At 39.6% G+C, this 72089-nt stretch overlaps 1 protein-coding gene across 2 annotated transcripts; it reads left to right on the forward strand.

The window, feature by feature from the left end:
- Positions 1-32922: 32922 nt before the first annotated feature.
- Positions 32923-54086, forward strand: LOC140829574 (histone-binding protein MSI1-like). 2 transcript variants are annotated; one of them, XM_073192889.1, is made up of 6 exons: positions 32923-33345; positions 34086-34412; positions 34534-34686; positions 35221-35345; positions 53492-53590; positions 53717-54086. In XM_073192889.1, exons 1-6 carry the CDS (start codon positions 33001-33003, stop codon positions 53946-53948), a joined length of 1281 nt encoding a protein of 426 aa, XP_073048990.1. In that variant the 5' UTR covers positions 32923-33000; the 3' UTR covers positions 53949-54086. The 2 variants fall into 2 exon arrangements, with proteins under 2 accessions (XP_073048990.1, XP_073048995.1); XM_073192894.1 differs by having other exon boundaries at positions 32924-33345; positions 53495-53590.
- Positions 54087-72089: the final 18003 nt, after the last annotated feature.

A 72089-nucleotide genomic window follows, 5' to 3' on the forward strand; every position in this document is an offset into this window, starting at 1 on the left:
AGAAGAGATCAGTTGTGTTAGATTTATTCAGTTCTATTGAGTTCTATAAACTAGTTTGTAACTAAGAGTTTCATTCTGGAATTGTTAAGTCCAAAACTGAAGTGGGTCTGTACAAGTGTTTGTATCGATCAAAGTCTTTTAGTGTATATCTTATCCTTGAGATATAAGGGATGACGTATGAGTGTTTGAAATCTCCGAACATCCATAAAATCCTGTGTCTTATTATTTCAGATTCTATTCTATCTATCAATCAGTTTATTTCCGCACAACTACTTGTTAACTGATTGATATTGACTTACAAGATTCCAGAGTACCAGTTTATCACTAAACTGACTCATCAGTCGAAAAGTTTTGAAAATTGTGAGTATTTATTCACCCCCCTCCTTCTAAACTGTAGAGCCCAAAATCATTACACGTAAAACCAATGCATTTATTTAATTGATAAATAATTTATTTTAATTTAAAATGAGTTTTAGCCATGCATGATTTATTTAAATGCATTATTTTAAATTATTTATGTTTTTTTGATGCACGTTAAAATATTTCTCGAGTTTCATGTTTCAGGCGATTATTCGAGGTGGGATCGAGGAAAAGAGACCGGTGACGATTTTTGGTAATTTTAAACGTGGTATTTTATTTTAAGTTAAGAATTTGGCATTTTAAATAATTTATTTAGTTTTTAGCATTTTAAAACCTAAATTATCTATTTAGCTATTTTATGATTTATAAACTTTTAAAAGTTATGACACTTGTGCAAGTTATTTTAAATTTAGAGATTTTATTAATTAGGGGAGAGTTAGTATTTTAAATTAGCTTGTTAATTATTAATTAAGCAAACTTTTCTCCTAATTAACACTAGTCACACGCACACACACTTTTACACACACTAAATAACGGCTAAAACACACACACTTCATTATTCAGATTTTATTATTTTTGAGAGGAGAAAACTAGGGTTCTTAGTAGAGAAAGCAGCCGTCCCCTCCCTCGGATTTTGCAGCAAGATTTCGTCGAATTTTCTTCAAAGAAAATAGCGCCACGTTCGTCTCGGATCGTCTCTTGCATCCTTCCCGCTTCGGCATCGTCGTTTCGTTAACGTTAAAGATTTAAAGGCACATATTGTAACACCCCGAAAATTTTAAAGTCCACGCAAACCACGTGCATGCAATTATTAAATTCTTTTATATTTTAATTAAATGTTTTAATTGCATGAATTAATTATGTTGTGCATAATTGTATGTTAAAATATATTTTTCTACATTATTGCATTAAAATGTATTTTTAAAAGGAATATTCAAGTGACGATCGAGGAACGGGGACCGAGGACTGAAAAATGTAAAATATTTTTAAATGATTATTTTTAATTATTTAAAATATTGTCGTGCTTTTAGTATTTTTGAAATTAAGGGTTTTGAGGTGATTTTATACGCCGAGGCGTAAATTTTATCGGTGTTGGTTTTTCAACTAAAATACGAGCGTTTTAGCAACCCGGCTAATAAATTCACATTTTTAATTAAAGAAAAACTTTTCTATTATTTTATTTAAATCCTAATTTAACTAATGGGCTTAAATTTATGGTTTAATAGGCTTAAAGCCTACTTAGTGAATAGATTAGTATTTAAAGGGTAAAAAAATTACAAAACCCTAGTCTAGCACCAAACCAAGTCTCGGCCACTTTGTTTTATATTCTGAAAATTCTTTCAAGCACACCACACACACTCAAACTCACGGCTCCACACACACAAACAAATTGGAGAGGATTCTTGAGGGTTTTCGAAGGTAGCAAGTCTAGAACAAGCCACCGTTTGCGTCCCGTTCTTCGTCGTCAACGTATATTCGAGCGTATACTACGCAAAGGCACACCTTGATCTCCCTTTTCTCATCCATCATGTCATATTATTGTTTGAATTGTGTATGCATGAAAACATGAATTATTTTTCAAAAAGTTTCGGTTGTGGCATGTATTGATGATGAAACTTGATTTTTGTAATTCCAAAACTTGTATATTGTTTGGTAAAGGGGCTGCCATGACATAGGGTAAGTTCAAGAGTGGTTTTCACCTGTTTCAGAGTCACACAAACCCACCCTAAACACCACAAAGTTTCGGCAGAAGTAAACTAAGCAGCGTGAGTTGCTGTCATGGATTGAGGGTACGGGTTTTCATTGCAGGGGGTTGGGGTTGGGTTGGCTGGTTCCAGGGGCTAGCCAAAGTCATGAGGGAGTCATGTAGGGAGTCCTAGCCAAGCTATGACTCACGCCAAGGGGCTGGGAAAGAGTCCTAGCTGAGCTAGGACTCTACCCGAGAATAGAGCAGCCGCACTGTGCTGTCATCGCACAGGTCCGGGGGATGAGGGGCTCAACTCAGGGTCACGGGCTGGGCTAGCGTGGTTCACTAGGGTCCTAAGGTTGTGCACAACACGATGGTTCAAGGATTGGTTCGTTGGTTAAGTGGCTAGGGAAGAAAACTTAGAGTCCTAGGATTTCACACTTCTCGGCCAGATTATGTGGGTTCTAAGGACAATCGTTTTCATGGTTTGGTTTGTTGTTTTGGCAAAGTTAGAGTCCAGTAGGCTAAATTAAGATGTTGGGCTCGTTCTGGCTTGACTTGGTTCGGGGGTAACTCGATAAAATTAAAAGATGGCTCGGGGTTGAAATTTATGTGTCAAATAGGGTTTTAAAAAGAAGAAAAACTGGAAAACAGCTCACGGGGGTCGAGTCGTGATCCATAAGGGCTAAAATAATATAAAAAGACGAAATTTAGAATTTAGGAATTTTATATTAAAGTTTGGTATTTTTCGGGATTAAAACACCGTTAAAACAATTAAGAAAAGATAATTGAAAAAGTCTAACAATTAAGCCTCATAAAATTATGAAAAAATTCATGTAAGCTTAAATAATTATTTGGGACATGTTAGAGTCATGAAATCAAGAAAAAAGTCGAAAACGCAAATTGTCGAGTCCAGGGGTAAAACGGTCTTTTTACACCGAGAAATTAGCAAAGGTCATGACAGTGCCCGAAATGCTGTTTTTATGATATTACGATTATTTTTAAATGTTTATGAAATGTTCATGATTAAAACATGATTTTTAAATGTCTATTTGATATTTATGATTGAGGGAAGACATTTAAAATACATGTTGCATGCTTGGTTTCAAAATGAAAATGTAAATATTATTCACGATTTTTATTAAGTGATGTGAATGAAAAACGTTAAAGGAAGTGAAGTGATTGTGACTAATTCATTAATGATGGCGACGTCGTGAGGGTTATGGTCCTAGTGGGAGCCCGACGATCGTGTTCCCATTATTGCGAATATGAGGTTTGAGGTAAGAATGAGAATGTCGTGAGGGGAGAAGGCCCCAGAAGGAGCCCATTTATGGGAAAAGGTCCCAGAGGGAGCCCCGACGATCTTATTTCTATTCGATCATGTTAGGCCAAGGCTCAGTTGACCGGTGAGAGTGTCGCTGATGTCCCCGCCGCCCAGTACTGTGGTTTTATGTAGATGGATCCATCGTCATGTTATGTCATGTCAGGAAAGTCACAATTAACGATCTGAATTCAACAAAGGAAAAAGGAAAAGTTTATGATCATGTTAAAATGTTTTATGTCATGTCATGTTGAGGAAAAAAGAAAAAGGTTAAGGTTTATGAAATGCATCATGAAAATATTTATGAAAATGTTTATGTTTAAAGTTTTATGCATCATGAAAATGTTTACGAAAATGTTTATGTTTATGCATCTTCATGAAAACAATATTTTAAGTACAATTATTTTTCACCGTTATATGTTGACTGTATTACGTATTACTCGTTATAAAGATTATGGTGTGTTAAGTCTTTAGACTCACTAGGTGTGATGGATGCAGGTTATCATGATAATGCTAATGGAGGTCTTGATGGTTGATCCGACTGGACTGAAGGTGCACATGACCCAAGGACCGATGCTAGTTTCCGCATATATGTTATGATTTATGTTAAAAGATTTTATGACTTTTATCATGATTATGAGTGGTTTTGTGAGGTTATAGTATGAGCTATACTTTTCAAATGTTATTTTTAGATTTAGAAAAAATGTTAGTTGGTTGTTTATTTTAAAATGATGTCAAAAATATTTTATGAAATTTTATGGTTCGGCCGAATGCTATGTGAGGTTTAAAAAAAAAATTCTAGTACTTTTAAAGCAATAAAAAGGGCAGACGTTTCACATATACACTTTCATTTCAGCATTGATCTTGTCATAGTAATGATTTTTATGTTTATTGTGTGAAAAACATGTGGATGTTATGAAAAAGTTTGAGCAAACATGGTTGGATCGGTTTTGAAACAATTTTTAGATCTAAAACTCAAATTTTGCTGTCAAATTAAATACTGCGACTTTTCGATCGATTTTCTGGAAAAACTTTCAACATACAAAACTTAGAACTTTTTGATACCTTCCATTTGACAGTAAATTTGAAATATTTGGATAAGAAATGAGTGAGCTATGATCGTTTTTGTGGGACTGCTCAAACTGCGACTTTTATGAAAATGTGTTCTTGACATGTTCTTGAAGCTATTTGTTGCAGGCTTCGTTGGGCATCGCCGAGCTTGTGCTGCTGCATTTAGATATGTTATGAGATATATTTAGGTGTTATTTGGTGGTTCGTTTGGGTCGGGATTGGCTTGGGATGTAATAGAAGTTGTAGGAAGTGAAACGATGTCGAATTACGGGTTATTGTTGTATGAAGTTGCTTGTCGATGCTTGGGACGTTCGGGGCGTTTGTACGGGTTTGAATCAATGTAATAGCATCCTAAGATGAGTCTTGAGGTGTTTGTTCATGGTCCTTAGGCTTGGATGTGAAGGATGAATCAATGAGTTGGTGAATTTTCGTGAATTTCCAAATACATAGGCTACCCGGACCCCTTCTCGGACCCTGACAAGGAGTCTGTGTCCTTTTTTATTTGAAAATTCGAAATTCCAGTGCCTACACGGACTCGCACACGGACCCCGACACGGGGTCCGTGTGCCCCCCTCTTTATTTTTTTTTTTTTAGGATTTTCTTCGGGGTTCTATATCATAGTTTAGTACGATGGTTAAAATTTATTTCTGTAAAATATAGGATTTGTTTTGGGGTTCTATATCATGGCTTAGTACGATTATTAAATGAGGTCAAGTCCCGAAAGGTTTAGAACGTTTTGTCACATTTGGGTGTAAGCACGACTATACGTATAAGCTATTCAAGATAAGTGTTTGAACTTATAGTAGTATGTACAGAAGCAGCCCCAAATGAAATCCAAAGAATCCCTCAACGCCAAGTAAGTATGTTCGACGTGAAAAGAAAATACTTTTAAGTTTTTGAGGTATGCTAAATGTCTTGTGACCAAATTTATGTTTAGGATTGGAAAGCGTTAAGTTATGAACGGGGACCAATCCGCCCGTTAAATTATGAACGGGTTTAGATCAGGATTGGAAAGCGTTAAATTATAAACGAGGACCAATCCGCTCGTTAAATTATGAACGAGGATCTCATGTATTTGGCAGTGGATTTTTTCTTGTCAGCCCAGTACTGTGGTTTAGTCTGATAAGGAGATTTATGTTATGGGTCACTTGCTTTGAAACATGCCTCTACGCAAAATTATGAAGTTCATGTATGTTCAAGTATGTACAAGTATGCAAGCATGTTTATGAAAATTTTCACGTTATGGCACGTCTATGTTACGTATGTATGATCAAGTTTATGGCAAGTTCAAGTTTCAAGTATGTATACGCTATTTTGAAGTTGCATGTGTCTTTATTACGTATTATTCGTTACTTCAAGTTTATACGTGTTGAGTCTTTAGACTCACTAGGCTTGATCGATGTAGGTGAGGATACATTTGAGTAGACGAGAGGTGGGGACCAAGGAGCTGCTTGGACTGAGCAGGAGGCTAGACCCGAGGACCGCCATGTTTTAAGTTTTATGAATGTTTAAAAAAACTCTGATTTCATGTTATCGATTATGAGTTTTAACAAGTGCTTTTAGTAACTTCATTTAAGACCTTTTGTTGCAACAATATTTGGAGAAGAAGAGTCTATTTTATCCAATTCTAAAGGTTCGCCTTTTATTAAAGAAATTTTTAAATTTTTCCACAAATGTCAAGTAGTAAAAAGTATTGTATGTTACAGTTGGTATCAGAGCGATGTTATTGTAAAGGGTTATGCCTACTGCCAGTTGCAAGAAGCTCACGAAGCCACACATCAAGTCTGTAAGTTTTAAAGTTTTAAATTCTTTCATGTAATATGTACTAAGTCATGATTTCAGGATGTGCATGTTTGAGTCAAATTACGTGCATCTTATGATATTAGTTTTATGTTCATGCATGTTGGGTTTACGTGTTGGGTAAATGTTGGGACAGTATGCCTCCTGGACGTAGTATGGTGCGAGGAGCAGGCGATGAGGATAGGGAAGCCCAGGATGGGGAGAGGGTCACTCCTCCTCGTCCACCCCAGATATGCAGGCTCAGATGCTTGCAGGGATGACGCCAGGCTATGGTGGGAGAGAGCGCATGTGCTGGTTAATTTGCAGACCCTTTCTTGGGATGACTTCACGGAAGTCTTCTACTCTAAGTACTTCACTGAGGAAGTACGCCCCCGTTTGATGAGGGAGTTCATGACGCTGCGACAGGGAGACAACAGCGTGGCAAATTTCGTCAAGAAGTTCGAGAGGGGGTGCCACTTTGTATCCCTGATGGAAAATGATGCCCTCGAGAAGATGAGGCATTTTATGAATGGATTGCGGCCAATCTTGCGCCATGAAGTTCGAGTTGATGGTCCTAAGACTTATACAGTTGCCGTGTCGAGAGCTTTGGCGGCAGGGCAGAACCAATGGGACATTGAGGTCGATAGGCTTGGCAATAGGCCCTATCAGGCACCTCGTCTTGAGGAATCAAAAGAGGGAAATTGTTGGAAACTGAATTTCGGAAGTTTGACAAACTGATCGCTTAATAGATTGAACTAACTGATCTAAAATACACAAACTATCGGTCGCCCATAACTGAAGATTAGTGCGCAGATTCTCAAAGGCAACTGGACTAGCAAACTGAACTACGCAGACAACTGACTGATCAGTTGTAACTGATCAGTTATTACAAACAGTTGTGAGCTTATTAGCTACATTCTATCAGCTGATCTTTCAGCAGTACACTTCATCAGTTAAGGAAAAGGACGTTCAACCGACAACTGTACAAAAGCTGACTGCAACAAGTAGTGTGATCGTCGCATTTCAGAAAAGCTGCAGTGTACGACTGTCAGAAGAATGTTGACGTGGCAAACAACATATAGAAAGTCTCAAATCACATTCAATATTACCATTGGAGGAAAAGCCAATAAATTGCAGAGAAGAGTATATGAGAAACTATCTCAAGGATTCTGAATCAACCCGATTATTATACTACTTTTTCAACTGAACTAATACTCTACTGAAATCTTTGCTCACGCTTATTATATAAATTCATAGAATTCAAGGCTATACTTCGAGCTCACAAGCACAAACTGTTATTGCTTTAATACTTGATCTTGAAGAGACAGTTGTGCTAAATTATTTCAGTCCATTCGAGTAATGTACACTTGTTTGTAACTAAGAGTTTCAGTTTGGCATTGTTAAGTCTATAACTGAAGTGGGTCTGTACAACTCTTTGTATCGATCAAAATCTTTTAGTGAATATCCTATCTTTGGGATAGAAGGAGTGACGTAGGAGTGTTTGAAATCTCCGAAAATCCGTAAAATCTCGTATTCTTATCTCAGTTTTTATTCTATCTATTAGTCATTTTTATTACGCACTTTTATTGTTAACTTATTGATATCGACTTACAAGATTCCCGAGTATCAGTTTATCACTAAACTGACTCACAAAAAGAGAAAATGTTGTGAAAATTGTTAGTGTTTATTCAACCCCCCTTCTAAACACTCTTTTACCTTTACCCGATCCTATCAATATCTGTCATTTCTTGTATGAAAGCCCGAAAATCCTTACTTGAAAATTTGCGGGAAATTTAAAAATTTTCTTTTTAAAGAACTTAAATTGCCTCATTCATAAAATCAACTGATAAATCAAGTTCAATATTTAAAAATATAGCAGCGGAAGAAAATAAAGTTTGCCAAAAATAATAATTTAAGAATATTCAACAACGGATAAAAATGTTTGCATAAAATGGTAAGTGCTGAAATGAGGTCCTCGGGTGCCACTACTACCGACCCAAGCTGGCTCACTGGTCCCCGCCCTCGGCCCCCTGCTCATCAGTACCTACAACAATCAAGTCTAGTGAGCCTAAAGACTCAGCATGCAAATATCGTAGGTAACGAGTAAATACTAAAGTAAAATTTGCGTGGGATAAAATATCATGTCATGAGGCATACTGAAAATGACTTGCACTGAGCAATTATAATACGTGCATGACTGAATTAAATATCATAGTAAAAATGTTTGCTCCTTGGAGCCCTGTACTGAAATGACTGATAATAGTTTTCTGTTGAGATTATGGTCTACGCCTGTGGCCCCTGCACTGAACTGAACTGATCGGTAACTGGCTACCGGTGAGTATCAAACTGAACTGAACTGACCGGTCACTGGCGACCGGGTGGTACCAAACTGAACTGATCGGTCACTGACGACCGTGTAAAATAATGCTCCCATGATAGTGAATTGACCACAAGCAATATCGCATAAATCTCAAAAATAAGTATTTTCTATTTTCATGCACGTAATAAAATTAAATGGCAAAAATAAATATCCTGTATCATTTTACCAACTGAATTGGATTGCTCCCAGGCTCTCTGCAACCTAAATATGCCATGAAAAATATGCAATAGCTTATACTTGCCCAAACTATGCAATTAAGCTTGAAAATGCGACAATTACGTCTAACGACTTCGTATTTAATCAGGACTCCGAACCAACCCGAACCAACTTTGAACCGACGTATAGTCATGATTAAAATACGCTTAAAATTATGAACTAATGCTCCTAAAATGATGAGGGTCGAAATCTAGGTGAAATGGAGGCCAAAACAAGAAACGCTCTTTCGAGAGTCAATTTGGCACATCGCACCGTAAATTCTCGTACGACCTCAAAAATGATCCGAATCACAAACGGTCAAAAACACGACCTTCCTAACTTGATGAGGCACTGTCCAGTCCAAGGCCATAGGCTAAAAGCCAACCAAGAACTCAAACGAGCCTCCGAACCGCCACAGCAAGTTGCTGTCAAATTCCAGCAGCTGTGCATTCGCGTGTATTGTGTTGTTTTCGAGACTACCGGCCATTGGGGCGTGAACCACCGACCAGAGACTCTTACCAACATCTCAAGGAATGATTTGAACCATGGCTAAGGGCCCTAGGTGTAATGCCCTAGATTGGATATGAATAGAAAGAAATTGAGAAATGTAATGCCTGAGATTCTTGTAGATAGTTGAATACGAAACGCAAGAACAGACGGGGCGAAACGATGCGATAATATATGAAATTTTGAATGTGCAACACCGCACCCGCGGTAGAATTAGACCGCCCCCGCGGTGCATGGACAGTAGGGTGCCCAAATTTGAGTTTGCAAGATCGCACCCGCGGTCCTAACCATACCGCACCCGCGGTGCTGAGACCGCACCCGTGGTGTTTACATGACCGCACCCGCGGTCGACTATTTTGGAAAATGCTAGGGCTGCCGAAGGCACAGCGCACCCGCGCTCTTGCTGATACCGCACCCGCGGTGATGCGTGTTATGCAAAGACATTGACATGTGTTCGAACCATGCAAGATATATATAGATTGCTTCGATTCTTTCTTCAGTTCAGCAGAGAGAGGGTCGAAATTCAGAAAGAAAGCTACCATTTCTTTTGATCTTTGGCTTGCGATTTTGTATGAGTTAGTTATCCAAAGTTGAATCTGACTTCGGTTTTGAGCTCCTCTCGTTATTGGCTACGAAGTGATGTAAGTTTTGTTCCGTTCTATCATGTTTCAAGAAGTTCATGTAAGGGAAATGCTATTAGGATTGTATTAGTTGTTCTAGTGAAGATTATGAGTTTATAATCGTAAACGGAACGAAGAAATGATATCATATGCAATTCCTATGACTTTCAGTATGTTTGATGAATAGTTGGGGCAGAATTACTGTGTTTTAGATGGATATTGTAATGGTTATGAGTTGAGGATGGTATATGTGGTTATCTGTTGAGATTTGGATTGACCGGTATTAAGAATATACGTCGTTATGCCGTCAAATTGTATTGAGATTACGTAGTGACTTGGTTATGTGTGTGGATTAGATGAGTGATTGATAGATTGTATATCAACATTCCATTTCAGATTCGTCTTGGCGATCGTGACAGCGATTGGACAACGAAAGGTATAGTACATGTTTTGTTTGGGGAATCACGACTCAAATGAGCTCACATTTGAGTTTCCCAACCAAAATCACATACTTGTTTTATTGTTTATATCTAGATATGATTATGATTGGTTATAGATTTGTTTATAGAACTTGTATACAAATCTTGCTATGCTTTGTTTACAGATCATGTGGCATTGCATTAGAATGATTATGCTTGTTTACAGATTGTGTATTCATGCATTAAGATAGGACAGTCTGAAGATCAGGCAGACTACTAGACGTTCGGCGATATCACAGCTTACGGGAAGATCACCGCCCCTATTGTAGACGCGGATACAGATCAGGCCGAAGTCTAGGAATAAGACGGACAACACCTCGATTGGGAGGGTAGGTGACAGACAGTGCCGTCTTATTCACAACGGGATCCCTAGAGTTCTAGTCGAGTCGCGTCTAGACATGATTAGACTCGCATTGCATGATTATATATGAATGACATTCATATTAGCATGTTTCATGTTTTAGATTGTTTTAATGCATGTATACATGTTTATACTGGGATTTGTTCTCACCGGTTTTCCGGCTGTTGTTATGTCTGTATGTGTGCATAACAACAGGTGGGGCAGGACTAGGTCGAGACAGAGATGATCGTGTTAGCGTGGAGATCACGGGCGTAGCAGATGAACCAGTAGTTGTCTTTTATTATGTACTGTCTTTTAATACTGGTTAGTTGAGGACATACAGAGCAAGACATGTATTTTGTGATTGTATGTTGTAAATTAAAGTAAGAACTTATGTTTGTTTGTTTACATTGGAGTTAATGTAAAAGCGAAAAAAATTTGACCCAGTTTTTAAATAATATTGATCCATTTAATCCCAAGAAAAAGAATTAGAGCCCGGGTCCCCACAACAGGTGGTATCAGAGCCAAAGGTTCTGTAGATGGAGATAGAGTAGCTTGAGCGGGGTAGATTGAGTCTTCTTCCTTGCTTTTGTTGTGCTAGCATGGTTTATTGCTTTCCCTATTACATGTTGTTTGTTATCTGATTTGATTTTCAGCATGTACTTGTAAAGACTGAATCAGAACCGATTCTGGATCAGAGGTAAATGATCAGAGGAGGACTGAGACAGTAGTATAGATTGTATACTAAACTGTTTGTATAGCAGATACATGCCTCCTCGAAGAGCAGCAGTGCCTCTACGACCCACAGCACCAGAACAGGGTAGCACATCCAGAGATCCAATGGACGTTACTGCTACACCCATGGAGACTCTATTAAAGCGATTTCAATCCTTTCGACCGCCAACCTTGAAAGGTACAGAACTGGCAGTGGATTGTGAAAGTTGGCTTGAGGACATTGAGATGTTATTCGAGTCTTTGGAGTATGGTGACGAGAAAAGAATAAAGCTTATTGGCCATCAACTCCAGGATGTAGCCAAGAATTGGTGGTTGAACATGAAGAGAGCACTAGAGCAACGTGGTACTGAGATTACCTGGAAGGTATTCAAGACAGAATTCTATCAGCGTTTCTTTCCTGTATCCTACCGTAAAGATAAAGGCGCTGAATTTGCAAACTTGAGGCAAGGGCAACTGAACATTGAAGAGTATGTTGCTAAATTCTCTTCCTTGCTTCCTTTCGCACCCCATGTTTCAGGGAATGACGAGGCCATGGCGGATCAATTTATCAATGGCTTAAATCCAGATATCTTTACGTTGGTAAACACGGGGAGACCGAATAATTTTGCAGATGCGTTAAATCGGGCCAAAGGAGCGGAAGCAGGGTTGATAAGACAGCGGAGTGCTCCATATGTTGCTCCTGCGCCAAGACCACCACAACTTTCAGTACAATCTCCTCCTCCTAGATTTGAAAGCGGCGGTAGTAGCAGTGGCAGAAAGGAACAGCTGAAGGCGAAGGGGAAACAGTTTAAAAGACCTGGGAGCAGCTCTTCAAGCTCCAGTGGATCAAGACAGACTGGTTTTGATCAGAGTACCAGGTATTCAGGTGTTTATTGTAGTTCCTGTGGAGGAAAACATGCGACTGAACAGTGCCAGGGAGTTACAGGCCGATGCAATATTTGTAGGCAACCGGGGCATTTTGCCAAAGTCTGCACACAGAGGAGTGTACAGCCAGCCCAGAGTGGACGAGCATCCGGGCCAGTACCTCAGTTTGAGCGGCAGGCATCATCGGTTCACTCTTTCCAGCCTCCACCAGCACCGACTCAACCCAGAGCTCGTGGTAGTCAGACAGTGAGTCAACCTCCGAGGCAACAGGCTCAAGTGTTTGCATTGACAGAAGAGCAAGCACAAGATGCACCAGATGATGTTATAGCAGGTAACTGCTCTCTTTATGGTTATCCTGCTTATATCTTGATAGATACAGGTGCATCGCATACATTCATTTCGGAGCGATTTGCATTGTTGCATTCATTGCCTGTTGAGTCTTTGTTAGAGGTTGTATCTATTAATTCTCCGTTGGGAAGTGGATTGATATCTGTAACTACGGTTAAACATTGCATTCTACAGTTTGAGGGGCATGAGATTGACCTAGATTGTATAGTGTTGGGTCTAGCTGATTTTGATTGTATAGTCGGTATTGACATGCTAACGAAGTACAGAGCTACCGTGGATTGTTTCCACAAGATTGTCAGATTCAGACCCGAGATGACAGACGAGTGAAAATTCTACGGGAAGGGTTCCAGATCTCGGATTCCCTTGATTTCAGCTCTTACTATGAACAGATTGTTACAAAAAGGAGCAGATGGTTTCTTTATTTATGCTGTAGATGTGGGGACCCGGACGCTAATCATTTTCTTAATCATCTTTGGGATTCAATTATCAATTCTGATAAACAGGGTCAAAAAAATTTTTCTTTTTGAAATATAATTGCGGAAGGTAATGGAATCTAACAATATACATCTCTGTATAAAAACAACTACATTTCAGTATAAAAGTACAATACTGTACAATTTAAGTCTAAGGTTCAGTTACTAAGTTCAAGTAATAAACCAAGTCTGCTACAAGTTCGGAATCACCACGCTAACTCGTCTTCTCTCATCATCCTCATGACCTTGAACCAGCCCCACCTGTTGTCATGCACACATACAAAACAAGACAACAGCCGGATAACTCCGATGAGAATAAATCCCAGTATAAAACATGGTAAGCATGTATAAAAACAATCTAAATCTTAAAACATGCTATCATAATCATATTCAAAAGTAATAGATTTCATAATCTATGAAATCAACTCAAAATAAGCATGCAACTCAATTCAGATAAACATGCAATTTAAATCAAATCATATAAACGTGCTGTCATAACTGAAAGCAATAAACATGGGTTTCATAGTCTATGAAACCACAACCATAAACGCATGTAGTTCTAGTCAAATCATGTCTAGACTCGACTCAACTATAACTCTAGGGATCCCGGGGTGAATAAGACGTCACTGTCTGTCACCTACCCTCCCAATCGGGGCGACGTACGTCTTATTCCTAGACTTCGGTCATATCTGTATCGAATAATCTACAATAGGAGGATATCTGCTCCTATGTAACGATACACCGAACGTCTAGAAGTCTGACTGTCTGTCAAACTTTCTTATCTCAAATGCAATGTATAACAATCTGTAAACAAAGCATGTTCATTTCAAAAGATTTGAATATAAAGTCTATAAACAAATCATAATCATTTCAGAAGATAAACAAAAATCAAGTATGTGATTTTATTGGGAAACTCAAATGAGATCTGATTTGAGTTATATTTTCCCAGATATCACATGAATTATACCTTTGTCGTCCCGGTCTGACGAAGACGAAGTCTCGAAATCAAATCTGTCCATATCCAATCTGAAAGACAATATCGAATACATAGTATCAATGACTAACTCAATTCACAATCTGTTCTGATCAATACTCAATTCAGTACATAATCTGATCAATATCTGAACACTATACAATCTGACTCATATCAATGATATCACAATATAATCGAATTCATATCTGAATCTGAACAATCTAATTTAACTGATGTTTCGACGGCATAACAATACTATCTCGATAACCCCGTCAGTCTAAACATCACAGATATAATATCAGACTTCGTAATCAATAACAATATCAGTCATAATCTCAATAACAATACAAATCTGACATGAAATCTCAGTCAAATCAACTCTGAAATTCATAACAAATACAGAAACAATCTGTTCTTCAATCTGACTTCGATTATACAATATTTACGGTAGCAGAAACGTCATATCTAATTCATATTCAATTCTGACAACATCATAATTACAAAACATCTCAAAACGTAATAAAACTTACGTCCTTGTGTAGCTCGAGTCGAGAGGAGTTCGATACTGCGTTCGGATTCGAATTCTGATGCACGGATTCTTCGAAATCACAAATCTACAAGGCGTAAGGATTTTTCCTCTCCAACCTTCGACCCTTTTCTGAAATTCTGAGAGAAACCACGTGTAACTATCATATATATACTGCATGCAACCGAATAAAACGTGGCATAGTTTTTCTTGTTGCACGTAAGACCGCGGGTGCGGTGAGTGTAAGGAGCGCGGGTGCGCTCAAGCGGTGATCCTAGCCATTCTCTCGGCAGCTCAGACCGCGGGTGCGCTTCTTGCAAGACCGCGGGTGCGGTGTGTCTACGTGATTTGTACTTCATTTTCTGCACATGCACCGCGGGTGCGGTCGTGCTAGCACCACGGGTGCGGTTGTGCAACTTCTAAATTCTAGTTTTCTGACCATGCAACACCTGGTTTCTCAAATCTTTCTTCCCTCATTGCATGACATGCATTCTCATATCTTCCGAGTCTCTCGTTAATGAAGATTGATAATCTTGATTTATCAATTCAATAATTCTCGGGCATTACAGTAGATATGCAGAAGTCGAGCCCGGCATTGACGGATCTGCCAGTAGTACGGGAATTTGCAGATATTTTTCCAGATGAAATCCCAGGATTACCTCCAGTGCGAGAGGTAGATTTTAGTATTGATCTTGTACCAGGTACCGTCCCTATTTCGAGAGCTCCGTATAGGATGGCACCCATCGAACTAAAAGAATTGAAAGCACAATTAGAAGATCTTCTGGCCAAGGCATATATCAGACATAGTGTATCTCCTTGGGGCGCTCCGGTGCTGTTTGTGCGAAAGAAAGACGGTTCGATGCGATTGTGTATAGATTACCGGCAACTGAATAAGGCAACGATCAAGAATAAATATCCATTGCCTAGAATTGACGATCTATTTGATCAGTTGCAGGGATCCCCTGTCTATTCTAAGATTGATTTGCGTTCTGGGTATCATCAACTCAGAGTTCGAGATGTAGATATACCGAAGACAGCATTTCGAACCAGGTATGGACATTACGAATTTATTGTCATGCCTTTTGGTTTAACAAATGCTCCTGCGGTATTTATGGGCTTGATGAACCAAGTGTTTCAAAGGTATTTGGATGAATTTGTGATTGTCTTCATTAATGATATTTTGGTATATTCCAAGAACAGAAATGAGCATGCAGAGCATCTCAGAATTGTCTTGCAGACGTTGAGAAACGAGCAACTGTATGCAAAATTGTCAAAGTGTGAGTTTTGGCTGAATCGCGTTGTATTCTTGGGGCATATCATTTCTGGAGATGGTATTTCTGTGGATCCGAGTAAAGTGGAAGCTGTAATCAATTGGCCAAGACCAACTTCGGTACCAGAAATACGCAGTTTCATGGGTCTGGCAGGATACTACAGAAGATTTATTTCAAGATTTCTCCAGTATTTGCAAATTGCACTTGCAGCTTGTGTTTTGGGTCATTCAATATTATACTCCAAGAATGGAACCAACACCAAACCATTTTTAGAGAGATGTTCTCTCCCCTCTTTCTAGGGAAAATGGCGTGATCTTTGCTTTGGTTTTCTGCTCTTGGATTCATGACTTCACTTGGTGTTCTATCTTACTGATTTCGTTCGAGCCTTCGGTTCAAGTGCGACTGTGATTTCTCGATATGCTCTCTATTTGGGTTTTGGTTTGATCTATCTGTGAGTGGAAGTCTTCTTTTGTTATCTTTTCGGTGGTTTCTCCCTGCTAGCTGTGGTCAGCTCCTTTTACATTGTTCTTGGTGAGATTCTACCTGTTCCTGCATATCAGGTGCTTGTGTTATTTCCTTTATGAATACTACAGCTAATACTACCGTAGTTGGTGCTACTCAACAACCCCCAACCGCATGTCCTTCTGATGTGCCTTTGATTCAGAATGTGGTTGATCAAAATTTGCCTGGACAGAGTATTATTGTTGATGACAGTAATTCGGTACTTCCTGAGAATGCAGTACCCCCCATATCCGTTGGTAAGACTACTGCTGCTAGCAATGTAAAGACGGCTCCTGGGATGCAAACAACTGGTAATCGAGTTTCTTATGCTAGTTTATTTAAGAGAAATCGAATGTCCAATGCTGACTATAAACTTGAATTCATGGAATCGGGTAATGATATTCTTGAGTTTGGGCTAGAAGACATTGATTCAATTGAGAAGACATATGGTATTTGCTTACTAGGATATATTATTAGTGGTAAGCCTCCAACTGCTGCTCTTTTCGATCTAGTCAAGAGATGGGGATCAGGAGTGCGATTTCAAACTCATGAAAGTGGTTGGATTATTTTCACCTTTCCTACCACTGAAATGAGGGATAAAATATTGAATGGCGGACCTTACTTGGTATTTGGATTCCATCTGTTTCTTAAGAAAATGCCCAGATGTTTCAGATTTAGGGAGGAAGATATGAACTCAATTCCTTCTTGGGTTCAAATTCATGGGCTCCCACCGGACTGTTGGAACTTTAATATATTGAGCAAGTTAGCATCTAGAGTGGGAAATCCAATTCACATGGATATGCTTACTCATGAGCGCAAACGTGTTAAATATGCGAGGGTGCTAGTTGAAGTGGAAACCTCGAAACCGAGAGTTAATGATGTTAATGTTGTTCTTCCGATTGGTGCGGTTGAAGTTAAGTTTCTCTATGAACAAGACATCAAATTTTGTGCTAAATGTAAGCAGACAGGGCATGTGATGAACGAGTGTGAATCTTCGACTGTGATCTTGGAAAATTCTGGGGAACCAAGCAAGGTAGTTAACAATAGCCGCTATAGATCTCGTAGTGTCATGTGGACCAAAAGAAATTCCAGAGGGAGGTCAAGAATGGGGAAAAGATATTCTCATGCTCCTGTACGCAACGAATCTGTTAAAGATGCAGTGCCTACTGAAATGCCTGTTCTAGAAATTCAAACCCTTAAAGATACCACCCATGACATTGCCAAAGCTGCTACAGTTAACGTAGACGTCAATGCTACGGAAATTATCGACAAAGGCAAGGATATCGTGGTAATGGAAGATGTTATAGCAGCTGAGACAAGCAAAAGTAGAAGGGGAGTTTCAGTGGGTTTTGAAACAGTGGTTAATAAGAAAAAGAATAAGAAAAAGAAAAATGAGAAAAATGTGGGTGTCAAACAGCAAGGAAAGAACAAAGAAATGTCTGAATTTTTCGAAGATTTGGAAGAAGGTAGCTCAAGTGATACTGCAATTTTGAAGGTGAATAATTTGAAGAATAACACAAAATACTTAGGGAATACGGGGAAGGGTCGGCAACCCGAAGATACCTCTGTTTCCCAATGATAGTTGCTTGTTGGAATATTAGGGGCTTTCATAAACCCCTAAAACAAAAGAGTGTACAATCCTTGATACACTCTCGTAAGATTGATATTGCTTGTATTCTGGAATCCAAACTTGATGAGAAGTCTCTGCTTAAAATGATGCGCATTCGCTTCTCTGGTATGAAGTTCTTTCACAACTTCTCCCTTAGTAATAAGGGCAGAATTTTGGTACTGTGGAATCCTCTTACGGTCCATCTGAATTTGGTTAGTATGTCTGTTCAATCTATTCATGTTACTGTGGATAATGTGCCTACTGTTGGTAGGATTTGTTTGTCTTTTTTTTATGGGTTGAATACGATCGTGCTTAGGAGAAATCTGTGGGAAGATTTAAAGTGGTTTGGGGGTACTTGCTCTTTGCCTTGGTTAACTCTTGGAGACTTCAATACGGTCTTGACTCAATCCGAGAAGAAGGGAGGGCTACCGATTACAGATTATAACACTAAAGACTTTGTTGATTGTACTACATCCCTTGACTTGGTAGATCTACGATACATTGGCTGTAAATTTACTTGGTTTAGCACCAAAGTTTGTAGCAAACTTGACCGTGTTCTTGTCAACCAGAAATGGATTTCTTCGAATTTAAATGGGTTGGCTGAGTTTGTTTCTCCGGGGTGCATCTCCGATCATGCATTCAGTATTGTTTCATTTGTGCATCATAATATTCAGAGACAAAAACCATTCAAGTTCTTTAATATGTGGGCTCTTAGTGATCGATTTTTGGGGATTGTTCGAAACAACTGGAATTTCTCGGGTTTTGGTACTCATCAGTACATACTCAAAGAGAAGTTAAAGAATTTGAAAAAGCCACTCCAACTTCTGAATAAGAAACAATTCGGGCATATTTCTTCTAGGGCTACTTGTGCGAAAAATAAACTACAATCCTTGCAAGATGATATGCTCAACTCGGGTGTTATCCCATCGGACTATGGAGCTGGCAAAAGAAACACTGAATTGCTTCTGGAAGCTGAGCGATTGTTCATTGCTCAGAAAACCAAGATATCTTACATTCATCAAGGTGACATGTGCACTAAATTCTTCTATGACTTTATTAAATGCAACAATAAGAAAAATTCGATTCTTGCCGTAAAGAACTTAGCAAGGGATATCACTACTGATCAAACTGAGGTAGCAAATCTCTTTTTCGATCATTACACCAACTTACTTGGGAGGAAGGTAGATAGGGATCCAGTGAATATGGAGGATATTCGCGCAGGGCCATGTGTTTCATCTGATAACTGGGCTTACCTGACAGCGTTGGTTACCCGAGAGGAGATTCGTTGCGCTTTATTTGATATAGACAATGATAAATCCCCTGGAGCTGATGGTTTTGGCTCATTCTTTTACAAGAAATCTTGGGATGTTGTTCAAGAAGATGTTATAGCAGCTGTGCTCGAATTCTTCTCCTCTGGGAGATTACTTAAACAGTGGAACCATGCGGTTATTGCTTTGATACCTAAATCGGATGATGCGTCTCTTGTTTCAGACTACCGTCCAATTTCTTGCTGCACAGTTTTTTATAAGATAATCTCCAAGATTCTTGCAAACCGATTGGCTACTGTGGTAGGAGACGTGATAGATGACGCCCAAGCAGCATTTATTCGTGGTCGTTCTATTGTTGACAATATCCATTTGGCTCAAGAATTACTTAGGAAATATGCTCGTAAACGTATTTCCCCTAGATGCATTATGAAAGTGGACATCCAGAAAGCTTATGACACTGTTGATTGGTCATTCTTGGAAGAAGTTCTGGTTGGTTTGAATTTTCCCCCGAAGTTTGTTCAATGGCTCATGGAGTGTGTCTCTACAACTTCTTTTTCGATTGCACTCAACGGCCATTACCATGGTCACTTCAAGGGGATGCGAGGTCTGAGACAAGGGGATCCTCTATCCCCCTTCCTATTTACACTATGCATTGACGTATTGTCTAGATCACTCAAAAAAATGTCGAGATCGCCGAGGTATGGGTATCATTCGAAATGCATTAACCTTCATATTACACATCTGGCTTATGCTGATGATTTGCTACTGTTTTCCCGAGGAGATATTGATAGTGTAGCACTGGTTATGAATTGCTTGAATAAATTTGGGGATACGGCTGGTCTGCGAGTTAACTTGATGAAATCAAATATTTATATTGCGGGGGTGGATGATTACAACAAACATAATATCCTCCAAATCACTGGTTTTGCGCCTGGTACACTTCCATTTCGTTATTTGGGTGTTCCGCTTGCTTCTAAACGACTGAGATCTTCAGATTATTGTGAACTTGTTGATGCTATTGCGGGAAAGATAAACTCTTGGCCAAGACATTCTCTCTCTTATGCCGACAAAATAGAGTTGATTCGTTCTGTGGTTCAAGGTATGCAATGTTTCTGGCTTACCATCCTGCCTATTCCTAACTGTGTTATTGACTCAATTTACTCCCTTTGCCGGAAATTTGTTTGGCCATCGAAACGCCCTCCAATCGCTTGGAATATGTTGTGCAAACCGATGGTGGATGGGGGCTTGGGTCTGAAGAACTTGAGGGCTTGGAATTTCGCTCTGATAGCGAAAACTCTCTGGAAGATTAACATGCGTAAGGAGAGCTTGTGGATCAAGTGGGTTAACCACATCTATAGCAGATTTGGGGATGTTTGGAACTGGATATGCCTAAAGGATGATTCTCCTTTGGTTAGACAGATCATTTTAATTAGAGATGACTTAAGGACTCGTATGGGATCGAAGGAAGCAGCATCTAATAAATTGAATTCGTGGTTTGGGAATAAGAATGGTTTATCTCTTGCGTATGCATGGTTTGCAAATTCAGTCGGTAAATGGCCTTGGAAACCACTAATCAGTCGATCGTTTATTCTACCAAAACACAGATTCATATTATGGCTCTTGGCCCATGAAAAACTTTTGACAAGAGATCGGTTACCGTTCGTCACAGACAAGTCTTGTATGCTGTGCAATGTGGATAATGAATCATCTAAGCATTTGTTCTTCACCTGCAATTTCTCGGGGAATGTTTGGAGGCAGATTCGCATTTGGCTTGGTATGTCGAAGCAGATGGGTTCCACTACAGCTATTCTAAGAGCTTTCAGAAGTTGTTATCGGGGTAAATCTATGCTATCAAGAATGCGACTGACATCCCTTGCTGCGACGGTGTACTGCATATGGAATGCGCGCAATCGGAGCATCTTCGAAGATGATAAGCCGAGCATTGATGACTTGGTCCGGAGAATTAAGATTTTTGTTTTACAATGTGTAACTAATTCAGAGAACGTGTTTCAACTTAGTGTGTAATTGTTTATCTTTTCTGCAATCAACGTTTAGTTGATTGCATTCTTGTACTTGTTTTTACCCGTTTTTTAATGAAGTAATTCATTAAAAAAAAAAAAAAAGATTTCTCCAGTATTGCAAAGCCAATCACACAATTGACACAGAAGAATATGCCATTTATTTGGTCAGAGGAGTGCGAGTCTAGCTTCGTGGAATTGAAGAAGAAGATGACCAGTGCTCCAGTACTGACGATACCTTCAGGTACGGGTGATTTCGTTGTATATTGCGATGCTTCTCACAGAGGTTTGGGATGTGTGCTTATGCAACGAGGTCATGTGATCGTACGCCTCAAGACAACTGAAGCCACATGAAGTTCGATACCCCATTCATGATCTGGAATTGGCGGCTATCGTATTTGCATTAAAGATTTGGCGTCATTATCTCTACGGCGAGAAATTTGAGATTTTTTCCGATCACAAGAGCCTAAAGTACCTATTTTCTCAGTCAGAATTGAACATTAGGCAGCGTAGATGGCTTGATCTATTAAAAGATTTTGATTGTGAAATCAAATATTATCCAGGAAAGTCAAATGCAGCAGCGGACGCCTTGAGTCGAAAGGTTTGTTCTCTATCCTTATCGACGATAGGTGTTACAAAACTCGTTGAAAATTGCTGTTTCTCTGGACTAGAATTTGATACAGATAGGAGGCCACTACGACTTGCTGCTATTCAAGTTGAGCCAGATTTGATCATGTGGATCAAAGAAGCACAGAGAAGAGATCAGAACGTGCAAAGATCGATTCAAATGGTCAGATCAGGGCATATGTCAGAATATCAGGTACATGATCATGTGCTGTACGTGAATAACCGTCTTGTTGTACCAGATGTTGCCGAGTTGAAACAGCAGATTCTGTCAGAGGCACATTGTAGTCGGTTCAGTATTCATCCTGGTGGCAGGAAGATGTACAATGACTTGAAGACACAGTTCTGGTGGAAACAGATGAAGTCAGACATTGCCGAATTTGTGTATAAGTGCTTGAATTGCCAACAGGTGAAGGCTGAGAGAAAGAAGCCTGGAGGTTTACTTCAGAGTTTAGCCATTCCAGAATGGAAATGGGATCACATTTCCATGGATTTTGTGACGAAGTTACCTCGATCATCCAGAGGTTGCGATGCGATTTGGGTTATTATTGACAGATTGACCAAATCTGCTTGTTTCATTCCGTACAGAATGACGTATAGACAAGATCAAATGGCGGAGATATATATTCGAGAAGTAGTCAGGTTGCATGGAGTGCCGAAGTCTATCGTATCAGATCGTGATCCACGATTCACTTCTCACTTTTGGCACAGTTTACAGCAGGCCTTAGGTACGACATTACACCTGAGTACTGCTTACCATCCTCAGACAGACGGACAATCAGAGCGGACTATCCAGACATTAGAGGATATGTTGAGAGCCGTTGTGCTAGATTTTGGCATTAGTTGGCAAGATTCCCTACATCTTTGCGAATTTTCTTACAATAATAGCTATCAGACGAGTATCGAGATGGCACCGTTTGAAGCTTTGTATGGCAAGAAGTGCAGATCTCCGCTATATTGGGATGATATCTCAGATGTACCAGAACTTGGGCTAGACATGATTCGTGACATGACAGAGAAGGTGAAACTTATTCAGAAAAGAATGAAGACAGCACAGGATAGACAAGCGAAATACGCCAATATCCGACGTAGACCGTTGGTATTCGAGCAAGGAGACAGAGTATTTTTGAAGATTTCTCCTTTCCGAGGCGTTGTTAGATTTGGCAAACGAGGGAAGCTGTCTCCTAGATACGTCGGTCCTTACGAAATTCTTGAAAAGATTGGCGATCGAGCTTATAGACTTGCTCTTCCTCCTTCTCTATCTGGTATACATGACGTGTTTCATGTATCAATGTTGCGAAGATATATGCCAGATATTTCTCATGTCATTCAACCCGACGAAGCTGAACTTGATCAGACTTTAAGCTATGTGGAACAACCGATACAGATTCTTGATCGGAAAGAAAAGAAGCTCAGAACGAAGATTATTCCACTTGTAAAAGTTCAGTGGAGTCGTCATGGTATTGAAGAAGCGACTTGGGAGACAGAGGCATGCATGAAACAGAAACACCCTGAGTTATTTTTGTGACGTAAGTATTTATTCAGCTTTTGATTTTAATGCTGCTTTAAATACCTTGATTGATTTAATTCAAGTTCGAGGACGAACTTATGTCTTAGAGGGGGAGAAATGTAATGCCCTAGATTGGATATGAATAGAAAGAAATTGAGAAATGTAATGCCCTAGATTGGATATGAATAGAAAGAAATTGAGAAATGTAATGCCTGAGATTCTTGTAGATAGTTGAATACGAAACGCAAGAACAGACGGGGCGAAACGATGCGATAATATATGAAATTTTGAATGTGCAACACCGCACCCGCGGTAGAATTAGACCGCCCCCGCGGTGCATGGACAGTAGGGTGCCCAAATTTGAGTTTGCAAGATCGCACCCGCGGTCCTAACCATACCGCACCCGCGGTGCTGAGACCGCACCCGCGGTGTTTACATGACCGCACCCGCGGTCGACTATTTTGGAAAATGCTAGGGCTGCCGAAGGCACAGCGCACCCGCGCTCTTGCTGATACCGCACCCGCGGTGATGCGTGTTATGCAAAGACATTGACATGTGTTCGAACCATGCAAGATATATATAGATTGCTTCGATTCTTTCTTCAGTTCAGCAGAGAGAGGGTCGAAATTCAGAAAGAAAGCTACCATTTCTTTTGATCTTTGGCTTGCGATTTTGTATGAGTTAGTTATCCAAAGTTGAATCTGACTTCGGTTTTGAGCTCCTCTCGTTATTGGCTACGAAGTGATGTAAGTTTTGTTCCGTTCTATCATGTTTCAAGAAGTTCATGTAAGGGAAATGCTATTAGGATTGTATTAGTTGTTCTAGTGAAGATTATGAGTTTATAATCGTAAACGGAACGAAGAAATGATATCATATGCAATTCCTATGACTTTCAGTATGTTTGATGAATAGTTGGGGCAGAATTATTGTGTTTTAGATTGATATTGTAATGGTTATGAGTTGAAGATGGTATATGTGGTTATCTGTTGAGATTTGGATTGACCGGTATTAAGAATATACGTCGTTATGCCGTCAAATTGTATTGAGATTACGTAGTGACTTGGTTATGTGTGTGGATTAGATGAGTGATTGATAGATTGTATATCAACATTCCATTTCAGATTCGTCTTGGCGATCGTGACAGCGATTGGACAACGAAAGGTATAGTACATGTTTTGTTTGGGGAATCACGACTCAAATGAGCTCACATTTGAGTTTCCCAACCAAAATCACATACTTGTTTTATTGTTTATATCTAGATATGATTATGATTGGTTATAGATTTGTTTATAGAACTTGTATACAAATCTTGCTATGCTTTGTTTACAGATCATGTGGCATTGCATTAGAATGATTATGCTTGTTTACAGATTGTGTATTCATGCATTAAGATAGGACAGTCTGGAGATCAGGCAGACTACTAGACGTTCGGCGATATCACAGCTTAGGGGAAGATCACCGCCCCTATTGTAGACGCGGATACAGATCAGGCCGAAGTCTAGGAATAAGACGGACAGCACCTCGATTGGGAGGGTAGGTGACAGACAGTGCCGTCTTATTCACAACGGGATCCCTAGAGTTCTAGTCGAGTCGCGTCTAGACATGATTAGACTCGCATTGCATGATTATATATGAATGACATTCATATTAGCATGTTTCATGTTTTAGATTGTTTTAATGCATGTATACATGTTTATACTGGGATTTGTTCTCACCGGTGTTCCGGCTGTTGTTATGTCTGTATGTGTGCATAACAACAGGTGGGGCAGGATCTGGGTCGAGACAGAGATGATCGTGTTAGCGTGGAGATCACGGGCGTAGCAGATGAACCAGTAGTTGTCTTTTATTATGTACTGTCTTTTAATACTGGTTAGTTGAGGACATACAGAGCAAGACATGTATTTTGTGATTGTATGTTGTAAATTAAAGTAAGAACTTATGTTTGTTTGTTTACATTGGAGTTAATGTAAAAGCGAAAAAAATTTGACCCAGTTTTTAAATAATATTGATCCATTTAATCCCAAGAAAAAGAATTAGAGCCCGGGTCCCCACACTAGGCCAGCCACAATCCTCACCATTCCAGCAACCAACCGAAAACTCTTACCGAGGGCCCTCATGCGTGCGTGTGTGGTGTTGTGCTTCGCTTACTGTCTCGACTTGTTCCAGTGGCCATTTGGTTGACCATGGCACGATCTAGAAATCTAGGGGCATGGTATGAACCGTGGCTAAGGGCCATAGGCCAACCAAGATCCATACCATTCCACCAAACTCGAATCAATACATGCTGTCAAAACCGAAGGGTCGAGAAGGGGAGGGGCTGTTCTTGAGTTTTAATTTGAAAACCGATGAGCCATGGACCAAGCCACCAAAAGGGCGACCTAGTCTCATCTTATACATGCTAGGGGAGTGATACAACCATGGCTATATTCCCCTAGGGCAGCCATGATCAGATCCTTACCCTTGGACAGAAAATCTGAATTTTCGAAACTCATAAGAGACACAAATGGAGTTGCTGCCGTTTTCTTGGTCTCGGCTGTCATGGGGTTCAACCACTGGACAAATGTGTTCCTAACATGCCCTAGTACATGCCTAGGATCAGCCTTGGGAGCCTGGAACCGATTCAATACCTGAAACTCACAAACCAAAAGAAACCGTGAAGCTTGCCAAGGAAATTCGAAAATTCTGCATGAGTTGATTCAAAATGTTTTGCTATGCATTTCGGCTTTAGCTTGATAAAACATGATCATGTACTGAAAATAATTGATAATATGACTTGATTGAGGTTTGAAAGAAATCTAGACATGCCTGGTTTCGTTTTGAAAGAAAACGAACGAAACAACGACGACACGGCGCGGAGGAGTGGAACGCTTCTTTCCTTGCTATCTAAGCTCTCGATTTTATTTCCCCTTAAAAGCTATGAACCTCACGAATTGCACACTCTGAATGCTCTCAGTTTTCGGTGTAGGGGAGGGGAGAAATAGAGGTTAGGGGAGTGGGGGAGATGGGTGCACAATATAGGGAAGAATCAAGACCAAGTCCACTCTCATTTTGAAATTTGAATTGTGGTTTGCTATCAAATCTTTTGGGGGAATGAGGTGGCCGAAATTCTCCTTGCTAATCTAGACTAGGATAATGCTAATTAATAATTAATTAAAGTTGATCAACAATTAAAAAGTTTGCATGCTAAACTCTAACAAAGGATGGGTCAAAGGGTGAGTTGGCAAATGAATTGTCTAGTCCTTAAGGGTGAACGAATATTTCTGGATAAGTTGAGGGGAAATAATGTTTTATTAGTAAATTTTAATACCTTAAGAGTCTCACTAATCCTTTAATTAATTTAGTGAATTAAACCCTTAATTAAGGAACTTAAATGAATTTATTTTTTACTCACCTCAAGTTGCATAAATAATTCCCTAAATCTCCTTTTTAACTTAACTTAACTTACTTGCTAGCTAAATTAAATTCTGAAAATATTTTCTGAATCTTAAATTTTATCTCTAAACTCCAACTCCAGTCCGGTCTCACTGAATTCACTGAAAAGAATAAAAATTAAACGGCTGGCTAAAATAATTAACTTCAAAGAAATGTATTTAAATAATCATGCAATGAAGTCAATTTTATTTAAAATACTAGAATTATGCATGGCTTATACGTAGACTGAGTGACGGGTTCTACATCTTTTCGTACAAATAATGTGTCCATATCTTCAACTCAAAGACAACGGCAGCTAACTCGAGATCCTGAGTTGGGTAGTTCTTCTCATGCACTTTCAACTGTCTGGAGGCATATGCTATAACCCGATCGTGCTGCATCAATACTGCGCCTAACCCGAGCTTAGAAGCATCGGTGTATAGCACAAAATTTCCTTGACATGCTGGCATGGCTAACACTGGCACTGTGATAAGAGATTGCTTCAAAGTATCAAAGCTCTTATGACATCCTTCACTCCATGCAAATTTATCATTCTTCTTAGTTAATGAAGTGAGTGGCACTGCAATCGAGGAAAACCCCTGAATAAATTTCCTGTAGTAGCTTTCCAAGCCTAGGAAACTGCGGATCTCTGACGTATTCTTCGGCTCAACCCAATCCTTAACTACTGTCACCTCATCTAGATCCACCTTAATGACACTAATAGATATTATATGACCCAAAAATGCTAATTTCTCCAACTATAATTCACACTTACAGAATTTTTCAAACAACTTGCGACTCTGCAAGACCTGCAAAACTGTACCCAAATGCTGATTCTGCTCCTCACGTCTCTTCGAGTAGATAAGAATGTCGTCAATGAACACTATGACGAACTGATCTAGGTAGGGCTTAAATACTCGATTCATTAGGTCCATAAAAATCGTTGAAGAATTCTTCAGTCCAAACGGCATTACTAAGAACTCGTAGTGCCCATATCCGGTTCTGAAGGATGTCTTATGAACATTTGCATCTTTTACCTTCAATTGATGATACCCAGATCGTAGATCTATCTTAGAGAATACTGTATCTCCCTGCAACTGAATGAACAAGTCCTCAATCCTTGGTAGTGGGTATTTATTCTTGATCGTTACCTTGTTCAGTTCTCGGTAATCGATACACAACATCATGATCCCATCTTTCTTCTTTACGAAGAGAGCTGGTGTGCCACATTGTGAGAAACTAGGGCGGATGAATTCTTTATCTAAGAGCTCCTAAATTTGCTGTTTGAGCTCTGACATCTCAGCTGGAGATAAATGGTACGGTGCCTTAGAAATTGGCACAGTGCCTAGCACAAGGTCAATGGCGAACTCCACCTCTTTCTCTGATGGAAGACCTGTGACGTCATCAGGAAAAACGTCAGGAAAATCTTTGACTAGTGGTACATCAAATATTGACGGAGTGGGTACGTTAGATGCGGAAATAATAATGGCCAAGAAAGCCTGACACCCCTTGTGAATAATCTTCGCGACTGCATGCAAGAGATCATGCAAGGGAAATTTCTCCATTTGTCTGGCTCAAAAAAGAACTGCTCCATGCTCAATGGTTTTACCAACACTGACCTTTTCTGAAAGTCAATAAGAACTATGTTCTTCGTCAGCCAGTTCATTCCCAAGATAATATCAAACTTTGTCATCGTCAACACAATCAGATCGACGTAAACTAGGTTGCCCTGTAATTCAAGATCGATATCTCTGACCACGCTAGTAGCTGATAACTCCTCCCCTTATGGGAATTTCACGTAGTATCTCACGTCGAGTCCAATGGACTTGATGCCCAAATAATTAGCGAATGTCTCTGAGATAACAGAGTGAGTGGCCTCGGAATCTAACAAAGCTTTCGTGGCCACTTTCTTTATGAAATTTTTTCCAGTCAGAAGATTCGTGTCTGGTTCGCCTCCTCATCTTGCATAGCAACACTCTCCCCTGGTTCGGCTGCCTCCACTGCGGGCAGTCCCTTAGCATATGATCAATGACTCCACACTTGAAGAATTTTCCCGAGCCCCATGAGCATTGTCCCACGTGATGACGGTTTCATTTTGGGCACACTGCGTACTCACCAGGCTTCTCAGGAGCCTTCTTTTGTGGCATAGAACCCTCGCCTTTTGGCGGTCCCTGAAATGGCCTCTTCCCCTGCTATCCCTAGAAAAGCCTCTTGAATTGAGGCTGCTGCTGCTGCTGAGGTGCCTGATAGGGCCTCTTGCTCTGATTGCCATTCTCAATATCTCTCTGATCCAGGTCTGTCGCCAGAGGCTCTCGACACACCCACGTCATAGTAGTTGGACCAGCAACTCTCACATCACAGCGCAAGATCGGTCATAACCCATCAATAAAATACATCAACTTCTCTCGTGCATCATTCGTAATGAGGGGCACAAAGTGACACCCCCTCTCAAAATTCCTGAAAAAATCTGCCACGCTGCTGTCCTCCTGTCGCAACGTCATAAAATTCTTAGTCAGGTGGGAGCGTACTTCCTCAGTGAAGTACTTGGAGTAGAAGACTTCCTTAAAACCATCCCAAGTCAGTGTTTGCAAATTCACCGACACAAATGCCCTCTCCCACCACAGTTTGGCGTCTTCTGTCAGCAGGAAAGTGGCACACCTGACCCTGTCTGCATCCTACAGCTCCATCAAAGCAAAAATTACCTCGATGGACTTAATCCATCCCTCAGATATCATCGGGTCAGTAGTCCCCGAGAACTCCTTCGAGTCCATCCTCATGAACGTCTCATATACCGCCTCTGGTCTGGGCCTCGCTCCTGTATCTACGACAACATCGTTCCCCGCAAAATGTGCGAAGAACTGAGTCATCCCTGCAAGCATCTGAGCCTGCATATCTGAGGGTGGACGAGGAGGAGTGGCTCTCTCCCCATCCTGATCCTCTCTATCCTCATTGCCTGCTCCACGTACAATCCTACGTCTAAGAGGAATACTGTTCCAAAATTTAGTCACACGTAAACCAAAATGCGATAACATAATATCAATATCATAAGATGCAAATAAATTTGAATTTAAAACATGTACATGATGAAATCATGACTTGATGCTTACTACATGAAAGAATTTAAAACTTTAAAACCTACAGACTTGAGGTGTGACTTTGTGAGCTTCTCGCAACCTTCAGTAGGCATAATCCTTTACAAGAACCTGGCTCTGATACCAACTGTAACGTATTGTATTTTAAACTACTTAAAATTTTCTGAAAAATATAAAATTTTCTTAAATAAATAATAAATTTTCAAATTGCGATAAAAATAATCTGCTCGTCTAAAATATTTTTAATGAAAAAACAACAACCAAAGTTTGCAAAAGCACTTGTTTAAACATCGTAAATTAATCCCGTGAAAATCAGAATATTTGATATGTGCATAAAAATTTCTTAAAACATAAGAGGTCCTCGGGTTTAGCCTCTGCGTAGTCCGAGCCAACTCGCTGATCCCCATCTCTTGTCTCCTCGTACTCATCCTCACCTGCATCGATCAAGTCTAGTGAGTCTAAAGACTCAACATGTATAAACTGATAATAACAAGTAATACATAATAAAACCATATGCATTTTAAAGTAGACCATACATACCTACACTTGAACGTACATACATAAACATAGATGTGCCATCGTTTCATAAAACTTTTTATAAACATACTTGCATCATACATACTTGATCATACATAAACATCATCATTTTGTGTAGAGATATGTTTCAAAGCAAGTGACCCATAACATAGTGCGCCTGATCAGACTAAACCACAGTACTGGACTAGCAAGGATGTCCACTACCACATACATGAGATCTCTGGTCATGCTTTACTTGGTGGATTGGTCCCTGGTCATGCTTTACGGCTTTCCAATCCTGATCTAAACCCAATCATGCTTTACCGGGGTGGAGAGGTCCCCGAACACATTCTCCGGCTTCCAAACATGTTCATATTTGGTCACAAGACAATTAGCTTACATAAAAAACATAAAATATTTTATTTGCACGTCGAACATAATAATACATTATGCTTGCCTACCCAAAACAAAAAAGTTTTAAAAAAAAAAAATACAGAAAGCTTGGCGCTCGGGCGGTAAAATCTTATCGCTCGAGCGGTCCACAAGGTCTGGCGCTCGAGCGGTAAAATCTAGCGCCCGAGCACCGCCCTGTGCGAAATTTTTTGAAAACCAACACAGTTGAGCAGTCACACGAGAATGATCATAACTCGCTCATCTCTTGTCCAACAATTACGAATTTACTTTCAAATCGAAGATATAAAAAATTACTACATTTTATATGTTGAAAGATTTTCCAGAAAACCGGCCAAAAATTCGCAGGATTCGAAATGATAGCAGATTCGGTTTTTGAGATCTAAAAATCGTTTAAACATCACAGTTTGAGCAGTCACACGAAAATGATCATAACTCACTCATTTCTTGTCCAAAAATCATGAATTTACTATCACATCGAAGATATCGAAAAGTACTACGTTTTATATGTTGAAAGTTTTTTTCTAGAAAGTCGACCGAAAATTCACAGTACCCGAAATGACAACAGACTCTCTTTTGAGATACAAAATCGTTTCTAAATATTTTTGCTCAAATGTTTGCACAACATACACGGATTTTGCATACAATATACATCAAAATACTTATTATTGACAATATACCCGAACGAGTTGGACTTGATAATTGACCCTGGAAAAAATGATTTGGTTGGGTTTGGTTCGGGTCAACCCGATTGACCCGAAAAATTTAATTTTTTTTAATTATAATTAATAAATATTGCCTACATTTTTATATATTGGATGTCTAAAATAATATTTAATGTATATTTATATAATAAATTTTAATAATTTAATATTATTTTGAATATATTTTTATTTTTTAAAAAATTGTTTATTTGATTTAGTAAATATATTTAATTTTTTTACGATCAAACTTTCAAATTTAAATCATATATATGAGGAAGATTTTGTTAGTATGTGTTTGCATTAAAATATTATTACTAGTTTTTTGAATTTTATTTAATTTTCTTTAAAAATTTAGAAAAAAATTGAAAATCGGGTTAATCAGTTGGATCGAGTTGATTCGGATGCGTGTTGAGCAATTTTGAATAATACTATTACTCAACCCAATCTACCACACTCAACCTATCCGAATTGACACTCAAAGTCATCTAATTGTAAAGAAGTTGGAATTATTTTTAACATAAATATTTATTATAATTGCATTCAATTTTTTTTGTTAAAATTATTAAATATATATGTGCGCAGAGAAGTTTGGAAAACCCGTCTAATCGTCCACATATCCCGCTGCAAATCTCAGTCCCCACTCTTCCTCCGCACCAAAAATGCTATTTTAATAATGAGTATGTCTCATGTGAGACCGTCTCACGGATCCCAATCTGGGAGACGGGTACCTTACCCATATTCAAAATAAAAAATAATACTCTTAGCATAAAAAGTAATATTTTTTCATGGATTATCCAAATAAAGATCCGTCTCACAAAATACGATCCGTGAGACCGTCTTTTGCCTTTAATAATACATTCCTAGGGATGTAAACGAACCAAACCGTTTGTGAGCTATTCGAAGCTCGATTCGATATAAGTTCGTTTGAGCTCGTTTAATGAGGCTCGTTAAGATAAACAAACCAAGCTCAAGCTTTACAGTATTCTACTCGTTAGCTCGTAAACATGTTCGTTGGTAAGTTCATGAGTAACTTTTAAATAAAAAATAATAATTTTGATATTTGATTTATTGATTTTGTATATTATTTATGAAGTATATAGAAAAATCTATTAAATTTATTTATTATAATAAATTTACAAATTTTATCAAGAATAATATATTTTTTTAAATATATAATTATTTTTTATTTAATTTAATGAAAATTTAAATATATAATTCAAATTTATTAAATTTGTTTAAGCTCAATAAATACTTAAATAAATTTATGAACCATACATACATTCATTAAATAAAACTCAATTCAATTATAAACTAAGCAAACTCAATCATTCAATACACTCCCTTGCATCCCTGAATATTCCCCATTTCCTGCACAATTTCGAATCTACCTGGAGAATTGGGTGAATAATGGGGAAGGACGAGGATGAGATGCGGGGAGAAGTGGAGGAGCGTTTGATAAACGAGGAGTACAAGATTTGGAAGAAGAACACTCCATTTTTGTACGATTTGGTCATCACCCATGCGCTGGAATGGCCGTCGCTCACCGTCGAGTGGTTACCCGACAGGGAGGAGCCCCCGGGCAAGGATTATTCGGTGCAGAAAATGATTTTGGGAACCCACACGTCCGAAAACGAGCCAAATTATCTGATGCTTGCGCAGGTTCAGCTTCCGCTCGAGGATGCGGAGAATGATGCCCGAATTTACGACGATGACCGCTCCGAATATGGTGGATTTGGATGCGCTAACGGAAAGGTTTTCCTCTTTCTTTTTTTGTCCAATTTTTCTCCCGACATTTTTCTCCACTAGCTCTACTTATTGCTCTTTAGATTTTGTTGGAAGTACTTGTAAATAATCCCGGTAATGGTTGAAATTGAGTATTTAAATAAATTAAGGTAAAGTAATTTGTTGGGAGAAAATTTACGGGAGAGCATAAGCAGCTGGAAGTAACATATCAACTGAATAGACAACTCCACACAAGTGGTGGAGTGTGAATTCTACTGGAATGTCCGGCATTTCAGCACTGAAAGAGCATAGGTGGAACTCGGTCAAGACCAATAGCCAATTTGAGTGATAGGGACCTCCACTCAGATTAAGCAAAGACTGTGAAACTTAAATCGAACTTGGTTGAACGGGGATAAAAGCCAGTTCACCAGAGGTAAAATATTTTTATTCTGTAAAACAAGTTTATAGCACCGTGTCCTACGAAATTCTTGATTTTTCTAGAACATATTCGCCCTCTCAGGCGGTTGATTTGAGACTAAATGGCTAATTAATGGTTAAAAATCAATATTTATTAACAGCAAATTACTACATGGGCGAACAGTTATTTGTACTTGAATATTGTCACTCCTCTAGAACTAGAAAAGAACACAACAGAAGCAGCAAATTGCATTATTTAATATACATTAGTCTTCTTTTTTTGACAGAATCATTACTTGCATTAACGTAGATTCCATCTGTCTTTTGACAATGTAACTACTTGTTTATTTCAGGTGCAAATTATTCAGCAAATAAATCATGATGGGGAGGTTAATCGAGCTCGTTATATGCCTCAGAACTCATTTATTATTGCTACTAAGACAGTTAGTGCAGAAGTATATGTTTTTGACTACAGCAAACATCCATCAAAGCCTCCTTTGGATGGTACATGCAACCCTGATTTGAGGCTGAGGGGCCACAATACCGAAGGGTATGGTTTATCATGGAGTCAGTTCAAGCAGGGCCATTTATTGAGTGGTTCTGATGATGCGCAAATATGCTTGTGGGACATAAATGCAGCTCCAAAAAATAAGGTTCTGGATGCATTGCAAATATTCAAGGTATGCTAGATAAAATTTTTTTCTAGAAGTACCCTGCTCACGGTGAACATCACTATCAGTTTTTTTTTTACCTCAAGATGCATGCTTTCTTTGAAAATAAGCGTACATGTCCCGGGTGTAGATACATGAAGGTGTTGTCGAAGATGTAGCATGGCATCTCAGGCATGAATACTTGTTTGGTTCAGTGGGAGATGATCAATATCTGCATATATGGGATCTTCGTACTCCATCAGTGAGCAAGCCTATACAATCTGTTGTTGCTCATCAAAGTGAGGTCAGTTTCTGACATCTATTTTGCTTGTTTGAAACTAGAAATGAATACTTATATTTATTCTTGTGATTTGCTCATATAAAACAAAAAATATAAATTAGATTAATCTTTTACTGTTCTTTATGATTGAATTCATTCATTTATTGGCATTGATTGCTCACTCATGCAAGTTCATGAACTATAAAAGTATTAGGAAATAAATTGGAAGCCCTTTCTGTTTTTGAAAAGAATATGCCCTGTATTTTTAAGTTGAGATGTTGACTTGAGGTGAAATGGGTTTTCTGTTACAACTTTTTGATTGACAATTTTACTTCATAACAAGAGTCGAAGACGAAATAAGGGTATTTAATATTTTTGATATTTTTCCTCCCATGTTCTCTCCTCGTATGTACTTGTACTCTAAACTAACTGATGCTTGGTCAATTGCTTGGTTTGCTTGCTCTAAGGATCATCCATATAATCAGATTGCCAATATGCCACTGCCTTTTAAATTTCAATCAACTTCCATTCAAGTTCTTTTATTTGCATTTTTGGTAGGTCAACTGTTTAGCTTTTAATCCATTCAATGAATGGGTTGTTGCGACGGGGTCTACTGACAAAACTGTTAAATTATTCGTTATGCGAAAGATTTCAACAGCCCTCAACATATTCGATTGTCACAAGTAAGGAATCTTTCTTGTCATTTTTGAAGTTTTATATTCTATATTTTCATTTACCTTGTCAAACTTGCTACATGATCGAGCAAAACTTGCACAGTGAATAGTCCCAAAATTTATTTTATAAATGAAAGCTCGATTTAAATATAGCAAGTGCACGATAGTCAAGTTATAATAAACGTAAGTGAATATCGTTCCACAAGGACTGCGTTACACTATTTTTATTTTCAAGTAAAATTTCTTTAGCAACGATAAAATGAGTTGATGATTAAACTAATGTAAATTAAACAACTAAAATAATTAAAATGCAAAGAAAACGTATTCAAGAAAGCAATGATTAATTTGGATTAAATCAATTGAGAAATGAATTTGTTGGGAATTAGCAGTTCACCTACCACTCGTGTTTAAATAATTACACTCGACTTTTACTCGTGCATTCGACGGAATTCCCTAGACTAATTAATATACTCTGTCGAGCTATATTAATACTAATCATAAACATGCAGTACTCAAGTGTCCTCAATTATTTAACAGTTCAAGATTGCATTACATTATATGGAATCCACTAGCTTTCATCCGGGTGAACTATCACTATCGACACGTACCCAATTCCGTATATCTACTAAAATTGTAAATCCGTGGTTTATACCATTTGATCCTATTGTTAATTGTTCTATCGAAATCATCAACAACATGAAATAATCAAAGGAAGTTAGCTAGGCTTCGATTGAAACAAGAAAGAACAATAGCATAAACAAATCACTAATAAAACGTCGAGAAATAATGTTAAACACCGAGTACGGGGTAGGATCCCCTCAAATCCCAACAAATCTAGAGTTTAGCTACTGAAATTCATGATAAAAACCAACAATCAATGTAAGAAATAAAATACTGAATAATGAAAATACTAAAGATGACGATGGATGACGGCCACGACGCGTGGAAATCTCGAGGTCTTCGAAATCTCCTTTTTCTAGCCTCTCCTCCAAGAAAAGTGATAAAAAATATGATAAAGTCCCCTCAAAGGATCGCTGATCTCGTGTATTAGGTTTAGGTGTCGGATAGAGTCCATAAAAAGTTGGAAACAAATCTTCCTGAATCTCGCTTCTCGCTAGGGCGGTATATTTTGACCGCCCTAGCGAGAGGTCCTCGCATAAACTTCCTCGAGCATGTCCCTGGTTTCGCTGGGGCGGTCACTTTTGACCGCCCTAGCGAGACACTTGCGCATAAAATCCTCGGCCAGACCAAAATGCTCGCTGGGGCGGTCACTTTTGACCGCCCTAGCGAATCCTCTTCGATATTTTGACAAATTTTCTCCCACTTTTTGGTTCAATTACTACAAAATAACCACAAAATACACGAGATCAATCACGTGCTAAATAATGCTAAAAAAATGCAAAATTAAACTAAAACAAACTAATATGATGCATGAATGCGACTCAAAACCAACACTAAAAACACGTAAAAACGAGTCCTATCAACCCCCTCATACTAACCTTTTGCTCGCCCTCGAGCAAAATAGGTTAAAGCACGAGATTCTAAACAAACACAACAAACACAAAATACTCAAACAAGAAATAACCAACACAAGTAAATGTCAATGGTGAGTTAACAACTTTTATGCTCATGCCTCAGTGAACTTTCCCACATACAAATCATAATCAAGTCAAATCACAAACGAATACTCATTCTCATCTACACATAAATCTTGACACTAATTTGAACGTGTGTGTGTGTCATGATGGGTCTAGTCATTCGTACTTCAAATAGATCAATCATCAAATCATGCGAGTCACTCAATTAACACTTCAATACAAGTCTCACTAGCATGCACCCCCGTGTCCATTTATCACTAACCATAAATTGAACTTTATTCAATTCTTAAGTGCAGATAAGGGTGTCGAAAAGAAGGAAAGTAAGCTCAAGTGTCTAAAAGTTGGGAGTACACCGATCATTTTCATTGTGCAATCGTCAAGACTTTTCGTCTGACTTTCCTCGTCTCCTTAAATCTCCAACTTTTAGCCTAGGAATAGAATTTCATTCCTTTTATTTCGGCTCCTCCTAACCTTACATCTCCCTTTTTTTTTTCAAAGTTCTTTTTGCAAGAAACTTTGTTATTTCAACATGTTTTTTTTTCTCTACTTCGAACCCTACCCCTCCACCTCCAATTTTCGGCGCCTCCTTCCATCTTTTGTGCTCAAGACTTATTATTTGGTGATTTTTCAGGGCAAAGACTCAATCTTGGCCTATACACTCCACCAGGAAGCATTTAGGCTACAATATTTTCTTCCCCGGTGGTCTTTCAAGCAACTCCGGTCATCTTCCACAGATTCCGGTGAGCATCTCCGGCGACCCTCAAGAATTTTCCGGCGTTTTGATACTTTGTGCACTCCAGTCTCGACATGGCACCCAAAAGATCTAAGGTAACTCATGGTGCTTCTAGTTCTCGGTCCACTCCATCTATGTTTGTGAATGAAAAAGCTAGGGAGAGATTTGAACATGCTAAACTACATAGGAAACCAATCCCTGAGCGTGGATTTAGCTCGTTTATTATCGATCATTTTTCGGAGTCCCAAGTAGAAAGAAGAGGGTGGAATATCTTTGTAGCACAACCGAATGCAGCAGTGGTTCCGGTTGTGCGTGAATTTTATGCCAATGCTCCGGAGGAGAATGAGTATAAGGCATTTGTGAGGGGACATCTAGTCCCGTATGATTCCAAGACGATCAATGAAATGTTGGGTTTACCGTCGGTGGACGATTCGGTGTTTCAGGCGTGGGTGCTTAACCCGGATTATGATTTGATCATTCGCACACTCTGTTATCCGGGCACCACTTGGAAACAACCGGGGACTTATACGATCTTTCTTGAAAAATTTTTGAAAGTGGAAGAGGCATTGTGGTATGCATTCTTGTCTAAGAGATTGATGCCGGTCGGTCATACGAGTGATGTGCAGCGTGAGCGGACGGTTGTTCTTTATGCCATCTGTACTTGGCTGGTGATTGATGTGGGCAGGTTTCATTTTCGGACAGCTTAACATGTGTATTAATAGCAGCAATTTGGCTTTTTACTTCCCGACGATAGTGACTGAGCTGTGTGCCCGAACGGGGGTGATATTCGCAGATGATGATGAGTGGTTACCGCCGATGAGAGCCATTGATGAGGCTCTTTATAAATCCAAGAGGGAGAAAAGACAGGCTGAGCTGCCCGAGGAGGTATTTTTCGGTTATGGGAGAGCAGCTCAACCAACTCCGGCCTTAGGACATGCACCACCACCTCCGCAGCCACGCCGCCGTGCCATGCGAGATCGCGTCGATGAATTGGGCGCTTGGGCCAATTATCAGACTCAGTACCAGGCCTTTAATCCGGCTCACATTCAGAACATCGAATACTTGGTGCAGGGGATCTCAACTCATTTGGGCATCGACACTTCCGGACGGCCACCTACATCGAGCATTTTGGCCTGGCCGAGGATTTTATGCGCAAGTGTCTCGCTAGGGCGGTCAAAAGTGACTGCCCCAGCGAAACCAGGGACATGCTCGAGGAAGTTTATGCGAGGACCTCTCACTAGGACGGTCAAAATATACCGCTGCACAATTTTCACACATGTACTCCCTAGGCTAAGAATATATAACTTTGGATTACAACTGGTTGGGGGTATGATATTTTAATTTAGTGCATTGGAAAGCGGGTATATGTAAAGTTCAAGGCAAATCAAATGTTCTCATTCAATGTCCCAATTAGTGACTTATTTTCACGGGTTTACATGCTAAATCAACTCATAAATGATGCCTTTCAAGCTAACCACACAAAACCTTCAAATTTCACCATTATTCCTACAAAATTCTAGTCCCCACACATATGTGCTCAACAAGTTCAAACTTTGTACCAAAATTCATGCTTTAACAATCAAGAGTACCATTCATGAAGTGACCCAATCAATATTTTTGTATACTATCAATTCAACATCATCATTGGCTCATAAACTATGTCTTCTCACCATAAACGACACCAAACATGCAATACTATAACGGACTAAAAACAACCAACTCAAAACAAGCAATACTAACAACACCAAATAAACTCCCATAACTGAAACTTGACACCACCAAAGTAATATAAACTCCACCAAACAAAAGAAATGCAACGAACTTAAAACCAATTAACTAAGCAAACATAACAATCTACCCCCCTCATACTAGAGTTGTGCAATGTCCTCATTGCACAAAACGAAACAAACACTAAAAACATAAAACTCATGAATGTAAATGCAAAGACAGAATATGCAAAATAAAAAAAAAAGGGAAACAGTAAACCCCCCTGATCAGAAATCATCCTCCTCCTCATTCTCTGGCGGTGGAACTCCCTCTTCAGCTGCTGGGAGCATAGGATAATTGTACTGAAAATGGAAGGGTGGCGGGTATGCGGGTGTAGGTGGCCGTCCGGAAGTGTCGATGCCCAAATGAGTTGAGATCCCCTGCACCAAGTATTCGATGTTCTGAATGTGAGCCGGATTAACGGCCTGGTACTGAGTCTGATAATTGGCCCAAGCGCCCAATTCATCGACGCGATCTCGCATGGCACGGCGGCGTGGCTGCGGAGGTGGTGGTGCATGTCCTAAGGCCGGAGGTGGTTGAGCTGCTCTCCCATAACCGAAAAATACCTCCTCGGGCAGCTCAGCCTGTCTTTTCTCCCTCTTGGATTTATAAAGAGCCACATCAATGGCTCTCATCGGCGGTAACCACTCATCATCATCTGCGAATATCACCCCCGCTCGGGCACACAGCTCAGTCACTATCGTCGGGAAGTAAAAAGCCAAATTGCTGCTATTAATACACATGTTAAGCTGTCCGAAAATGAAGCCTGCCCACATCAATCACCAGCCAAGTACAGATGGCATAAAGAACAACCGTCCGCTCACGCTGCACATCACTCGTATGACCGACCGGCATCAATCTCTTAGACAAGAATGCATACCACAATGCCTCTTCCACTTTCAAAAATTTTTCAAGAAAGATCGTATAAGTCCCCGGTTGTTTCCACGTGGTGCCCGGATAACAGAGTGTGCGAATGATCAAATCATAATCCGGGTTAAGCACCCACGCCTGAAACACCGAATCGTCCACCGACGGTAAACCCAACATTTCATTGATCGTCTTGGAATCATACGGGACTAGATGTCCCCTCACAAATGCCTTATACTCATTCCCCTCCGGAGCATTGGCATAAAATTCACGCACAACCGGAACCACTGCTGCATTCGGTTGTGCTACAAAGATATTCCACCCTCTTCTTTCTACTTGGGACTGCGAAAAATGATCGATAATAAACGAGCTAAATCCACGCTCAGGGATTGGTTTCCTATGTAGTTTAGCATGTTCAAATCTCTCCCTAGCTTTTTCATTCACAAACATAGATGGAGTGGACCGAGAACTAGAAGCACCATGAGTTACTTTAGATCTTTTGGGTGCCATGTCGAGACTGGAGTGCACAAAGTATCAAAACGCCGGAAAATTCTTGAGGGTCGCCGGAGATGCTCACCGGAATATGTGGAAGATGACCGGAGTTGCTTGAAAGACCACCGGAGAAGAAAATATTGTAGCCTAAATGCTTCCTGGTGGAGTGTATAGACCAAGATTGAGTCTTTGCCCAGAAAAATCACTAAATAATAAGTCTTGAGCACAAAAGATGGAAGGAGGCGCCGAAAATTGGAGGTGGAGGGGTAGGGTTCGAAGTGGAGAAGAAAAGAGAAGAGGAAAATTTTTTTTTCTGCGCGACTCGCTAGGGCGGTCAATTGTGTTTGAAAAATACGAGTTCTCGCTGGGGCGGTCACTTTTGACCGCCCGAGCGAGGGGTCTCGACTTAAAACCTTTTAAAAAAACCGTATCGCTCGCGGGGGCGGTCAGCGAGAAGTTTTCGGCGACTATGTTATTGAAAAATGCGAGTGCCCGCTGGGGCGGTCAAAACGAGACATTCTCGTCTAAAAATGAATGCAATGCCATGCAACTACCTAAATGCAAATGATGCGATTAATAAATAAAGAAAATATAATTAAGATCAATAAAAGGAGTAGAAGTAGTTCTCAATTTATAGTCTAGAGTTCGACTTTTCACCCATGTCCTCAATGACTGTCATGGAGCCGCGTGACTCCAATTTGTGGCTCAATTGTGCTACCGATATAGTGCTTCAATCTTTGAGCGTTCACGGTAAATGTCCCTTCCTTGCCATCATGCAACACCACTGCACCCGATGGGAACACCTTGGCTATAGTGAATGGTCCTGACCACCTTGACTTTAGCTTGCCCGGAAAGAGTCGTAAGCGAGAATTGTATAACAACACCGCTTCACCCACTTTGAATTCCCTTCTTATAATGTGTTTATCATGGGCTCGTTCCTTGTAAGATAGTGCAAGATCATAAGCTTTTCCTCAAAACTCATCTAACTGATTCAACTGCAGCAATCGTTTTTCACCTGCAAGAGAAAAATCAAAATTTAGTGCTTTGGTCGCCCAATATGCTCTATGCTCTAATTCTACTGGTAGATGACATGCTTTACCAAAAAGCAACCTATATGGTGTAGTGCCTATAGGTGTTTTAAAAGCAGTACGATAAGCCCACAAAGCATCATCTAACCGAATGGACCAGTCCTTTCTATTCACATTAACCGTCTTCTCTAGAATCCTCTTAATTTCTCGATTGGATACTTCAACTTGTCCACTACTTTGGGGATGGTATGGAGTGGAAACCTTGTGGGTGACACCATATTTGCCCAACAGTTTATCAAAAATTTTGTTGCAAAAATGGGTGCCACCATCACTTATGATTGCACGTGGTGCACCAAATCGATTAAAAATATGTTTCTTCAAAAATTTTAACACCACTTGTGCATCATTAGTGGCACAAGCCTCTGCCTCCACCCATTTAGATACATACTCCACTGCCACCAAAATAAATTTCTTTGCAAAAGACGCAGGAAAAGGACCCATAAAATCAATCCCCCACACATCAAATATTTCACACTCAACAATGTTATTTAAAGGCATCTCATGACGGTTGGAAATATTACCTGTGCGTTGGCATCTATCACAATTGAGAACATACAAACGAGCATCCTTAAAAAGAGTTGGCCAATAGAAGCCACATTCAAGTACCTTAGATGTCGTTCGTATGGGTCCAAAGTGACCACCTACCTCACGGTCATGACAATGGTTCAGAATTTGATTGGTTTCCTCCTCCGCCACACATCTTCTTATCATGGAATCTGTACAAATCTTAAACAAAAACGGTTCCTCCCAAAAATAATATTTCACGTCTGAAAAGAATTTCTTTCTTTGGTGAAACAATAAATTAGGTGGAGGTGTGCCAGTGACAAGAAAATTTGCAAAATCGGCATACCAAGGGTACGCATTTACCTCAAGCAATTGTTCATCAGGAAACCAGTCATCTATATCATCGTCAATGTCCTTAATTCTAACATGCTCAAGCCTAGACAGATGATCAGCAACTACATTTTCCACACTCTTTTTATCTCGAATCTCGAGATCAAATTCTTGCAATAATAAAATCCACCAATAGAATTTCTCTGAGAAGTGGAAAGGGATAAGTAAAAGCAACTGGTAGTGAACTTGAAAGTCATCTGGGAAAAAAAGCCCTAGAGAGAGAATTTTTTGAAATGCTCTCCCTCTCTTTCAGCTTCTTTCCTACCGAATTTATTTTTGATCGATCGGTTCTACAAGTCACTGCGTATTGGTGTTAATCCTTCATTTCCGTCAGCGGCGCCGGCTGACGGCCGCCGCCGGAGCTGTTTTTAGTGTCTTTTCCGGCGTCTAGCTGGGGGATCATCGTTTTCATTGGATCTTTTTGGGGTAGCGGTCAGGGCAGTTTTTCCGTTTAATAATAGAGGTATGTTTTCAGGCAGGAAGGATTCAGGTTCTCGCCATATGAGTCGCGATGATTTATTCGCATTGAACACAAAATTTTTAAGTTACGGTTGGGCAATGGGGGTGGCTCCGTGTGGTGGGAAGAACAGACAAGGAAGACAAGATATATGATGGATTTTGAACGCAACGAAGCACGATGGGTCAGTCTGAAATTTGAGGATATAGCCAATAACCCGTCCCCAGATGCGGAGTTCCATAGATTTAGGGGAAGGAATGCGGTCTACACCTTGCAGAAAGTTATCAACAAAAGAGGCAGCTTCATTGAAGTGACAAAGTTCTGTCACAACGGGAGGAAGCTTACTACGATTGTACCCAGTGGCTACGGCTTTAGGGGATGGATAAATATTTCGATCTCTTTAAGGATGATGTTGGAAGGGGGACATCAGGGGAAGAACAACCAAGTCACGGTCAATCGTGGATTCGAACCGAATAGGAACAAACAAATTCTAATCGATACAAAGGAAACGAAGAGGAGCCTCCCACATAGGGACCAGTTAGCAACGAAATCAATCGGGAATCAGAGAGTGCAGAGAAAATGGCAGGAAGCGGTAGTGATTACTAAAGGACGGGTGAACATTACTTGGGAAGTTATTCAAGATATCTTGCGTAAGTCTACCAACAAACCGGTAGAGCTTTTTCCTTTTCAAGCTGATAAGGCAATGTGGTGGCCATTAATTCCGGCTGATTTGGGCTATTACATTAAGCTGAAAAGAGGCTTTTTCGAGAAGGGAGTTACGTTGGATTTTGAGGCATGGAGACCGGAGACCAATACTCAGGATAGGATGCAAGAGTGCTGCAACAGCTGGATACGGGTTTTAGGGGTGCCTTGGAATCTTTGGTCACCACACACTTTTAAGATCATTGGGGATAAGTGTGGGGGACTTTTGGCCATTAGTAATGACACTCTGTTCTTCCGTAATTTGACAGCGGCAACGATTAAGGTTAAAGGACTTGAAGGAGGGTTTATCCAAAGTGCGATGCATGTTCCAGTGGAAGGTGGAGTATTGGATATTAGTATCGAGGTAAAGTCCTTCGATACTAAGGCCTATGATAATTACCAGAGTCAAACTTATGCTCAAGTTCTTGTGAATGGAAAGAGGATGATAGCTGGATGGGGGAATAAAAACTTATATAAAGAACAAAAAGGAGCTTCGGACAGTAAAGTTTATACCGAAGTCAATGATGCACCGAGGGTCACAAACGATCAACAAAAGCACACCATCGTTAGAGATACACAACAGGCCGAGATAGGCAAAGGAGTGGAATTGGAAAATACTCAGGTGCCATTAATTACGAACGCAAATCATTGCTTTCCAGTGGAGAATGAGGGTACAGGATCAAAATCACCACAACAGGACAATACGAGCCCCGGGTTGAAAATGGGAGTTAATAAAGGGCAATTACCGTTGATTGGAAAACAAGGCATTTCAGAGGGAACCAGGGTAACAGACTCTAATTCAAGCAATGGCAAAGTACTCAGAATTATGAATAGAGTTGCTCCGAAAGATGTTTCGCTTTTTGAACAATCTCCTATTCAATCTCTTTCGGTCAACGGTGAGGATGAGGCACGGCATTCCAGTGTGGGTTTAGGATCAGGAAGTAAGACGGTTAAAACTGGTGACATTCAGTACTGCCAGGATATTGATCAGTCAAGCGGCAGAACAGGCAAATCGGTCGAAGAGAACGAAGACACACATGTATTTACTGGAACAATTGAGGATTATGCACGAGAAGGTATTGCTGATTCAGATAATGATTCCTTTGTGGACTTCGAAGATTCGGAAGATGATTTCCTCGGCGATGATCTTGACTTTGAATACTCAGATACGGATAGTCATGTCACAATCAAGTCAGATTATTCGAACAAAGGGGAAGAAGAGGTAGATCTCAGTAATGATTTGTTCTCCTCATCGAAAGGGGATGTAGCTGATACTGAGTTACAACCGCGTCAAAACGAGACATCGGCCTTGGGACAGGTACTAACCAACTTTCACTCTTCTACTCTTAATCATTCTCTTAACCTTCATTTTCACCTCCCTGCGTCTTTCAATGTGTTGGACTTGTCTAGTGGTTTTTTAGGAGGGGGGGTTGAGAGGGTGATTGAATTGCCGGGTCAGGGGAAAGAAATTATAATAAACAAACAGGAGGCTTTGAACGAGAGGGAGGCAGCGGCAAGTTTGTTAGATTGTGTTGGTGCGGTTTGCGGGAGTCTGGCGAAGGTTCCATTATGTTCGTTAAAGAGAGAATTGAATAGGTTGAAATGTGGAATCAATTATGAGAGAGGTTCGTCCTCTAAGGGCCCACGAATTTCTTTATGAAATTTTTTTCATGGAACATAAGAGGTGGAGGTAATGCTAGGAAAAGAGAAATGGTTCGTGGGATGATACGTAAGGAAAATCCGGACATTGTGGTAATTCAGGAAACTAAAAAGGAATATATTGACAGGTGGTTTGTGACTAGCATTTGGAAATCCAGGTTTGTGGAATGGGCTTTTTTACCCTCGGATGGGCGGTCGGGAGGTATCATTGTGATGTGGGACCCGAGATTCGTGGTGGTGAATGATAATTTGATAGGGGAATTTTCGGTTTCAATTGAAATTACAATGAACGATGACAACAAGTGGTGGTTTTCGGCTATTTACGGACCTGTGAGGCCGGGAGATAGGGACAGATTTTGGGATGAATTGGCGGGGTTGTGTTCTTTATGCGGGGATAAGTGGTGTTTGGGAGGAGACTTCAATGTGGTCAGGAACACGGGTGAGAAGATGAACAGCATTTCGAATACTAATAGTATGTTATGCTTTGACTTGTTGATAGGAGAATTGGGCCTTTACGATCCTCCCCTTTTGAATGCAAAATTCACATGGTCTAATTTCCGGAATGAACCGATATGCTGCAGATTGGATAGATATCTCTTTTCGAATGGGTGGAAGGAGATGTTTCCACACTTCAGACAAAATGTACTACCTAGAATTACTTCGGATCATTACCCGTTGTTACTTGATACCAATAAGGCGAAATGGGGTCCTACGCCTTTCAGATTTGAGAATGTATGGTTGTCACATCACAATTTCAAAGAGTTGGTAAAAGAGTGGTGGAATGAGGGGGAGGAACAAGGTTGGGAAGGGTATAAGTTCATGAAAAAACTCAATAAACTGAAAGTCGATATCTCATGTTGGAACAAGGAAGTTTTCGGCCACGTGGGAGTTAAATCGGAGGAGATAAAAGGTAGGATCAAGGTTTTGGATGGGATAGAAGCCGAGGGAGAATGGAATGACACCTTGAATTCACAAAGGAGAGAAGCGAAATGCGAGTTGGAAAGTTTGAATTTCAAAAAGTTTCAGTTGGATAGTCAAAAAGCAAAAGTGAGGTGGTTAAGAGAAGGGGACCAAAACTCAAAATTTTTCCACTCAATGTTGACCAATAGGCGGAACAGATCAGTTATTGACAAGTTGGAGTTGGAGGATGGGACTATGATTACGGACGAAAAGGAGATTGAGGACAATATTTTGAGATTTTATAAGCATCTTTACAGAAATTCAGAGGGGTGGGGGGGGGGGGGGGTTTTAGATGAGTGCGAGGGTTCAATTCAAAGGCGCCGGGACCGGATGGATTCACAATAGCATTTTTCCAAAAAAATTGGGATATCATTAAGGAAGATTTATTGAAGGTATTTGCTGAATTTCATGAGGGAGGAGTGGTGAATGGCATTACTAACCATAATTACATCTGTCTCATTCCAAAGAAAAAGGATGCGGTTAGGATCAACGATTTTAGACCTATAAGCCTTACAACGAGCTTGTACAAGATAATTGCAAAAGTTTTGAGTTCCAGAATTAAAAGATGTTTGAGCTGTACTATCGCAGAAAATCAAAGTGCTTTTATTAAAGGTAGACAGATTTTGGATTGCTGCCTGGTTGCCAACGAAGTGGTTGAAGAATACCGTAGGAGGAAAAAAAAGGGGTGGGTTCTTAAGGTTGATTTGGAAAAAGCCTATGACAATGTTGATTGGCGATTCCTCGATTTAGTACTCGAAAAAATGGGCTTCGGAACGAAATGGAGAAGATGGATTCGAGGGTGTGTGTCAACTGTATCATTTTCGATTTTTATCAACGGTAAACCAAGGGGGAAATTTAGAGGAGAACGAGGACTCCGTCAAGGAGATCCTTTATCTCCTTTTCTTTTCAACTTGGTCATTGACGCTTTGGGTAGGATGGTTGATAGGGCTAAGACTTTGAATGAGGTAAGAGGGCTGGTGGTTGGAAGGGGTAAGGTGGAAGTCTCTCATATTCAATTTGCTGATGATACGTTGTTCATGGTTCAGAAGGTAGGTCATGTGAGGAAATTGGTGGATATCATCAAATCATTTGGGATACAATCGGGTTTGAAGATAAATTTTCAAAAAAGTGTGTTGCTGGGGATTTGTTGTGATGAAGAGGAAGTGGTTGGTTTGGCCCGAGAGATTGGATGCAACATAGATGGTTGGCCGATTAAGTATCTTGGATTACCCTTGGGAGGACAACCTTTGTCTCTTGAGTTTTGGGAACCTGTCCTTACAAAGATGTCTAAAAAGCTTTCAAGCTGGAAGAAATCGTTCCTTTCAAGAGGTGGCCGATTGACACTAATCAAATCGGTGTTAAGTGCGATGCCGTCCTACTACATGTCTCTGTTCCGAGTGCCAAAAAGAGTAGCAAAAAAGATGGAAAAATTGATGCGAGATTTTTTATGGGATGGACCGGATGGGGATACGAGTTGCCACGTTGTGGGTTGGGAATTGGTCTGTAGACCGAAGGTTAGAGGTGGGCTTGGTTTGGGGAATATCGGATTGAGAAACAAAGCGCTACTAGGGAAATGGTGGTGGAGAGGATTTCAAACCAATGATCAGTTGTGGAAGAATGTTGTCAAGAGCATTTATGGCCTTCAGGAGAATGGATGGGATTTGGGATTGGCAAGGAATGCGACGTTTAGAAGCCCATGGAAATTTATTTCTCGTTCTTTCCCGGCAATTCAGCCACTGTGTGGGATGGTATTGAAAGGGGGTAATTTTATTAGGTTTTGGGAGGATGTTTGGGAGGGTGGGGGACTTTGTTTCCAAGAACTTTTTCCTTCTTTGTTTTCGATTAGCACTGTCACTAATAAACCAATTCTGAATTTCATTGAGGTTGTTGATTTGGGAGTCGGTCGTAATTTTCGTTGGGATGTGCGTTTTAGGAGAAACCTTAACGAGTTAGAACTGGGGGAGTTTAGTACATTATTGGGGATCCTTCACACAAAAAGTCTAGAGTTGGGTTTGGAGGATAGGAGAGTGTGGTTGGGAGAGTCTTCCGGTTTATTTTCAGTTCGTTCATTCTACGAGTCTTTCTTTCATTTGCATCTTTTCCCTACCTTCGAACAATTCAAAAATATTTGGAAAGTACCTGTCCCGAAAAAGATTCAGATTTTCTCTTGGATTGTCGCTTTGGGTAAGCTACAGACCTCTGACTCAATCCAAAGAAGATGGCCAACATGTGCTTTAAGTCCACAATGGTGTTGTTTATGTCGAAGACAGGAAGAGGATCAAGACCATTTACTGCTGCACTGCGATTTCTCAAGGAAAGTGTGGATCAAGGTGATGGAAGAGTTGAGATTCTCTTGGATTTTTCCGAGGAAGGCAAAAGATATGTTTATAATTGATCCAGGGTTTCTCAAGGGAGCAACTAAGACAAGTTTCTGGTTTACGGTTGTTCATTATACATTCTGGTCATTATGGCTAGAAAGGAATAACAGGATTTTCAATGACTCCGCCGTTTCTGTGGACAAAGTATGGGAAGTGCTCAAATTCAAGGTGGCTCAATCGACAAGGAATTTTAAAGAATTATCTCATTTGTCAATTTCGGATGTACTTAGGGATTGGACTCTTGTAACGCTTTAAATTAACCCTTTACTTGTTTTGTTTTGTATTTCAATTGCGTAGCGGATATCTCAACCGCTACTATTTTGTAATGCTGTTTTTAATTAATAAAATTTCGTTTCCTATCAAAAAAAAAATAATAAAATCCACCTAATTAACCTAGGTTTCGCATCTTTCTTAGCAAGCAAGTATTTTAGGGCAGAATGATCTGTATACACAGTTACTTTAGACAGAACAAGGTATGAATGAAATTTGTCGAAAGCAAATACTATAGCAAGTAATTCCTTTTCAGTAGTAGCGTAATTCAATTGAGCATCATTTAAAGTCTTACTTGCATAGTAGATGGTATGAAATACCTTGTTCTTCCTTTGACCCAGCATCACACCCACAGCTGTATCACTAGCATCGCACATCACCTCAAACGGTAACTCCCAATCAGGGACAGTCAGAACAGGTGCTGTCACCAAGCTTTCCTTGAGTATCTCGAATGCATGCAGACAAGTAGAATCAAAATTAAATTCAACATCTTTCATCAACAAAGAGGATAAAAGTTTAGCAATTTTAGAAAAATCTTTAATAAAACGCCTATAAAAACCAGCATGCCCTAGGAAACTTCTAACTCCTTTTATTGATGAAGGTGGTGGTAGGTTTTTGATTACTTCCACCTTGGCCTTGTCGACCTCAATTCCATTCTCTGATACCTTGTGTCCTAACACAATTCCCTCTTGAACCATAAAATGACACTTCTCCCAATTTAACACCAAATTGCTCTCTTCACATCTAATTAACACCAAGTTCAAATTCTCTAAACATTCATTAAATGAGGAGCCAAAAATAGAGAAATCATCCATAAAAATTTCAAGGAAATTTTCAATCATGTCATGAAAGATAGCGGTCATGCATCTTTGAAATGTTGCAGGTGCATTGCATAAACCAAAGGGCATACGCCTAAACGCAAAAGTACCATAAGAGCAAGTGAAAGTAGTTTTCTCTTGGTCCTCAGGTGCAATTGTGATTTGATTGTATCCCGAATATCCATCTAAAAAGCAATAAAATTCATGACCTGCTAATCGTTCAATCATTTGATCGATAAATGGCAAGGGAAAGTGATCTTTACGGGTTGCATCATTCAATTTCCTATAATCTATGCACACACGCCAACCCGTAACAGTTCTAGTGGGAATCAAATCATTTTTTTCATTAGTAATAACAGTAATCCCACCCTTTTTAGGCACACATTGTACAGGACTTACCCACGCACTATCAGAGATATGATAGATAATACCTGCATCCAGAAGTTTAATTGTTTCAGCTTTTACTACCTCTTGCATATTTGGATTGAGTCTCCTTTGTGGTTGTGCTAGAGGTGAGTATTTATCTTCCATCAGAATTTTGTGCATGCAGATCGAAGGACTTATCCCTTTTATGTCCGAAACCTTCCAAGCGAATGCTCCTTAAGGACTCCCAAGAGCTTACTCTCCATATCATCTGTCAAAGAAGAGGAAATAATAACATGCAATTTATTATTTTCTCCTAAATATACGTACTTGAGATGTGGAGGTAGTGGTTTGAGCTCCAAAGTAGGTGGCTCCTCTAGGCTTGACTTTTGAGGCATTAAATCTTTTCTGTCTCCCAATTCCTCTAGTCTAAGCCTCACTTGCTTTCTCCAAGGTGGAATGGCATTCAAGTGAGCTACCATCTCCATCTTTTCCTCGTCTAGCTCGTCCTCCTGCTTTTCAGTAGTGAGAGTGGCCTCCAATGGTTCTTTCAATCCATCCTGCATAAAATCACAAACGAGAGAATCCAAGACATCAATACGAAAACAACTATCATTGTGCATTGTGTGCTTGAGAGTATTGAAGACATCAAAAATAATTTCTTCTTCTCCAACTCTCAGTCTCAATTTCCCCTCTTCAACATCAATCAGTGCTTTCCCTGTAGCCAGAAACGGTCTCCCTAGGACTAAAGGCATCTCTAAATCTTCCTCCATGTCAAGTACCACAAAATCTGCAGGAAAAATAAACTTATCCACTTTCACCAAAACATCTTCGATAATCTCACGTGGATACTTGACAGATCTGTCAGCCAGCTGCAACGACATCCTAGTTGGCTTGGGTTCCCCTAATCCCAGTCTCCTAAACACAGAAAAAGGCATCAGATTAATACTCGCACCAAGATCACATAGAGCTTTATGAAAATTAATGTCACCAATAATGCGAGGTATAGAGAAACTCCCTGGATCTTTTTGCTTAGGAGGCATCTTGTTTTGAACTAAAGCGGAGCAATTTTCAGTCAAATTCACCGTCATATGATCTTCTAGCTTCCGCTTATTTGCTAAGATATCTTTCAAGAATTTTGCATAACTTGGCATATTCAATAAAGCATCAGCAAAAGGAATGTTAATATGCAATTTTTTAAATATCTCAAGAAATTTACCAAATTGTGCATCTAATTTAGCTTTCTTCATTGCTGCAGGAAAAAGTGGAGGGATAAAAATTTTATTCTGTGCAATAGGTGTAGATGTAGAGTTAGAAGACTTACCTCTTCGATTTTCCACCTCATCCTCACCGTGCTTGGTCTTTTCCTCATTAGACTCGAGTGCTTTTCCACCACGCAATTCCACAGCCTTCACATGTTCTCTTGGGTTAGTTTCCGTGTTGCTTGGCAAAGCTCCTTGCTCCCTATTAGCAATCAACTTAGCCAATTGTCCAATTTGATTCTCTAATCCCTTTATGGATGCATCTTGGTTCTGAAATCTCGTCTCTGTTGCAGAAATAAATTTAGTCATCATTTGCTCTAAATTGGACTTCTCCTCCCGAGGCGGTTCTGGCTTGAATCCTGGATGCATCCCATATGGTGGACCTCTTTGTTGGCGATTTTGGTTGTTTTGACCTCTCCATGAAAAGTTTGGGTGATTCCTCCATCCCGGATTATATGTGTTCGAATAAGGGTCATTTCTAGGACGGTTCTGGAATCCCACTTGTTTTACCAGTGCTCCCTCAGGCACATAGAATGGATTGCCATCTTGGCAATCCTGCACGTCATGCTCACCCCCACACTTATCACAGAAAATTTCTTGCAGACGCATAGCCGACCGACTCATGCTCATCCCATCAATCTTTCTTTTCAAAGCCTCTAACTGTGCTGAAACCGCCGACAAATCATTAACTTGATTAACTCCAGCACCTCGTCTCTGCCTATCAGACTGAGGATGATAGCTACTAGCAGCCATCTCCTCCAATAACTCATATCCTTCCTCAGCCGTTTTTCTCAGTAAGTTACCACAGGCAGCAGCATCTATCATAGTACGGTTAGGAGTAAGCAGACCGTAGTAGAAAGTTTGAACAACTAACCCAAGAGGCAGCTCTTGGTGTGGACATCTCCTCAACAAGTCCTTGTAGCGCTCCCATGCCTCGTAAAGTGACTCTTGCTCATATTGAGCAAAAGTAGTAATGTCGGCTCTAAGCTTCATAGTTTTCGACGGAGGAAAGTACTTGATCAAGAATGTCTTTGCCATATCCTCCCATGTAGTAATAGACCCTACAGGCAAACAGTTTAACCACGACTTAGCTTTATCTCTCAGTGAAAATGGAAATAAACGCAAACGAACAACATCATCAGACACGCCATTAAACTTAAAAGTATCACAAATTTCAAGAAAGTCAGCTATATGAGAATTAGGGTCGTCAAGTGCACTTCCCCCAAATGGGACAGTGTTCTGAATCATCTGAATGATAGCTGGCTTGATCTCAAACTGATTAGCTCGGATGACTGGTCTTACGATGCTTGGACGTGCTCCATCAAGAGACGGCTGTGCATAATCCATCATCGGTATACGCCTTGGCTCCTCTCTGTGTTGATCGTCTTCCATTCTTTCCTTCGCTCTTTGCTGCTGTAGGTGTTCAATCTCGGGGTCAAAAGGCTCAAGCTTAAACTCGAGTGATCTTCGCATGCACCACAAGAAAAATCTGCAACACAATGAGAGTATCAAATAACAATAAAATAAATAATACTAAAGAATTTAAATGAAAAATAAAAAATTGTGAATCAACAGTCCCCGACAACGGCGCCAAAAACTTGATCGAGCAAAACTTGCACAGTGAATAGTCCCAAAATTTATTTTATAAATGAAAGCTCGATTTAAATATCGCAAGTGCACGATAGTCAAGTTATAATAAACGTAAGTGAATACGAGTATCGTTCCACAAGGGCTGCGTTACACTATTTTTATTTTCAAGTAAAATTTCTTTAGCAACGATAAAATTCTCTCCATAATCGTTGGGCCGCCATTTGTTTTCACCTTTAGTCTGATTTTTAAATGCTCAGCAGGGAGGAAGTTTTCCAAGTTGGATGGAATCCAAAGAATGAGACCATCTTAGCTTCCTGCTGTCTTGGCAGGAGACTTATGATCTGGGATCTTAGCAGGTGATTTATTTTATCGGCTAGGAATGTTGGTTCTTAACAGATTATTTTGTATTCTTTTTAACGATAGTTGTTAAGTAACCGTCTTTCATATTGCTGCTCTTGATTTCATTTATTTTCTCTTGGCAGGATTGATGAAGAACAGACTCCAGAGGACTCCGACGACGGATCACCAGAGCTGTTATTCATACACGGTGGCCACACAAGTAAAATTTCGGATTTCTCATGGAACCCGTGTGAAGATTGGGTGATGGCAAGTGTTGCTGAAGATAACATACTACAAATCTTGCAGATGGCGGAGAACATTTACCATGATGAAGATGATTTGCCTGGAGATGACTCCGCAAACAAAGGCTCCTAGCTCTTCTAGGATTATGAATTAGAGGACTACAAGGCATGTCGTGCTTTAACTTGTAAAGTTCTTTTTCCTGAGTCTTTTGTAATATCAAGTTCTTTAGATTTGTTCACTCACTGCTAATGATTAAACTGCTTTACTGTAGTGGTGTCTTCTGAACTATGATTGTACATTTATCCCGATTTAACTGGATCTTACATATAAATCAATTAAATATATAGGAGAGGATCATGAGATACTAGGTTATTAAACACCTAATAAGACAAAAGGCCCCAAAAAAATACTTCTGAATCAATGCTACCAAGGGTATTGTGGCAGATTATCCGGCAATGAAAATTAATTTTTAAGTATTAAATTTGATGTGTAAAGTTGTTTTTGTAATGAGTGTTTATTTCTATCCAGTGTTTCACAATCATACAATTATAAAATAACTAACCTCGTAGTACATTATACAAACAAACAAGTTTTTTCAAAAAATTAATAAACATTTTAATTACAATGACATGAAACTAAAACATTAAAATTGAAACTTCACTACTTTTACTTTAATTAAATTATATTAGAAAATTTTTTAATACTAATAACAATTATTACTATTCACCGAAAATAATTAATTAAAGCTCCAATTTGGAAAAATGCTACTAAAAATGTAGTTTGATACCATATCTAAATAAACTTCTATTAAAAAAAAAATTACTTAAACAACCTTACAAATCAAATATTAAAACTTCTTATAATAAAATCAACTTTCATTCAATCTTTTAAACAACGCGGAAACGAGAGGTATTTAGGTGTGTATTGTCCAGTCCACTCCATTCAAGAGTCAAAGCCTCCAACTTCATCATTTTCCTCACCTACAATCATTAAAACCTAATGTGTCTAATGACTCAACACGCCCGAACCATGATAGTGAATAATAAATATACATATACAAGCATTTAAAATTACTTTTACTAGAATGCATTTGACTTTAAAATCAAACGCATAAGCAATCATTCAAATCTTATTGAGTCTAATGACTCAACACGTCCGAACTATGATAGCGAATAATAAATATACATATACAAGCATTTAAAATTACTTTTACTAGAATGCATTTGACTTTAAAATCAAACGCATAAGCAATTCCATAAATCATGTAAAGTTCTCCACATCATATAGCATTTTCATCATCTTATATCATAAAACCGTTTTTGGGGTGAAGTTTGATCATTGAAAGTGACAGATCTCTATCTTTTATCATTTTATCTTCTGTTCGATTGATCAATATATAAACCATGGTACATGACGGTGAGGCGTTAGTAACTCTCTTCATTGGTTCGTGACCTATAAAATAAAGTAAGTTCACTGCCATTTTTTTACGGATCCCTCACACATCCTCTATATCACAGTGAAATCACATCATTCAAAATGTTTTCTTTTTCTTCCCTTTATATAATAAATATTGTTTTCTCGAAAATTCTAAAATAAGAATTCCTCGACATTTTAAAACATAATTAAAAACATTTTCGCATCATAAACTTTTTATACGTCGAAAATACGTTAGAAAATCATAAACTTTTCATATGACTCAAAAATATATTTTTCGGGTTATCGAATTTGCTCGAAACGTTGCCAAAAACCTCTAAACTTTAAATTCCTCGATTTTATACTTCGACCTCTACCCGAGTTGTAGAACCCGTAACTTAGACTACGTATAAGCCATGCATAATTCTAGTATTTTAAATGATTTTATTTCATGAGTATTTAAATGATTTTCCTTAAGTTAATTATTTTATTTCAGTAGTTTAAATTTTATTCTTTCAGTTATTTCAGTAAGGCCGGACTGGAGTTGGAGTTTAGAGATAAAATTTAAGATTTAGAAATCATTTCCAGAGTTTATTTTAGCTAGCAAGTAAGTTCATTTAAGTTAAAAAGGAGGTTTGAGGATTTAATTTAATTACTTGAGATAAGTAGAAAATAAATTTATTTAAGTTCTTTAATTAAGGGGTTAGTTCACTAAATTAATTAAAAGATTAGTGAGGCTTTTAAGGGCTATAAATTTATTAGTTAGAAAATAAATTATCTCCATTTTTATTTAAGAATTTCGGCCACCCCCCTCAGTAGATTAACCAAGGACTTGCCAACTCACCTTTGACCCATTCTTTGTTGAGTTAGCATACTAATCTTTTTAATTCTTGATCAACCTTAATTAATTAATGAATGAGCATTATCCTAGTCTAGATTAGAAGTGAAAATTTCGGCCATGCTCCCCCCCCCCCCCCCCCCAAAAAAAAAAAAAGACTAGATCAAACCAATTCAAAATTTGAATGAGAGGTAGACTTGGTCTTGATTCTTTCCCTATATTTTGCATACATCTCCCTCACTTCCCTAACCATCATATCCCATCCCTTAGTCTCGAAATTCAGAGTGTTTTGGAGAGAAAAAACGTGAGCATCATAGCTAGGAAGAGAGGAGAAAAATCGAGCAAGAAAGGTAGAAAAGAAAACGCTCCACCTCCTCCGCGCCGGATCGTCTCGTTCTTTCGTTTCTCATTCAAACGAAACCAGGCATGCATATATTTTTCCTTGACTCTTCAATCAAGTCATATTAGCATTATTTTTACATTTCATGATCATCACTTTCATGCTAAAACCGAAATGTACCAACAATTTTCAGAAAATTAAACATGCAGAATTTTCGGTTCCATGACAAGCTTAACGGTTTCTTTTGTTTCCATGGTTTCAGGTATTGGTTCGATTCCAGGCTCCCAAGGAGACATCTAGACATGTGATAGTATGCATTAGGACCATGTTGGACCACTCATTCAACCCCATGCACGCTGGAAAACACTAAAATGACAGCAACGTTCCATTCATGCCACTTGAGTCTTCAAAAATTCAGTTTTGCTGTCAAAGGGATATGAATCTAATCATGGCTGCCCCAAGGCTTATAGCCATGGTTAGATCACTTCCCTAGCATTTCTAAGACGTGACTAAGTCGCCCTTTTGGTGACTTGGTCCATGGTGCATCGGTTTTAAAATCAAACGCAAGAACAGCCCCTCCCCTTTCTCGGCCCCTTTGATTTTCTAGCAAGTGTAGTTGAGTCGTAGGGTGTTAGTGTGGATCTTGGTTGGTTCTTTACCATTAGCCACGGTTCACACCATGCCCCAAGAAGTCTAGATCGTACCATGGTCAATCAAATTGCCCCTGGGGCGATCCATGACAGCAAATGAAGAAAAACACCTTGCGCATACAAGGGTGTTCTCGGTTGGATCCTTCGGTTGAGTTATGGTGTGATGCGAATTGTGGATGGCCTAGGGCCCATAGCCATGGTTCAAATCATTCCTTGGGGATGTTGGTAAGAGGTTCTGGTCGGTGGTTCAAGCCCCAATGGCCATTAGCCTCGCAAACGACACAAGCAACCCAAGCGCAGCTGCTGGAATTTCTGGACAGCAGCTTGCTGCGTCGGTTCGGTGGCTCGTTCGAGTTCTCGGTTGGCTTTTAGCCTATGAACTTGGACTGGACAGTGCCTCATTGAGTTGGGAAGGTCATGTTTTTGACCGTTCGTCATTCGGATCATTTTTGAGGTCGTACGAGAATTTACGGTGCGATGTGCCAAATTGACTCTCGAAATAGCGTTTCATGTTTTGGCCTCCATTCACCTAGATTTCTGCCCTCACCATTTTAGGAACATTATTTTATCATTTTAGGCGTATTTAATCATGACTACATGATGGTTCAGTGTTGGTTCGGGTTGGTTCGGAGTCATGATTAAATATGAAGTCGGTAGGCGTAATTGTCACATTTTTGAAGGTTATTGCATAGTTTTGTCCCATAAATCTATTGCATGTTTTCATGGCATATTTAGGTTGCAGCGAGCCTGGGAGTTATCCAATCCAATCAGTATAATGGGTACAGGATATTTAATTCAGTTATTTAATTATATTACGTGCAAAAATACAAATTTTGAGATTTATGCGATATTGCTTGTGGTCACTTTACTATCAGTATTAAATCTGGTCCCCAATATCGGTCCGGTCATCAGTTACGGTTAGTTCAGTTGTTTCACCCAGTACTGTAGCAGTAGTCTGATCAGACGTAAATCCGATCCCCAGTATCGGTCAGCTCAGTTCAGTTCAGTTCAGGGACCACTTGCGTAGACCATAATCTCACCAGAAAATTATTACAAGCTATTTCAGTACAGGGCTCTAAGGAGCAGACAGTTTCACTATGATTTTCAGTTCAGCTATGCACGTATTATAATTAATCTTGACACGATACTTTACATTATGCCTCATGACATGATATTTTTACTCCCATGAAATTTTACTATATTTACTTGTTATTTACGATATATGAATGTTGAGTCTTTAGACTCACTAGACTTGATTGTTGTAGGTACTGATGATGTCGGGATCGAGGGCGGGGACCAGTGAGCTAGCTTGGGTCGGCAGTAGTGGCACCCGAGGACCTCAGTTTTAGCACTCGCCATTTTGTTTTTATGCTCAAACATTTTATCAGTTGTTGAACATTTTAACTTGTTATTTTTGGCAAGTATTAATTTCTTCCGCTGCTATTTTGAACGTTAAACATTTTATCAGTTTTTGGTATGAATGAGGCACTCCATTTATTTTAAAAAAAAATTTTAAATTTCCCGCAAATTTTCAAAGTAAGGATTTTTAGGCCTTTATAGATGGTATTAGAGCAATGGTTCTGTAAAGGGTTGCACTACTACTGACCGCGAGAGCTCATGAAGTCACGTCTTCGGTCTGTAAGTTTTACATTTACGCATTTTATTTAAAGCATGAATTATTTTTAACTGCATGATTTCATGAGATATTTTACGCCCATATTTTTATTGCTCAGTATTTAAATTTAAATAATGATGGAATTATGCATGTTAGTTACGCATGGGTTATGTATGGAACAGTATGCCCCCTATACGCATTCTCGAGCGCAATAGAGATGAGGAGCCTCGCCAAGAGGACAGGGAGGAGCAGAGGCAGGAGAGAGACCTACCACCTCCACCACCGCCTCCACCGGACATGAATTCCCAGATGCTGGCTGGGATGACTCAGTTCTTCGCACAGTTTGCGGAGAACAATGCTGTGGCGACCAGGCCGACAGGGCCTGAGACGGTATATGAGAGATTCATGAAGATGCGTCCAAAGGAGTTTTCAGGGACGTCGGACCCCATGATTGTCGAGGGCTGGATCAAGTCCCTCGAGGTTATCTTTGAATTCATGGAACTCGAGGATGCAGATCGAGTCGTTGTGCCTCTTATCTATTCGGAGGAGATGCCCGCTTATGGTGGGAAGGAGCTTCAGTAGCCCTTAATTTGGCTACACTGTTTTGGGTGCGCTTCATGGAGGTATTCTACTCCAAATATTTTACTGAGGAAGTGCGCACCAGGTTGATTACTGAGTTCATGAGCCTGAAACAAGGAGATCTGACAGTTACGGAGTTCATCCGTAAGTTTGAGAGGGTTTTCATTTTGTGCCCCTGATCGCGAATGATGCTAAAGCCAAGTTGATGCATTAATTGGTGGGTCTACGGCCGATCTTGCGCCGTGATGTTAGGGTGTCTGACCCTACTTCTTATGAGGTCGCTGCCTCCAAAGCCTTAGCCGCAGAGCAGGATCAGCGGGACATCGAGAGAGACCGTCAGGGCAAGCGCCCAATCCAGGTACCACACCGCCCTCCTCCTCAGCAGCATCAGCATCAGCACAAGAGGCCTTTCCACGGGCCGCCCAGAAACAGAGGAGGACCTGAGCAGCATCAGCAGCAGGGACGTGTCGTCCCGAGGACCTTTGAACACCCAGTCTGTCCCAAGTGCTCACACCGTCATCCTGGAGCATGCATGTATGGCTCAGGGAAATGTTTTAAGTGTGGCAGCACAGACCACGTGCTACGGCAGTGCCCCCGAAAGAATCTGCCTACCAAAGGCAGAGTTTTTGCTCTCAATGCTGCGGAGACGAACCCCGATACCATGTTGATGACAGGTACTTTATAGCTTTAAGTTTACATTTGAGATTTAATGTTTTGGGAAACGGGATTTAGATTTTGGAACTTAGAATTGCGATACGATTGCATGCTCTACTCAGTATTATTTGTGGGATTAAGATAGAAGAATTGTGACCTTTGCATGCCTATAAGCTTAGCTTGTGATTATTTGGGTTCAGTTTAGTGTTCCGAACTTTCAGGGAGAATTTTCATAGCTGGCTCAGCTACCAAGCCCTGATAGATTCAGGGTCTACCCACTCATTTATTTCGGAGGTCTTTGCCAATTTCCTCAAAGTCAAGACCATCGGGCTCGATATAGCCTATTCAGTAGTGTTGCCTTCAGGCGAAGAGATGACAGCCACCAATGTGATACGAGACATAGATCTTGAGCTCCATGGCAATCTTGTCTATGCGGATCTTATAGTGTTGCCGATGCCAGAGTTTGGCATCATTCTAGGGATGGATTGACTACTGCGGAACAGAGTTTTGATTGACTTCCAGCGGAGATCAGTTCTAGTCCGACCGCCTGGAATGACTCAGTTCTTATTCGAGCCGGACATGTACTTTCCTTTACCGCGTATTATTCCTTATGTCCAGGCTAGGAAGCTCATGCATAGAGGGTGTCGGGCGTTTCTAGCAACCTTTGTATCTGTCCTCGAGGCGCTCAGTCAGTCAGCCTCAGATGTTCCGATTGTTAGAGACTTCTTAGACGTTTTTCCTGAGGACGTCTCTGGTATGCCACCTGAGAGAGAGGTGGAGTTTTCCATCGAGCTTATATCAGGTACGGCTCCGATCTAGAAAGCACCGTACCGACTTGCACCAACAGAGATGGCAGAGCTTAAGAAGCAGATACAGGAACTTCTCGACAAGGAGTTCATTCGCCCTAGTTTCTCACCTTGGGGCGCGCCATTCTTGTTTGTTAAGAAGAAGGATGGCTCGATGAGGCTTTGTTTTGACTATCGGGAGTTGAACAGGGTTACAGTGAAGAATAAATACCCACTTCCGAGGATTGAGGATCTGTTTGACCAGTTGCAGGGAGCTTCGATTTTCTCCAAGATTGATCTGCGTTCCGGTTATCACCAGTTGAGGGTGAGAGATGCTGATGTTTCGAAGACTGCTTTCAGGACTCGTTATGGCCACTACGAGTTCCTTGTGATGTCGTTCGGTTTGACGAATGCGCCAGCGATCTTCATGGATCTCATGAATCGCGTGTTTCAGCCGTACCTCGACCAGTTTGTGATAGTGTTCATAGATGACATTCTCGTCTACTCCAAGAGTCGGGAGGATCACAGCAGGCATCTGATCACAGTGTTGCAGACATTGCAGAAGCACAAATTATTCGCAAAGTTCAGTAAATGCGAATTCTGGTTAGAGAAGGTGGCGTTCTTAGGCCACATTGTTTCCAGCAATGGCATTGAGGTAGACCCCGCGAAAGTTGCAGCAGTCAGAGATTGGGTGGTGCCCCAGAATGCATCAGAGATCCACAGTTTTCTTGGTTTAGCAGGATATTATCGGAAGTTCATTAATGGATTCTCTTCGATTGCAGTTCCACTCACAGCACTGGCAAAGAAAAATGTGAAATTTGTTTGGATCGAGGAGTGTCAGAAGAGCTTCGATACTTTGAAGCAAGCTCTTACCTCAGCACCAGTTTTGGCCATGCCGTTAGGGCCCGGTGAGTTTGTTCTGTATACCGATGCTTCGAAGCTCGGTCTTGGCGCAGTATTGATGCAGCATGGGAAGGTGATAGCATATGCTTCTAGACAGTTGAAGACTCATGAGAAGAACTACCCTACCCATGATCTAGAGTTGGCCGCAGTAGTTTTTGCCTTGAAGATTTGGAGACATTATCTGTATGGGGAGAAATGTCAGATATTTACCGACCACAAGAGCCTCAAGTATTTCTTTACGCAGAAGGAGCTGAACATGCGTCAGAGGCGTTGGTTGGAGCTTGTGAAGGATTATGATTGTGACATTAGCTACCACCCGGGTAAAGCTAATGTAGTTGCGGATGCATTGAGTAGAAAAGTCGCAGTGATGGCTCATTTGACGATTCAGAGATTTTTTCAGACTGAGATGCAGAGGTTTGATCTAGAGACTTATCCTCGAGGTAGAGTTCCCCGTCAACTACCTTGAACATTCAGTCTTCCCTTCTGGACCGTATTCACAGTGGTCAGTCATCAGATGAGCAGTTGGCCAAGTGGAAGCAGAGAGATGAGGCCAAGGGCAGTGTCTTGTATTCAGTCAGCGATGGTATTGTGAGATACCGAGACATGATATGGGTTCCTACCAGTGATTCTATCCGAGCAGATATTCTATCAGAAGCCCACATGTCCCCGTACTCTATTCATCCAGGGAGTACGAAGATGTACAAAGATCTGAAACTTTTGTATTGGTGGCCTGGGATGAAGAAAGACATCAGACGATTTGTATCCGAGTGTCTGACTTGCCAGTTAGTGAAGGCCGAGCATCAGAGACCAGCAGGTTTGCTCAAGCCTCTCCCTATTCCCGAGTGGAAGTGGGAGAATGTTACCATGAACTTTGTGACCGGATTGCCGAGGTCAGCCAGAGGATCGAATGCCATCTGGGTGATTGTTGATCGTCTTCCAAATCAGCGCATTTCTTGCCTATTAAGACGACTTTCACAATGATTCAGTACCCAGAGTTGTACATCCGGGAGATAGTCCGACTCCATGGTATTCCAGTTTCTATCGTATCTGACAGAGATCCCAGATTTACTTCCTCATTTTGGAAGAGTTTGCATTCGACTATGGGTACGAAGTTGCTGTTTAGCACAGCTTTCCATCCACAGACAGATGGGCAGTCAGAGCGAGTCATTCAGATTTTGGAGGATCTTCTCCGTGCTTGCGTCATTGATTTCTCTGGGAGTTGGGAGTCGAACTTACCATTGGTTGAGTTCACCTATAACAACAGCTTCCAGTCTTCTATTGGTATGGCTCCGTACAAAGCACTGTATGGCCGCAAGTGCAGATCTCCTGTTCATTGGGATGAAGTAGGAGAGAGAGCAGAGTTGGGTCCAGAGATTATTCAGCAGGCTGGAGATGTAGTAGTTGTAATGCCCGAGAATTATAGAAGTGATCAACCAAGATTATCAATCTTCATTAACGTGAGACTCGGAAGGTATGAGAATGCATGATATGCAATGAGGGAAGAAAAGACATGAGGAAATTGGGTTTTGCAAGACCGCACCCGCGCCCAGAACATGAGTGCACCCGCTGTCATTAAAAATGAAATTTTGAAGGTGAGGCCGAAGCATCACCGCACCCGCGGTGCAACCAAGACCGCACCCACGGTGCATGGACAGAAAGTTGACAAATTTTATTCGAGGCGACACCGCACCTGCGGTATTGGAAGGACCGCACCCGCGGTCTGAGCTTTCGAGAAATGCCAGGATAGGCATTGCACGACCGCACCCGCTGTGCATGACATGACCGCACCCGCGGTCATGCGTGGAACTTGAATAATGAAGCCACGTTGCCAGATTTTGCATGCAATATATATATGGGGATGACACGTAAATTCATCAGAAATTCAGAAAAGGGGCGACATTTTTGAGAGAAAAATCCTTACGCCTTTTAGATTGCGATTGTGGAAGATCGGTCTATCAGAATTCAAATCTGACTGCAGTTCTGAGTTCCTTTCGCTACGAGCTACACAAGGACGTAAGTTTTATTACGTTTTGAGATGTTTTTGAAATATGATGTTGCTAGAATTGCAAGTGATTCAGATATGGTGTTTCTGCTACCGTATATATTGTATAATCGAAGTCAGATTTAAGAATAGACTGGTTATGCAATTGTTATGATTTTTGAAAGATATTGACTGAGATTCTATATCAGAATTGTGTTAGTATTCAGATTATGAATTGTTTTGGCACAGATTATGAGTTCCAGTATTATATTTGTGATGTTCAAATTGACGGGGTTATTCAGATTGTATTGTTATGCCGTCGAAACATCAGTTGAGTTAGACTGATCAGATTCAGATATGATTTCGATTAGATTGTGATATTATTGATATGACTCAGATTATATCTTGTTCAGACATTGATCAGATTGTATACTGAATTGAATATTGATCAGAACAGATTGTATGTTGAGTTATTCACTGATACAGCGTATTCGATATTGTCATTTCAGATTTGATATGGACAGAGTTGAATACAGATCATCGTCTTCGTCAGACCGGGACGACAAAGGTATAATTCATGTGATATTCGGGAAGATACAACTCAATTGAGATCTCATTTGAGTTTCCCAATAAAATCACATACTAGAATTATTGTTGTTTATTTTATGATATGATTATGATGTGTTTATATATGTTATATTCATATCCTTTGAAATGATTATGCTTTGTTTATAGATCGATATTCATTGCATATAAGATAGGTATGTCTGGACAAAACAGTCAGACTTCTAGACGTTTGGTGATATCACAGCTTAGGGGAAGATCATTCTCCTATTGTAGATGTGGATACAGATCAGACCGAAGTCTAGGAATAAGACGTACAGTCACCCCGAGTGGTAGGGTAGGTGACAGATCGTGACGTCTTATTCACAACGGGATCCCTAGAGTTATAGTTGAGTCGAGTCTAGACATGATTTGACTAGAACTGCATGCGATTATGGATGTGGTTTCATAGATTATGAAACCCATTTTTATTGCTTTCAGGCATGATAGCATGTTTTTATGAATTAATGTGAATAACATGTTTAGCTGATTTGAGTTGCATGCTTATTTTGATTTGATTTCACAGATTATGAAATCTACTGCTTTAACTTTACTCATGATAGAACTTTTCATGATTTACTTTATGTATATACATGTTTACCATGTTTTATACTGGGATTTATTCTCACCGGAGTATTCGGCTGTTGTCTTGTTTTGTATGTGTGCATGACAACAGGTGGGGCAGGATCAGGGTCGAGAAGATGACGAGAGAAAACGAGTTTAGCGTGGTGATTCCGGACTTGGATAGATTTGGTTTATTGCTTGAACTTTAGTAGTTGAACCTTAGATTAGTTAAAAGACTGTTGTACCGTATTGTACCTTTATACTGAAATGTAGTTTTATACAGATATGTATTTTATGTAGATGCCATTACCTTCCGCACTTTATTTTAAAAAGAAAAATTTTTAGACCCTGTTTTATCAGAACTGATAATTAAATCCCAAAGATGATTAATGAGAAAGATCAGCGTCCGGGTCCCCACAACAGGTGGTATCAGAGCGATAGATCCTTTAGATTGAGATAGTCAGAGTTGATAGATTCTTTAGACTGAGATAAAAGAGAATGAGCGGGGTAGATTGAATTTTCTTTCCTTGCATGTGATTGCTAGCATGAGATTTATTTCAATGTTGATTTACATTGTGTGTGCTAGCATGATTTATTGCATTCCCTATTACATGTTGTTTGTTATCTGAGTTGACTACACATGTAATTACCAAGACTGAATCAGAACCGAGTCTGAATCAGAGGTATATGATCAGATGAGGGCTGAGACAGATTATATAGATTGTATAGTGATTTGTTTGATATTCAGATATACCGCCTCGGAGAATTCCAGAAAGGGGTAGTACTTCTTCTGAACAGATAGATGCATCAGACATTCAGCTAGAAGAAAAGATGAAAGAATTTCAGTTATTGCAGCCGCCGATTCTGAGTGGCACCGAGACATCTGAAGATTGTCAGAACTGGGTTGATGACATAGAAATACTATTTGACCTACTGGATTGTACAGATGAACAGAGAGTTAAATTGGTATTTCATCAGCTACGAGAGGCTGCCAGAAACTGGTGGATTACAATCAAAGGAGTATTAGCACAACGTGGTACTGTGATCACTTGGGAAGTCTTCAAGACTGAATTTTATCAAGATTTTTCTCAGTTTCATACCGAGAGGACAAAAGAACAGAATTTGAGAATTTGAGTCAAGGGCAGTTGAATATTGATGAATATATTGCTAGATTCTCTACTCTAATGCGTTTTGCTCCTCATTTAGCTGGAAATGATGAAGCTGTAGTGAATCAGTTCATCAGAGGGTTGAATTCGGAGGTAGTTGCATTTATGAATCTGCAGCGACCTTACCATTTTGCGGATATCTTGAGTAGAGCGAAGAGAGCTGAGGCAAGTCTGATTAGACAATTGACACGGCTGTGTGTGAAGCAACCCCAGACACAGCAATCCCCTCTTCGATATGAGCGCGGCAGTACGAGTGGGAAGCAAGATCTGCTGAAAACTCGTAAGAAGCCATTCAAGAAGTTGGGAAGTGGTTCCTCTAGTTCAAGTGGTTCCAGCCCAAGCCATACTGATGTCTATTGTAGGACTTGCGGAGGGAGACATTCCTCAGGGCAATGCCAAGGAGTGCTTGGTAGATGCAATATCTATAAACAGCTGGGGCATTTTGCTAAGGTTTGTCCCCAGAGACGGTCCCGAAGATCTTAGGGGAACATCGTTCAATTGAGAAACAGACCCAGAATCCACAACAAGTACTATTCTTTATGATTAGATTGCATATGTATTGATATATACTAATGCATTCCCTACGATTATCTTAGACTGAATTGCATTGATATATGATGTATCTGTGGGGTTTGTTTGTACTGTGGTAGTGATTCCTATTTGTTGGGAAAGAAAGAGTGATATCAGAAATTTTTGTAGAATATGGTATACTACAGTAAGATGAGAATAAGATTGAGTTAGATTATAAGGTACTTGTGTTTTCTGATTCGATCGCATTATTGATTTTAATATGCTAAACAAGTACATAACTATTATAGATTCCAGTCAGAAAAGTATAAGATTCAGACCAGATATGGCTGATGAGTAGATATTTAACAGTAAGGATTCTAGATTTCGAATTCCTCTGATGTCTGTGTTGTATATGACTCGATTAATACAGAAAGGAGCAGATTGCCTCCCTATGTATTCAATAGACTTACTGAAATCGAGCATAGCATTGGCAGATTTGTCAATGATAGACGAATTAACTGATATTGCCCAGATAAGATTTTAGAATTGCTTTATATCAGAAAGATAGATTTCAGAATTGAATTCAGATCAGATATTGATTGTTGTTTTAGAATTCAGCATAGAATAACATTGAATGTACAGATTGATACAGAATGAATTGAAAGATCAGTAAAAGAGTACCGACCAGGAGTTACACCTGATTTAGTATTGCTCTTTGGCATGTTTCAGTATATTCAGAGATGTTCTGATGATTTTATGCTTGTTATATCTATGAGATTTGATATATTTCCAGCATTTGATTGATTGAAGAGAATATCTGAAGATTGTATTGAATATTCTGAGAACTGCGATGATTGTATACAAAAATTATTCAGATAAGAATCCTGCTTGAAACAGATTGTATTCAGAATAGGTGATATCTGAAATTAGTATACAGATTGACTTTGACACAGTTGCGGTTATGCTCAGCGACTGAAAGATATGGAGATCAGAAATGTCAGAATTGTCAGAAATGTAGCTTGTCTGATTTGGCAGATTATTTTATTCGACTGTTGCTTTATATCTGCTGAGTATTTTTATTGTTCTGAATCCGTATTTGAGATATCTTATATTGTTTTGGGGAGCATATCTTATTTGCAGATGAGATATAACAGTTGATCAGAATGATATGAAGATGTTTATCAAAAATCTTTGTTTTATGAGTTCACTGAACTCACTAGATTTGTATATGATATTGATATTTCGTCTCTGATTAGATATTACTGCTGTTTTGAATCCGTATATGCTACAGATTATTGTGAACTAGTGGGAGTATATACAGTTTCAACCGAATCAGAGCTGAATTCCAGAGGAACAGTAATTCAAAAATGTAATCAGAATGTTCAGAACTTAAATGTAATAATCAGAACCGAGTAACAGATATGTGATTTTGTGTTTTGTATGAGATTAATTAGTTTGTGATATCAGAATGTTTCAGAATTGTATAACAGAATTGATATCGACAGTCAGAGCCGAATACCAGGTAGGTATTTCTTCTTTACTTTATGTTATTAACTGATTTGTTGGTATCAAATAGTTCGGATTGGAAATCACAGATAGGGTCAGAAATGCACCGTAGTGGATTCAGTTTCCAGTTTGATAATTGAGAATGGATTATATTCGAACAGATAGTTTTGATATAGACAGATTAAATCAGCTATGACATAGTTTGTATCGAAATATTGGCAGAAATTGTACTGATATGTCTGAATTGCTAACAGAAAAGACAGAAAGATAGAGATCAGAAGATTTATTACAGAAATTGTATAGGTCTGACAAGAAATGGGGAGTATAATTCGATGAATTTCATAATGAGATTACTTCAATACTTTCCAGATATGATATGATTATGATTGACAGATTGTTCAATCTATATTCTATTAGTTTGTACAAGATCATGTACAAATATGACCAAATAACACAGATCGGTGTCAGAAAAGTGGTCAGAAAGATCAGAATGCCATAGTAGATTATGTCAGATTGTGATTTTGCTTGAGTTTGTATTCGTGACAGAATATATCATGATTTTTTTTTAGATTGTTTCACAGATTGACAGGCAGTCAGAATGGGTTATCCAGATATTAGAAGACTTCGGTACAGCCTTAGTGCTGGATGTTAGCACTATACAGCTTTAGTGCTGGAGGTTAGCACTCGTTGTTATCAATTATTGTCACTGTATGAATTATTGTATGACAATAGCTATCAAGATAGTTCAGAATGGACAGACTGAAGCAACCAACGTTGGATGATAACGATTGGTATTTGAAGCTAAAGATTGTATATGTCTTTGCTTGAGATAAACAGATTTGATAACGGCTGATGATACGGATATGTGATGAGCTATAGATTGGTTTATACGGATGTTGTATAGCCAGTAATGCGAGATTGATTTTGTCAAAAGGATTGGAGAAGTATTAGGACATTATACTTAGTGAATTCTTATTCCAGACTGGAATTAGGTATATGAGTTCTGATTTAAACTCTGTTATACATTTCTTCTGATATATCTGAATTGAGTGGTTGTGAGTTCGAGGACGAACTCAGATCTAAGAGGGGGAGAAATGTAATGCCCGAGAATTATAGAAGTGATCAACCAAGATTATCAATCTTCATTAACGTGAGACTCGGAAGATATGAGAATGCATGATATGCAATGAGGGAAGAAAAGAAATGAGGAAATTGGGTTTTGCAGGACCGCACCCGCGCCCAGAACATGAGTGCACCCGCTGTCATTAAAAATGAAATTTTGAAGGTGAGGCCGAAGCATCACCGCACCCGCGGTGCAACCAAGACCGCACCCGCGGTGCATGGACAGAAAGTTGACAAATTTTATTCGAGGCGACACCGCACCTGCGGTATTGGAAGGACCGCACCCGCGGTCTGAGCTTTCGAGAAATGCCAGGATAGGCATTGCACGACCGCACCCGCGGTGCATGACATGACCGCACCCGCGGTCATGCGTGGAGCTTGAATAATGAAGCCACGTTGCCAGATTTTGCATGCAATATATATATGGGGATGACACGTAAATTCATCAGAAATTCAGAAAAGGGGCGACATTTTTGAGAGAAAAATCCTTACGCCTTTTAGATTGCGATTGTGGAAGATCGGTCTATCAGAATTCAAATCTGACTGCAGTTCTGAGTTCCTTTCGCTACGAGCTACACAAGGACGTAAGTTTTATTACGTTTTGAGATGTTTTGGAAATATGATGTTGCTAGAATTGCAAGTGATTCAGATATGGTGTTTCTGCTACCGTATATATTGTATAATCGAAGTCAGATTTAAGAATAGTCTGGTTATGCAATTGTTATGATTTTTGAAAGATATTGACTGAGATTCTATATTAGAATTGTGTTAGTATTCAGATTATGAATTGTTTTGGCACAGATTATGAGTTCCAGTATTATATTTGTGATGTTCAGATTGACGGGGTTATTCAGATTGTATTGTTATGCCGTCGAAACATCAGTTGAGTTAGATTGATCAGATTCAGATATGATTTCGATTAGATTGTGATATTATTGATATGACTCAGATTATATCTTATTCAGACATTGATCAGATTGTATACTGAATTGAATATTGATCAGAACAGATTGTATGTTGAGTTATTCACTGATACAGCGTATTCGATATTGTCATTTCAGATTTGATATGGACAGAGTTGAATACAGATCATCGTCTTCGTCAGACCGGGACGACAAAGGTATAATTCATGTGATATTCGGGAAGATACAACTCAATTGAGATCTCATTTGAGTTTCCCAATAAAATCACATACTAGAATTATTGTTGTTTATTTTATGATATGATTATGATGTGTTTATATATGTTATATTCATATCCTTTGAAATGAGTATGCTTTGTTTATAGATCGATATTCATTGCATATAAGATAGGAAAGTCTGGACAGAACAGTCAGACTTCTAGACGTTCGGTGATATCACAGCTTAGGGGAAGATCATTCTCCTATTGTAGATGTGGATACAGATCAGACCGAAGTCTAGGAATAAGACGTACAGTCACCCCGAGTGGTAGGGTAGGTGACAGATCGTGACGTCTTATTCACAACGGGATCCCTAGAGTTATAGTTGAGTCGAGTCTAGACATGATTTGACTAGAACTGCATGCGATTATGGATGTGGTTTCATAGATTATGAAACCCATTTTTATTGCTTTCAGGCATGATAGCATGTTTTTATGAATTAATGTGAATAGCATGTTTAGCTGATTTGAGTTGCATGCTTATTTTGATTTGATTTCACAGATTATGAAATCTACTGCTTTAACTTTACTCATGATAGAACTTTTCATGATTTACTTTATGTATATACATGTTTACCATGTTTTATACTGGGATTTATTCTCACCGGAGTATCCGGCTGTTGTCTTGTTTTGTATGTGTGCATGACAACAGGTGGGGCAGGATCAGGGTCGAGAAGATGACGAGAGAAAACGAGTTTAGCGTGGTGATTCCGGACTTGGATAGATTTGGTTTATTGCTTGAACTTTAGTAGTTGAACCTTAGATTAGTTAAAAGACTGTTGTACAGTATTGTACCTTTATACTGAAATGTAGTTTTATACAGATATGTATTTTATGTAGATGCCATTACCTTCCGCACTTTATTTTAAAAAGAAAATTTTTAGACCCTATTTTATCAGAACTGATAATTAAATCCCAAAGATGATTAATGAGAAAGATCAGCGTTTGGGTCCCCACAGTAGTCAAGATCCGTGATAGGATGAGGACTGCTCAGAGTCGACAGAAGAGTTATGCCGATCAGCGGAGGAGAGATTTAGAGTTTGCAGTGGGCGATTATGTTTTTGTGAAGGTGGCACCTATGAAGGGTGTCATGCGATTTGGGAAGAAAGGGAAGCTCAGTCCGAGATTTATTGGGCCATTTGAGATCCTTGACAGAGTTGGGACGCTAGCTTATCGTGTGGCTCTTCCGTCGAATCTGGCCGGAGCACACAATGTCTTTCACGTCTCTATGCTGAGGAAGTATATGGCGAATCCTTCGCATGTGCTGAACTTCGATCCGTTGCAGCTTACTCCGAACCTATCTTATGAGGAGAGGCCAATGCAGATCCTAACAGGCAGGAGAAAAAGCTTCGGAACAAGCTGGTTAAGCGAGTCAAAGTCAAATGGCTTAACCATTTTGAGGAGGAAGCCACGAGGGAGTCTGAGCCGGAGATGAGAGATCGTTACCCCGAGTTATTCGGTGAGTTTTTATTTCGTGGACGAAATTTCTTTTAAGGGGGGAAGGATTGTAGAACCCGTAACTTAGACTACGTATAAGCCATGCATAATTCTAGTATTTTAAATGATTTTCCTTAAGTTAATTATTTTATTTCAGTAGTTTAAATTTTATTCTTTCAGTTATTTCAGTGAGGCCGGACTGGAGTTGGAGTTTAGAGATAAAATTTAAGATTTAGAAATCATTTCTAGAGTTTATTTTAGCTAGCAAGTAAGTTCATTTAAGTTAAAAAGGAGGTTTGAGGATTTAATTTAATTACTTGAGGTGAGTAGAAAATAAATTTATTTAAGTTCCTTAATTAAGGGGTTAGTTCACTAAATTAATTAAAATATTAGTGAGGATTTTAAGGGTTATAAATTTATTAGTTAGA

This window comes from Primulina eburnea, chromosome 1 (genome assembly GCF_022965805.1).
Source record: "Primulina eburnea isolate SZY01 chromosome 1, ASM2296580v1, whole genome shotgun sequence".
NCBI classification, from domain to species: domain Eukaryota; kingdom Viridiplantae; phylum Streptophyta; class Magnoliopsida; order Lamiales; family Gesneriaceae; genus Primulina; species Primulina eburnea.

What these genes read in the sequence shown, in the direction of transcription:
- LOC140829574 (XM_073192889.1), top strand. Translation starts at nt 33,001, where the DNA reads ATGGGGAAGGACGAGGATGAGATGCGGGGAGAAGTGGAGGAGCGTTTG. An exon ending in ATGCATTGCAAATATTCAAG is followed by an intron (nt 34,413 to 34,533) that starts GTATGCTAGATA and finishes TCCCGGGTGTAG; the next exon opens with ATACATGAAGGTGTTGTCGA. An exon ending in ATGATCTGGGATCTTAGCAG is followed by an intron (nt 53,591 to 53,716) that starts GTGATTTATTTT and finishes TTCTCTTGGCAG; the next exon opens with GATTGATGAAGAACAGACTC.